The following is a 66,036-nucleotide window of genomic DNA, read 5'->3' as shown; positions in this document are numbered from 1 at the left end:
CTCGGTCCCTCTCTCTCTGTCTCCCTCTCTTTGTGTTTCTCTCTGTCCCTCTGTCTCTCTGTCACTCTCTCACTCTGTCTCTCTGTCCGTCTCTTTTTCTCTGTATCTCTCAGTCCCTCTGTCTCTCTTTCCCTCTCTCTCTGTCTATCTGACCCTCTCTCTCTCTGTGCCACTCTCTCTGTCTCTCTGTTCCTCTCTCTCTCTCGCTCCCTCACTCTCTCTCTCTCTCTCTCTCTGTCGCTCTCTCCCTCTCTGTGGATCCCTCTCTCTCTGTCCCTTTCTCTCTGTGTCTCTCTCTGTCGCTATCTCTCTCTCGTTCTGTCTCTCTGTCCCTCTCTCTCTGTCTCAGTCTCTCTGTACCTCCCTGTCTCTCTGTCCCCTCTGTCTCTATCTGTTTGTCTCTGTCCCTCTCTATCTCTCTCTGTGTCCCTCTCTCTCTGTGTCCCCCTCTCTCTCTCTCTCTGTCCCTCTCTCTCTTTCTATGTCCCTCTGTCTCTCTGTCCCTCTCTCACTGTCTCCCACTCTCACTCTCTCTTTCTCCGTCCCTCTGTCTCTCTGTCCCTCTCTCTCTGTCCCTCTATCTCTCTGTCTCTCTGACCCTCTCTCTCTGTCCCTCTCTGTCTGTCCCTCTCTTTCAGTATCTCTCTGTCCCTCTCTCTCTCAGTGTGTCCCTCTCTCTCTCTCCCCCTCGATCTCTCAGTGTGTCCCTCTCTCTCTCTGTCCCTCTCTCTCTCTCTGTGTCTCACTGTCCCTCTGTCTCTCTGTCCCTCTATCTCTCTGACCCTCTCTCTCTCTATGTCCCTCCCTCTCCTCCTGTATCTCTCTGTTCCTCTCTCTCTATAACTCTCGCTCCCTCTGTCCTTCTTCTCTGTACCTCTCACTCTCTCTGTCTCTCTGTCCCTCTCTCTGTGTGTCCCTCTCTCTCTGTCCCTCTGTCTCTGTCCCTCTCTCTCTGTGTCCCTCTCTCTCACTCTGTCCCTCTCTCTCTCTGTCCCTCTCTTTCTGTCTCTCTGTCCCTCTCTCTCTGACTCTCTCTCTGACTCTCTCTCTGTCTCTCTGTCCCTCTCCCTCTGTGTCTCCTTGTCCCTCTCTCTCTGTCTCTCTGTCCCTCTCTCGCTCTCTCTGTGTCCCTCTCTCTCTATCTCTCTCTCCATCTCTCTCACTCTCTGTCCCTCTGTCTCTCTCTCCCCCCCCCCTCTCTCTCTCCGTCTCTCTGTCCCTCTCTCTCTCTGTCTCTCTGACCCCCTCTCCCTTTCTATGATCCTCTCTCCCTCTCTGTCTCCCTCCCCCCCCTCTCTCTCTGACTCCCTGTCCCTCTCCCCCCCCTCTCTCTGTGCCCCTCTCTCTCTCCTCTCTCGGTCCCTCTGTCTCTCTGTCTCTTTCAGTATTTCTGTCCCTCTCTATCTCTCAATCTCTCTGTCCCTCTGTCTCTCAGTCTCTCTCTCCCTCTCTTGCTGTCCCTCATTCTCTCGGTCCCTCTCTCTCTGTCTCCCTCTCTCTGTGTTTCTCTCTGTCCCTCTGTCTCTCTGTCACTCTCTCACTCTGTCTCTCTGTCCGTCTCTTTTTCTCTGTATCTCTCAGTCCCTCTGTCTCTCTTTCCCTCTCTCTCTGTCTATCTGACCCTCTCTCTCTCTGTGCCACTCTCTCTGTCTCTCTGTTCCTCTCTCTCTCTCGCTCCCTCACTCTCTCTCTCTCTCTCTCTCTGTCGCTCTCTCCCTCTCTGTGGATCCCTCTCTCTCTGTCCCTTTCTCTCTGTGTCTCTCTCTGTCGCTATCTCTCTCTCGTTCTGTCTCTCTGTCCCTCTCTCTCTGTCTCAGTCTCTCTGTACCTCCCTGTCTCTCTGTCCCCTCTGTCTCTATCTGTTTGTCTCTGTCCCTCTCTATCTCTCTCTGTGTCCCTCTCTCTCTGTGTCCCTCTCTCTCTCTCTCTCTGTCCCTCTCTCTCTTTCTATGTCCCTCTGTCTCTCTGTCCCTCTCTCACTGTCTCCCACTCTCACTCTCTCTTTCTCCGTCCCTCTGTCTCTCTGTCCCTCTCTCTCTGTCCCTCTATCTCTCTGTCTCTCTGACCCTCTCTCTCTGTCCCTCTCTGTCTGTCCCTCTCTTTCAGTATCTCTCTGTCCCTCTCTCTCTCAGTGTGTCCCTCTCTCTCTCTCCCCCTCGATCTCTCAGTGTGTCCCTCTCTCTCTCTGTCCCTTTCTCTCTCTCTGTGTCTCACTGTCCCTCTGTCTCTCTGTCCCTCTATCTCTCTGACCCTCTCTCTCTCTATGTCCCTCCCTCTCCTCCTGTATCTCTCTGTTCCTCTCTCTCTATAACTCTCGCTCCCTCTGTCCTTCTTCTCTGTACCTCTCACTCTCTCTGTCTCTCTGTCCCTCTCTCTGTGTGTCCCTCTCTCTCTGTCCCTCTGTCTCTGTCCCTCTCTCTCTGTGTCCCTCTCTCTCACTCTGTCCCTCTCTCTCTCTGTCCCTCTCTTTCTGTCTCTCTGTCCCTCTCTCTCTGACTCTCTCTCTGACTCTCTCTCTGTCTCTCTGTCCCTCTCCCTCTGTGTCTCCTTGTCCCTCTCTCTCTGTCTCTCTGTCCCTCTCTCGCTCTCTCTGTGTCCCTCTCTCTCTATCTCTCTCTCCATCTCTCTCACTCTCTGTCCCTCTGTCTCTCTCCCCCCCCCCCCCCCTCTCTCTCTCCGTCTCTCTGTCCCACTCTCTCTCTGTCCCTCTCTCCCTCAGTTTCTATGTCCCTCTCTCTCCCGGTCTCTCGGTCTCTCTCTCTGTCCCTCTCTCTCTGTCCCACGGTCTGTCTGTCCCTCTCTCTCTGTCACCCTCTCTCTGTCGCTGTCTCTGTGAGTCTCTCTGTCCCTCTATCTCTCTGACTCTCTCTCTCTTTCTATGTCCCTCTCTCTCTCACTGTGTCCCTCAAACTCTATAACTCTCTCTGTCTCTCTGTCCCTCTCTCTCTCTCTTGCTCCCTCTCTCTCTCTGTGTCTCTCTGTCCCTCTCTCCCTCTCTCTGGGTCCCTCTCTCTCTGTCCCTTTCTCTCTGTGTCTCTCTCTCTGTCCCTATCTCTCTCTCGTTCTGTCTCTCTGTCCCTCTCTCTCAGTCAAGTCTCTCTGTACCTCCCTGTCTCTCTGTCCCCTCTGTCTCTACCTGTTTGTCTCTGTCCGTCTCTATCACTCTTTGTGTCCCTCTCTCTCTCTGTCCCTCTCTCTCTCTCTGTCCCTCTCTCTCTTTCTATGTCCCTCTGTCTCTCTGGCTCTCTCTCACTGTCTCCCACTCTCTCTCTCTTTCTCCGTCCCTCTATCTCTCTCTGTCCCTCTACCTCTCTGTCTCTGTGACCCTCTCTCTCTGTCCCTCTCTATCTGTCCCTCTCTTTCAGTATCTATCTGTCCCTCTTTCTCTCAGTGTGTCCCTCTCTCTCTGTCCCTCTTTCTCTCTGTCTCTCTGTCCATCTCTCTGTGTGTCTCTCTGTCCCAAACTCTCTCTCTGTCCCTCTGTCTCTCACTATGTCCCTCTCTCTCTCTGTCCCTCGCTGTGTCTCTCTGTCTCTCTCACTCTCTTTCTCTGTGACTGTCTGTCCTCTCTCTCTTTGTCTCTCTGTCCCTCTCTCTCTCTGTCCCTCTCTCTCCGTCGCTCTCTCTGTCTCTCTGTCCCGCTCTCTCTGTCTCTCTCTCACTCTGTCCCCCCTCTCTGTCTGTCCCTCTCTCTCTGTCCCGTATCTCTCTGTCCCTCTCGATGTCCCTGACCCCCCTCTCTGTGTCCCTTTCTCCGTCTCTGTCTCCCTCTCTCTCTGTGTCCCTCTCTGTCTCTGTCCCTCTCACTCTCTGTCCCTCTCTCTCTGCGAACCTCACTCTCACTGTCCCTTTCTCTCTCTCTGTATCTCCCCTGTCTCTGTCCCATTCTCTATGTCTCTCCGTGCCTCTATCTCTCTATCCCTCTTTGTCTATGTCTCTCTCTCTCTCTCTGTGTCCCTCTCCCTGTCCCTCTGTCTCCCTGTGTATCTCTCTGACCCTCTCTCTTTCTATGTCCCTCTCTCTCTGTCCCTCTCTCTGTCTCTCTGTCCCTCTCTCTCTCTGTCCCTCTGTCGCTCTGACCCTCTCTCTCTGTCTCCCCCCCCCCCCTCTCTCTCTCTCCGTCCCTCTGTCTCTCTGTCCCTCTCTCATTCTCTCTCTCACGGTCCGTCTCTCTCTCTCGCTCTGTGGCTCTCTGTCCCTCTGTCTCTCTGACCCTCTCTCTCTCTGTGTCTCTCTCTGTCCCTCTCTCATTTTCTATGTCCCTCTCTCTCACTGTGTCCCTCTCTCTCTGTCTCTCTGTCCCTCTCCCTGTTTCTCTCTATCCCTCTCTTTCTGTCTCTCTGTCTCTCTCTCTCTGTCCCTCTCTCTCTGTCTCTCTGCCGCTCGCTCTCTCTGTGTCCCTCTCTCTCTGTCCCTCGCTCTCTCTGTCCCTCTCTCTCTCTCTGTCCCTCTCTCTGTCCCTCGCTCTCTCTGTCCCTCTCTCTCCCTCTGTCCCTCTCTCCCACTCTGTCCCTCTCTGTCCATCTCTCTCTGTCTCTCTGTCCTTCTCTCTCTGTCCCTCTCTCTGTCTCTCTGTCCCTCTCTCTCTGTCCCTCTCTCTCCCACTCTCTCTGCCTCTCTGTCCCTCTCTCTCTGTCCCTCTGTCTCTCTGCACCTCTCTCTCTGTCTCTATTTCTCGATCTATCTCTCTGTCCCTCTCTCTCTGTCTCTCTGTCCCCCTCTCCCTTTCTATGATCCTCTCTCCCTCTCTGTCTCCCTCCCCCCCTCTCTCTGACTCCCTGTCCCTCTCCCCCCCCCCCCCCACCCCCTCTCTCTCTGTGCCCCTCTCTCTCTCCTCTCTCGGTCCCTCTGTCTCTCTGTCTCTTTCAGTATTTCTGCCCCTCTCTCTCTCAGTCTCTCTGTCCCTCTGTCTCTCAGTCTCTCTCTCCCTCTCTTGCTGTCCCTCATTCTCTCTGTCCCTCTCTTTCTGTCTCCCTCTCTCTGTGTTTCTCTCTGTCACTCTGTCTCTCTATCACTCTCTCACTCTGTCTCTCTGTCCGTCTCTTTTTCTCTGTGTCTCGCAGTCCCTCTGTCTCTCTTTCCCTCTCGCTCTGTCTATCTGACCCTCTCTCTCTCTGTGCCACTCTCTCTCTGTCTCTCTGTCCCTCTCTCTCTCTCGCTCCCTCACTCTCTCTCTCTCTCTCTGTCGCTCTCTCCCTCTCTGTGGATCCCTCTCTCTATGTCCCTCTCTCTCTGTCTCTCTGTCCCCCTCTCCCTTTCTATGATCCTCTCTCCCTCTCTGTCTCCCTCCCCCCCTCTCTCTCTGACTCCCTGTCCCTCTCCCCCCCCCCCCCACCCCCTCTCTCTCTGTGCCCCTCTCTCTCTCCTCTCTCGGTCCCTCTGTCTCTCTGTCTCTTTCAGTATTTCTGTCCCTCTCTCTCTCAGTCTCTCTATCGCTCTGTCTCTCAGTCTCTCTCTCCCTCTCTTGCTCTCCCTCATTCTCTCTGTCCATCTCTTTCTGTCTCCCTCTCTCTGTGTTTCTCTCTGTCCCTCTGTCTCTCTGTCACTCTCTCACTCTGTCTCTCTGTCCGTCTCTTTTTCTCTGTGTCTCGCAGTCCCTCTGTCTCTCTGCACCTCTCTCTCTGTCTATCTGACCCTCTCTCTCTCTGTGCCACTCTCTCTCTGTCTCTCTGTCCCTCTCTCTCTCGCTCCCTCACTCTCTCTCTCTCTCTCTCTGTCGCTCTCTCCCTCTCTGTGGATCCCTCTCTCTCTGTCCCTCTCTCTCTGTCCCTCTGTCTCTCTGCACCTCTCTCTCTGTCTCTATTTCTCGATCTATCTCTCTGTCCCTCTCTCTCTCTGTCTCTCTGTCCCCCTCTCCCTTTCTATGATCCTCTCTCCCTCTCTGTCTCCCTCCCCCCCTCTCTCTCTGACTCCCTGTCCCTCTCCCCACCCCCCTCTCTCTCTGTGCCCCTCTCTCTCTCCTCTCTCGGTCCCTCTGTCTCTCTGTCTCTTTCAGTATTTCTGTCCCTCTCTCTCTCTCAGTCTCTCTGTCCCTCTGTCTCTCAGTCTCTCTCTCCCTCTCTTGCTGTCCCTCATTCTCTCTGTCCCTCTCTCTCTGTCTCCCTCTCTCTGTGTTTCTCTCTGTCCCTCTGTCTCTCTGTCACTCTCTCACTCTGTCTCTCTGTCCGTCTCTTTTTCTCTGTGTCTCTCAGTCCCTCTGTCTCTCTTTCCCTCTCTCTCTGTCTATCTGACCCTCTCTCTCTCTGTGCCACTCTCTCTCTGTCTCTCTGTCCCTCTCTCTCTCTCGCTCCCTCACTCTCTCTCTCTCTCTGTCGCTCTCTCCCTCTCTGTGGATCCCTCTCTCTCTGTCCCTTTCTCTCTGTGTCTCTCTCTGTCGCTATCTCTCTCTCGTTCTGTCTCTCTGTCCCTCTCTCTCTGTCTCAGTCTCTCTGTACCTCCCTGTCTCTCTGTCCCCTCTGTCTCTATCTGTTTGTCTCTGTCCCTCTCTATCTCTCTCTGTGTCCCTCTCTCTCTGTGTCCCTCTCTCTCTCTCTCTCTCTGTCCCTCTCTCTCTTTCTATGTCCCTCTGTCTCTCTGTCCCTCTCTCACTGTCTCCCACTCTCACTCTCTCTTTCTCCGTCCCTCTGTCTCTCTGTCCCTCTCTCTCTGTCCCTCTATCTCTCTGTCTCTCTGACCCTCTCTCTCTGTCCCTCTCTGTCTGTCCCTCTCTTTCAGTATCTCTCTGTCCCTCTCTCTCTCAGTGTGTCCCTCTCTCTCTCTCCCCCTCTATCTCTGAGTGTGTCCCTCTCTCTCTCTGTCCCTCTCTCTCTCTGTGTGTCTCACTGTCCCTCTGTCTCTCTGTCCCTCTATCTCTCTGACCCTCTCTCTTTCTATGTCCCTCCCTCTCCTCCTGTATCTCTCTGTTCCTCTCTCTCTATAACTCTCGCTCCCTCTGTCCTTCTTCTCTGTACCTCTCACTCTCTCTGTCTCTCTGTCCCTCTCTCTGTGTGTCCCTCTCTCTCTGTCCCTCTGTCTCTGTCCCTCTCTCTCTGTGTCCCTCTCTGTCCCTCTCTCTCTGTCCCTCTCTTTCTGTCTCTCTGTCTCTCTCTCTCTGACTCTCTCTCTGACTCTCTCTCTGTCTCTCTGTCCCTCTCCCTCTGTGTCTCCTTGTCCCTCTCTCTCTGTCTCTCTGTCCCTCTCCCTCTGTGTTTCCTTGTCCCTCACTCTCTCTCTCTCTGTCCCTCTGTCGCTCTGACCCTCTCTCTCTGTCTCCCCCCACCCCTCTCTCTCTCTCTCCGTCCCTCTGTCTCTCTGTCCCTCTCTCATTCTCTCTCTCACGGTCCGTCTCTCTCTCTCGCTCTGTGGCTCTCTGTCTCTCTGTCCCTCCATCTCTCTGTCTCTCTGACCCTCTTTCTCTCTATGTCTCGCTCTGTCCCTCTCTCATTTTCTATGTCCCTCTCTCTCACTGTGTTCCTCTCTCTCTGTCTCTCTGTCCCTCTCCCTGTATCTCTCTGTCCCTCTCTTTCTGTCTCTCTGTCTCTCTCTCTCTGTCCCTCTCTCTCTGTCTCTCTGCCCCTCTCTCTTTCTGTGTCCCTCTCTCTCTCTCGCTCTCTCTGTCCCTCTCTCTCATTGTGTGTGTCTCTCTCTGTCCCTCGCTCTCGCTGTCCCCCTCTCTCTCTGTGTCCCTCTCTCCCACTCTGTCCCTCTCTGTCCATCTCTCTCTCTGTCTCTCTGTCCCTCTCTCTGTGTCCCTCTCTCTGTCTCTCTGTCCCTCTCTCTGTGTCCCTCTCTCTCCCACTCTGTCTGTCTCTCTGTCCCTCTCTCGCTCTCTCTGTGCCTCCTCTCTCTGTCGCTCTGTCCCTTTCTCTCTCTCTGTCCCTCTGTCTCTCTGCCCCTCACTCTCTGTCTCTATTTCTCGATCTATCTCTCTGTCCCTCTCTCTCTGTCTCTCTGTCCCCCTCTCCCTTTCTGTGACCCTCTCTGCCTCTCTGTCCCTCTCCCCCCTCTCTCTCTGTGCCCCTCTCTCTCTTCTCTCTCGGTCCCTCTGTCTCTCTGTCTCTTTAAGTCTCTCTGTCCCTCTCTCTCTCTCAGTCTCTCTGGCCCTCTCTCTCTCTCCCTCTCTTGCTCTCCCTCGGTGTCTCTGTCCCTCTCTCTCTGTCTCCCTCTCACTGTGTTTCTCTCTGTCCCTCTGTCTCTCTGTCACTCTGTCACTCTGTCTCTCTGTCCGTTTCTTTTTCTCTGTGTCTCTCAGTCCCTCTATCTCTCTTTCCCTCTCTCTCTGTCTATCTGACCCTCTCTCTCTCTCTGTCCCCCTCTCTCTCTGTGTCTCTCTGTCCCCCTCTCTCTTTCTATGTCCCTCTCTCTCTCAGTGTGTGATCCCCACTGTCTCTCTGTCCCTCTCTCTGTCTCTCTGTCCCTCTCTCTCTGTCCCTCTCTCTCTGTGTCTTTCTGTCCCTCTCTCTCTATCCGTCTCTCTGTGTCCTTCTCCCTGTCTGTCTTCCTGTCCCTCTCTCTGTCTCTCTGTTCCTCTCTCTCTCTGTCCCTCCCTCGCTCTCTCTCTCTCTCTGTCCCTCAGTCTCTCTGAACCCCTCTCTCTCTCTGTCTCCCTTTCTCTCTCTCTGTGTGTCCCTCCCTCGCTCTCTCTCTCTCTGTCTCTCAGTCTCTCTGTCCCTCTCTCTCTGTCCCTCTCTCGCTCTCTCTGTGTCCCTCTCTCTGTATCCGTCTCTCTCTCTGTCCCTCTCACTGTCCCTCTCCCTCACTCTCTGTCCCTCTGTCTCTCTGTCCCTCTCGCTCTCTGTCTGCCTCTCATTCTCTGTGTCCCTCTCTCCCCCTCTGTCTCTCTGTCTTTCTCTCTCTCTGTCTCTCTCTGTCCATCTTTCTCTCTGTCTCTCTGTACCTCTCCCTCCCGCTCTCTGTGTGTCCCTCTCTCTCTTTCCCTCTCTCAGACCTTCTGTCTCTCTGCCCCTCTCTCTCTTTCAGTTTCTCTGTCCCCCTTTCTCTCTCAGTCTCTCTAACCCTCTCGATCGCTGTCTCTCTGTCCCTCTCTCTCTTTCCTTCTCTCTCTCTGTCTCTATCTGTTTGTCCCTCTCTCTGACATCTCTCTCTCTGCCCCACCTCTCTCTGTCCCACTCTCTCTGTGTCCCTCTCTCTCTGTCCCTCTCTCACTGTGTGTCTCTCTCTCTCTGTCTGTCAATCTCTCGATCTCTCGCTGTCCCTCACTCTCTCTCTCTCTCTCTGTGTTCCCCTCTCTCTCGCTCTCTCTCTCTCTCTGACCCTCTCTCTCTCTCTTGCCCTCTCTCTCTCAGTCCCTCTGTCTCACTGTCCCACTCTGTCTGTCTCTCCCTCGCTCTCTCTCTCTATGCCCCTCTCTCTTTCAGTCTCTCTCTCTGTGTCCTTCTCTCTGTCTCTCTCCCCCTCTCTCTGTCTCTCTGTCCCTCTCTCTCTGTCCCTCTTTCGCTCTCTCTCTCTGTGTCCCTCTCATTCTGTATCCCTCTCTCTCTTTCCCTCTCTCTCTCTGTCCCTCTCTCCCTGTGTCCCTCTCTCTCTGTCTCTCTCTGTCCCCCTCTTCTCTCTCAGTCCCTCTCTCTCTGTATCCCTCTATCTCTCTATCCCTCTCTGTCTGTCCCTCCATCGCTCTCTCTCTCTATGACTATCTCTCTTTCTGTCTCTCTCTCTCTCTCTGTCCCCCTCTTCTCTCTGTGTCCTAACCATGTCTCTGTCCCTCTCTCTCTCTGACCCTCTCTCTCTTTCTTTGTCCCTCTCTCTCTCACTGTGTCCCTCTCTCTCTATAACACTCTCTGTCTCTCTGTCCCTCTCTCTCTCTCAGTCTCTCTGTCCCTCTCTCTCTCTCGCTCCCGCTCTCTCTGTGTGTCTCTCTGTCCCTGTCTCCCTCTCTGTGTGTCCCTCTCTCTCTGTCCCTTTCTCTCTGTGTCACTCTCTCTGTCCCCATCTCTCTCTCGTTCTGTCTCTCTGTCCCTCTCTCTCATTCTCAGTCTCTCTGTACCTCCCTGTCTCTCTATCCCCTCTGTCTCTATCTCTGTTTGTCTCTGTCCCTCTCTATCTCTCTCCGTGTCCCTCTCTCTGTGTCCCTCTCTCTCTCTCTCTCTGTCCCTCTCTCTCTTTCTATGTCCCTCTGTCTCTCTCTTTCTCTGCCCCGCTGTCTCTCTGTCCCTCTCTCACTGTGTCCCTCTCTCTCTCTCTCTCTGTCCCTCTGTTACTCTCTCTCTATAACTCTCTCTGTCTCTCTGTCCCTCTCTCGCTGTACCTCTCTCTCTGTCTCTCTGTCCCTCTCTCTCTCTTTGTCCCTCTCTCTCTGTCCCTCGCTCTCTCTGTCCCTCTCTCTCTCTTTCTCTCTCTCTCACTGTGTCCCTCTCTCTCTGTCCCTCTCTCTCTGTGTCCCTCTCACTCTCTGTCTCTCTGTCTCTCTCTGTCCCTCCGTCTCGCTCTGTCTCTCTGTCCCTCTCTCTCTGTGTGTGTGTGCCTCTCTCTGTCCCTCTCTCTCTCTCTCTGTCCCTCTCTCTCTGTCCCTCTCTCTTTGTCCCCCTCTTCTCTCTCAGTCCCTCTCTCTCTCTCAGTCCCTCCTTCTCTCCCACTCTCTCTCTGCCCCCTCCCTCTCGCTCGGTCTCTTTGTCCCTCTCTCTCGCTGTATCTCTCTCTCTGTCCCCTCTCTCTGTCTTTGTTCCTCTCTTTCTCTGTCTCTCTCTCTATGTGTCCTTCTCTCTGTCTCTCTTCCCCTCTCTCTGTCTCTCTGTCCCACTCTCTCTCTGTCCCTCTCTCCCTCAGTTTCTCTGTCCCTCTCTCTCTCAGTCTCTCTGTCCCTCTCTCTGTCTCTCTCTCTGTCCCTCGGTCTGTCTGTCCCTCCCTCTCTGTCTCCCTCTCTCTCTGTGTGTCTCTCTCTGTCCCTCTCTCGATCCCTCTCTGTCCCTTTCTCTGTCCCTCTCTCTGTCTCTGTCCCTCTCTCTCTCTCTGTCCCTCTCTCTCTCTCTGTTTCCCTCTCTCTCTGTCCCTCTCTCACTGTGTGTTGGTGTGTCTCTCACTGTCTGTCCATCTCTCGAACTCTCTGTCCCTCACTCACTCTCTCTGGTCCCCTCTCTTTCGCTCTGTCTCTCTGTCTCTGTCTCTCTCTGTACCTCTCTCTCTCTGTGTGTGTGTGTGTATCCCTCTCACTCTCTCAGTCCCTCTGTCTCTCTGTCCCTCTCTGTCTGTCTCTCTCTCGCTCGCTCTCTCTATGTCCCTCTCTCTTTCTGTCTCTCTCTGTGTCCTTCTCTCTGTCACTCTCCCCCTCTCTCTGTCTCTCTGTCCCTCTCTCTCTGTCCCTCTATCGCGCTCTCTGTGTCCCTCTCACTCTCTGTCACTCTGTCTCTCTCTGTCACTCCGTCTCGCTCTGTCTCTCTGTCCCCCTCTCTCTCTCTGTGCCTCTCTCTCTGTCTCTCTCTCTCTGTGTCCCTCTCTCTCTCTGTCCCTCTCTCTTTGTCCCCCTCTTCTCTCTCAGTCCCTCTCTCTCTCTGTCCCTCCCTCTCTCCCCCTCTCTCTCTGCCCCCTCTTACTCGCTCTGTCTCTTTGTCCCTCTCTCTCGCTGTATCTCTCTCTCTGTCCCATCTCTCTCTCTTTGTCCCTCTCTTTCTCTGTCTCTCTCTCTATGTGTCCTTCTCTCTGTCTCCCCCCCCCCCCCACTCTCTGTCTCTCTGTCCCACTCTCTCTGTCCCTCCCTCCCTCAGTTTCTCTGTCCCTCTCTCTCTCAGTCTCTCTGTCCCTCTCTCTGTCCCTCTCTCTCTGTCCCTCGGTCTGTCTGTCCCTCTCTCTCTGTCTCCCCCTCTCTCTCTCTCTCTGTGTCTCTCTGTCCCTTTGTCCCTCTATCTCTCTGTCCCCCTCTCTCTCTTTCTATGTCCCTCTATCTCTCACTGTGTCCCTCTCTCTCTCTCTGTCCCTCTGTTCCTCTCTCTCTATAAATCTCTCTGTCTTTCTGTCCCTCTCTCTCTGTACCTCTCTCTCTGTCTCTCTGTCCCTCTCTCTCTCTCTGTCCCTCTCTCTCTTTCCCTCGCTCTCTCTGTCCCTCTCTCTCTCTCTGTCCCTCTCTCTCACTCGGTCCCTCTCTCTCTGTCCCTCTCTCTCTGTGTCTCTCTGTCCCTCTCTCTCTTTCTGTCCCTCTGTCTCTCTGTCCCTCTCTCTCTCTGTGTCCATCTCTTTATGTGTCCCTCTCTCTTTGTCGCCCTCTTCTCTCTCAGTCCCCCTCTCTCTCTCTGTCTGTCCCTCTCTCCCTCTCTCTCTCTGGCCCTCCCTTTCGCTCTGTCTTTGTCCCTCTCTCTCTGTATCTCTCACTCTGTCCCCTTTCTCTCTCTCTTTGTCCCTCTCTTTCTCTGTCTCTGTCTATGTGTCCTTCTCTCTGTCTCTCTCCCCCTCTCTCAGTCTCTCTGTCCCTCTCTCTGTCCCTCTCTCTCTGTCCCTCGGTCTGTCTGTCCCTCTCTCTCTGTCTCCCTCTCTGTCTGTGTCTCTCTCTGTCCCTCTCTCGATCCCTCTCTGTCCCTTTCTCTGTCCCTCTCTGTCTCTGTCCCTCTCTCTCTGTTTCTCTGTCCCTCTCTCTCTGTTTCCCCCTCTCTCTCTGTCCCTCTCTCACTGTGTGTTGGTGTGTGTGTCTCTCTCTGTTCATCTGTCCAACTCTCTGTCCCTCACTCACTCTCTCTGTTCCCCTCTCTTTCGCTCTGTCTCTCTGTCTCTGTCTCTCTATGTACCTCTCTCTCTCTCTCTCTCTCTCTCTCTCTGTGTATCCCTCTCTCTCTCAGGCCCTCTGTCTCTCTGTCCCTCTCTGTCTGTCTCTCTCTCGCTCACTCTCTCTATGTCTATCTCTCTTTCTGTCTCTCTCTCTGTGTCCTTCTCTCTGTCCCTCTCTCTCTGTCCCTCTCTCTGTGTCCCTCTGTCTCTCTTTGTCCCTCTCTCTGTCCTTATCCACCTTCTCTCTATCCCTTTCGCCCTCTCTGTGTCCCCCTCTGACTCTGTCCCTCTCTCTCAGTCTCCCTGTCCCTCTCTCAGTCCCCCTCTCTCTCAGTGTCTCTCTCTGCCCCTCTCTCGATCTCTCTCTGTCCCTTTCTCTGTCCCTCTCTCTGTCTCTGTCCCCCCCTCTCTCTGTCTCTCTGTCATTCTCTCCCTCTCTCTCTTTTTCCCTCTCTCTCTGTCCCTCTCTCACTGTGTGTTGGTGTGTGTCTCTCTCTCTGTCCATCTCTCGAAGTCTCTCTGTCCCTCACTCTCTCTGTCTGTTCCCCTCTCTCTGACTCTCTGTCTCTGTCTCTCTCTGTACCTGTCTCTCTCTCTCTGTCCCTCTCTCTCTCTGGCCCTCTCTGTCTGTCTCTCCCTCGCTCTCTCTCTATATCCCTCTCTCTTTCTGTCTCTCTCTCTCGGTGTCCTTCTCTCTGTCACTCTCCCCCACTCTGTCTCTGTCCCTCTCTCTCTCTGTCCCTCTATCGCTCTCTCTGTGTCCCTCTCAGTCTCTGTCTCTCTCTGTCGCTGCGTCTCGTTCTGTCTCTCTGTCCCTCTCTCTCTCTCTGTTCCTCTCTCTCTGTCCCTCTCTTTCTCTGTCCCTCTCACTGTGTCCCTCTCTCTTTGTCCCCCTCTTCTCTCTCAGTCCCTCTCTCTCTCTGTCCCTCCCTCTCTCCCTCTGCCCCCTCCGTCTCGCTCTGTCTTTGTCCCTCTCTCTCTCTGTATCTCTCACTCTGTCCCCTCTCTCTCTCTTTGTCCCTCTCTTTCTCTGTCTCTCTCTATGTGTCCTTCTCTCTGTCTCTCTGCCCCTCTCTCTGTCTCTCTGTCCCACTCTCTCAGTACCTCTCTCCCTCAGTTTCTCTGTCCCTCTCTCTCTCAGTCTCTCTGTCCCTCTCTCTGTCTCTCTCTGTCCCTCAGTCTGTCTGTCCCTCCCTCTCTGTCTCCCTCTCTCTCTCTGTGTCTCTCACTCTGTCCCACTCTCGATCCCTATCTGTCCCTTTCTCTGTCCCTCTCTCTGTCTCTGTCCCTCTCTCTCTGTGTCCCTCTCTCTCTCTGTCCCTCTCTCACTGTGTGTTGGTGTGTCTCTCTCTGTCTGTCCATCTCTCGAACTCTCTGTCCCTCACTCACTCTCTCTGTTCCCCTCTCTTTCGCTCTGTCTCTCTGTCTCTGTCTCTCTCTGTACCTCTCTCTCTCTCTCTCTCTGTGTATTTCTCTCTCTCTCAGTCCCTCTGTCTCTCTGTCTCTGTCTCTCTCTGTACCTCTCTCTCTCTCTCTCTCTCTGTATCCCTCTCTCTATCTCTCTGTCCCTCTGTCTCACTCTGTCCCTCTCTCTCTGACTCTCTCTGTCCCCTTTCTCTCTTTGTGTCCCTCTCTCCTTCTCAGTGTCTCTGTCCCTCTCCCTCTCTCCCTCTCTCTCTGTCTCTCTCTCCCCCTCTCTCTGCGCCCCCTCTCTCTGTCCCTCTTTCTCTGGCCCTCTTTCTCTCTGTCCCTCTCTCTCTGTCGCTCTCTCTCTCTCTCCCTCTCTCTCTCTGTCCCTCTGTCTCTCTGTCCCTCTCTCTCTGTCCCTCTCTCTGTCTCTCTGCCCCTCTCCCTCTGTGCCTCTCTCTCCCTCTCTCTCTCTCGCTCTGTGGCTCTCTGCCCCTCTGTCTCTCTGCCCATCTCTCCTTCTCAGAGTCTCTGTCCATCTCCATCTCTCCTTCTCTCTCTGTCGCGCTCTCTGTCGCTCTCTCTCTCTGTCTCCCTCTCTCTCTCTGTCCCTCTGTCTCTCTGTCCCTCTCTCTCTGTCCCTCTCTCTCTGACCCCCTCTCTCTGTGTCCCGCTCTCTCTGGCCCTCTATCTCTCTGTCTCTCTGTCTCTCTCACTCTCTCTGTCCATCCGTCTCGGTCTGTCTTTCTGTCCCCCCCCCTCTCTCTCTGTCCCTCTCTCTCTTTCCCTCTTTCTCTCTGTCCCTCTCTCTCTGTCCCTCTCTCTGTCTCTCTCTATGTCCCCCTCTTCTCTCTCAGTCCCTCTCTCTCTGTGTCTCTATCTCTCTGTCTCTCTCTGTCTGTCCCTCCCTCGCTCTCTCTCTCTGTCCCTCTCTCTCTCTGTCTCTTGGACCCCCCCCCCCCTCTCTCTCTCTCTGTTTCCCTCGCTCTCTCTGTCCCTCTCTCACTGTGTGTTGGTGTCTCTCTCTCTCTCTCTCTGTCCATCTCTCGAACTCTCTGTCCCTCACTCTCTCTCTGTTTCCCTCTCTCTCGCTCTGTCTCTCTGTCTCTGTCTCTCTCTGTACCTCTCTCTCTCTCTCTCTCTCTCTCTCTCTCTCTGTGTCCCTCTCTCTCTCTCAGTCCCGCTGTCTCTCTGTCACTCTTTGGCTGTCTGTCTCTCGCTCTCTCACTCTATGTCCCTCTCTCTTTCTGTCTCTATCTGTCCCCCTCTCTCTGTCCCGCTATCGCTCTCTCTGTGTCCCTCTCACTCTCTGTCTCTCTGTCTCTCTATGTCCATCAGTCTCACTCTGTCTCTCTATCCCTCTCTCTCTGTGTCCCTCTCTCTCTGTCCCCCTCTTCTGTCTCAGTCCCTCCCTCTGTGTGTCCCTCTATCTCTCTGTCCCTCTCTGTCTGTCCCACCCTCGCTCTCTCTCTCTGTCCCTCTCTCTTTCTGTCTCTCTCTTTGTGTCCTTCTCTCTGTCTCTCTCTCTATATCCCCCTCTTCTCTCTGTGTCCCTAACCCTCTCTCTGTGCCTCTCTCTCTGTCTCTCTCTCTCTGTCCCTGTGCCCCTCTCTCTCTGTCCCTTTCTCCCTCTCTGTGTCCTCCTCTGACTCTGTCCCCCGTCTGTCGCTCTGTCCCTCTCTCTCTCTATCCCACTTTGTCTCTGTCCCTCTCTCTCCCTCTGTCCCTCTCTCTGTCCCCCTCTCTCTCTATGTCTCTCTCTGTCACTCTCTCGATCTCTCTCTGTCCCTTTCTCTGTCCCTCTCTCTGTCTCTGTCCCTCTCTCTGTCTCTGTCCCTCTCTCTCTCTGTCTCTCGGACCCTCTCTCTGTCTCTCTCTGTTTCCCTCGCTCTCTCTGTCCCTCTCTCACTGTGTGTTGGTGTGTCTCTCTCTCTCTGTCCATCTCTCGAACTCTCTGTTCCTCACTCTCTCTCTGTTTCCCCCTCTCTCGCTCTGTCTCTCTGTCTCTGTCTCTCTCTGTACCTCTTTCTCTCTCTGTCTGTATGTGTCCGTCTCTCTCTCTCAGTCCCTCTGTCTCTCTGTCCCTCTTTGGCTTCTCTCCCTCGCTCTCTCACTCTATGTCCCTCTCTCTTTCTGTCTCTATCTGTCCCCCTCTCTCTGTCCCTCTATCGCTCTCTCTGTGTCCCTCTCACTCTCTGTCTCTCTGTCTCTCTATGTCCCTCAGTCTCACTCTGTCTCTCTGACCCTCTTTCTCTCTGTCCCTCTCTCTCTGTCCCTCTCTCTCTCTCTGTGTCCCTCTCTCTCTGTCCCCCTCTTCTGTCTCAGTCCCTCTCTCTCTGTGTCCCTCTATCTCTCTGTCCCTTTCTGTCTGTCCCACCCTCGCTCTCTCTCTCTATGTCCCTCACTCTTTCTGTCTCTCTCTTTGTGTCCTTCTCTCTGTGCCTCTCTCTCTGTCTCTCTCTGTCTCTGTCCCTGTCCCCCTCTCTCTCTGTCCCTTTCTCCCTCTCTGTGTCCTCCTCTGACTCTGTCCCCCGTCTTTCACTCTGTCCCTCTCTCTCTCTATCCCTCTTTGTCTCTGTCCCTCTCTCTCTCTGTCCCTCTCTCTGTCCCCCTCTCTCTCTATATGTCTGTCTCTGTTACTGTCTCGATCTCTCTCTGTCCCTTTCTCTGTCCCTCTCTCTGTTTCTGTCCCTCTCTCTGTCTCTGTCCCTCTCTCTCCCTGTCTCTCTGTCTATCTCTCTCTCTCTGTTTACTTCTCTCTCTCTAACCCTCCCTCACTGTGTGTTGGTGTGTGTCTCTCTCTCTGTCCATCTCTTGAACACTCTCTGTCCCTCACTCTCTCTCACTGTTCCCCTCTCTCTCGCTCTGTCTCTCTGTCTCTGTCTCTTTCTGTACCTTTCTCCCTCTCTCTCTCTGTGTCCCTCTCTCTCTCTGGCCCTCTCTCTCTCTCTGTCCCTCTGTCTCTCTGTCCCTCTCTGTCTGTCTCTCCCTCGCTCTCTCTCTCAATGTCCCTCTCTCTTTCTGTCTCTCTCTGTGTCCTTCTCTCTGTCTCTCTCCCCTTCTCTCTGTCTCTCTGTCCCTCTCTCTCTCTGTCCCTCTATCGCTCTCTCTGTGTCCCTCTCAGTCTCTGTCTCTCTGTCTCTCTCTGTCTATCCGTCTCGCTCTGTCTCTCTGTCCATCTCTCTCTCTGTCCCTCTCTCTGTCCCTCTCTCTCTGTTTCCCTCTCTCTCTGTGTCCCTCTCTCTTTGTCCCCCTCTTCTCTCTCAGTCCCTCTCTCTCTGTCCCTCCCTCTCTCCCTCTCTCTCTGCCCCCTCCCTCTCGCTCTGTCTCTTTGTCCCTCTCTCTCTGTATCTCTCTCTCTGACCCTCTCTCTCTCTTTGTCCCTCTCTTTCTCTGTCTCTCTCTATGTGTCCTTCTCTCTGTCTCTCTCCCCCTCTCTCTGTCTCTCTGTCCCACTCTCTCTCTGTCCCTCTCTCCCTCAGTTTCTCTGTCCCTCTCTCTCTCAGTCTCTCTGTCCCTCTCTCTGTCCCTCTCTTTCTGTCCCTCGGTCTGTCTGTCCCTCTCTCTCTGTCTCCCTCTCTCTCTCTCTCTCTGTGTCTCTCTGTCCCTCTGTCTCTCTGTCCCTCTATCTCTCTGACCCTCTCTCTCTTTCTATGTCCCTCTCTCTCACACTGTGTCCCTCTCTCTCTCTGTCCCTCTGTTCCTATCTCTCTATAACTCTCCCTGTCTCTCTGTCCCTCTCTCTATCTGTGTCCCTCTCTCTGTCCCTCGCTCTCTCTGTCTCTCTATCTCTGTGTCACTCTCTCTCACTCTGTCCCTCTCTCTCTCTGTCCCTCTCTCTCTGTCTCTCTGTCCTTCTCTCTGCCCCACTCTGTCTCTCTGTCCTTCTCTCTCTGTGTCTCCTTGTCCCCTCTTTCTCTGTCTCTCTTTCGCTCTCTCACTCTCTCTGTGCCCCTCTCTCTCTGTCACTCTGTCCCTCTCTCTCTCTGTTCCTCTGTCTCTCTCCCCTCTCTCTCTCCGTCTCTCTGTGCCACTCTCTCTCTGTCCCTCTCTCCCTCAGTTTCTCTGTCCCTCTCTCTCTCAGTCTCTGTCTCTCTCTCTCTGTCCCTCTCTCTCTGTCCCTCGGTCTCTCTGTCCCTCTCTCCCTCTCTGTGTAACCCTCTCTCCCTGTCCCTTTCTCTCTGTGTCTCTCTCTCTGTCCCTATCTCTCTCTCGCTCTGTGTCTCTCTCTGTCCCTCTCTCTCTCTCTCTCTGTCCCTCTATCTCTCTGTCTCTCTGACCCCCTTTCTCTCTGTCCCTCTCTGTCTGCCTCTCTCTTTCAGTATCTCTCTGTCCCTCTGTCTCTCAATGTGTCCCTCTATCTCTCTGTCCTTCTCACTCTCTGTCTCTCTGTGTGTCTCTCTGCCCCACTCTCTCTCTCATTGTCCCTCTGTCTCTCACTATGTCCCTCGCTCTCTGTTCCTCTCTGTGCCTGTCTGTCCCTCTCTCTTTCTCTGTGACTGTCTGACCCTCTCTCTTTGTCTCTCTGTCCCTCTCTCTCTTTGGCTGTCCCTCTCCCTCTCTCACTGTCTCTCTCTCTGTCCCGCTCTCTCTGTATCTCTGTCCCCTCTCTCTCTGTCCTTCTCTCTGTCCCTGTCTAACCTCTTTCTGTGTCCCTTTCTCCCTCTCTGTATCCCTCTCTCTCTGTGTCCTTCACTGTCTCTGTCCCCCTCTCTCTATGTCCCTCTCTCTCTCTGTCCCTAATTCTCAATGTCCCTTTCTCCCTCTCTGTATCCCCCTCTGTCTCTGCCCCTGTCTCTCTCTGTCCCTCTCTCCCTCTACCCATCTTTGTCTATGTCCCTCTCTCACTCTCTCTCTCTATCTCTCTCTGTCCCTCTCTCTCCGTGTCTCTCTCTCTCTCTCTCTCTGTCCCTATCTCTCTCTCTCTCTCTCTCAGTCTCTCTGCCCCTCTCTCTCTGTTCCTCGGTCGCGCCGTCCCTTTCTCTCTGTCTCCCCCCTCTCTCTCTTTCTCCGTCCCTCTATCTCTCTGTCCCTCTCTCATTCTCTCTCTCGGTCCCTCTCTCTCTCTCGCCCTGTGTCTCTCTTTCCCTCTGTTTCTCTGTCCCTCTATCTCTCTGTCTCTCTGACCCTCTCTCTCTCTCTCTGTCCCTCTCTCTCTTTCTATGTCCCTCACTCTCTCTGTCTCTCTGTCCCTCTCTCTCTGTGTCTCTCTGTCCCTCTTTCTGTCTCTCTGTCCCTTCTCTCTATGTGCGTCCCTATCTCTCTCTGTCGCTCTCTCTCTGTCCCTCTCTCTTCTGTCCCTCTCTCTCTCTGTCCTCCCTCTCTCTGTTCGTCTGTCTCTGTCCCCCTCTGGATCTCTTTGAAACTCTCTCTGTCCCTGTCCCCCTCTATTTCTCTGTCGCTTTCTCCCTCTCTGTGTACCCCTCTGTCTCTGTCCCTCTCTGTCTCTGTGTATCTGTCCCTCTCTCTCTCTCAATCCCTCTTTGCCTCTGTCCCTCTCTGTCTCTCTGTGTCCCTCCCTCTCTCTGTCCCTCTCCCGTCCCTTTCTCTGTCCATCTCTCTGTCTCTGTCCCTCTCTCTCTGTCTTTCTGTCTATGTCTCTCTCTCTCTCTCTCTCTCTCTCTCTCTCTCTGTCCCTCTCTTACTGTCTCTCTCTCTGTCTCTCTCTCTGTCTCTTTGCCCTCTCTCTCGCTCTGTTTCTCTATGTCCCTCTTTCTCTCTCTGTACCTCTCTCTCTCTCTGTCCTCTGTCTCTCGGTCCCTCTGTCTCTCTGTCCCTCTCTCTCTGTCCCTCCCTCGCTCTTTCCCTCCCTGTCCCCCTTTATCTCACTCTCTCTCTCTCTCTGTCCTTCTCTCTGTCTCTGTCCCCCTCTCTCTGTCTCTCTGTCTCTCTCTCTCTCTCTCTCTCTCTCTGTCCCTCTCTCGCTCTCTCTGTGTCCATCTCTTTCTCTGTCTCTCTGTCCCTCTCTCTGTCCCTCTCTCTCTCTGTGTCTCTCTGTCCCTCTCTGTCCCTCTCTCTCTCTCTCTGTCCCTCTCTCTCTGTCCCTCTCTGTCCCTATCTCTCTCTCTCTCAGTCTCACTGTCCATCTCTCTCACAGTCTCTCTGTTACCTCTCTCTCTCAGTCTCTCTATCCCTCTCCGTCTCTCTGACCCTCTCTCTCTCTCTCTCTGTCCCTCTCTCTCAGTATCTCCCTGTACCTCTCCCTCTCTGTGTCCCTCTCTATCTCAGTGTCCCTCTTCCTGTCTGTCCCTCACTCTCTCTGTCTCTCTATCCCTCTCTCTCTGTGTCTCTCTGTCCCTCTTTCTGTCTCTCTGTCCCTCTCTCTATGTGTGTCCCTATCTCTCTCTGTCGCTCTCTCTCTGTCCCTCTCTCTTCTGTCCCTCTCTCTCTCTGTCCTCCCTCTCTCTGTCCGTCTCTCTCTGTCCCCCTCTGGATCTCTTTGAAACTCTCTCTGTCCCTGTCCCCCTCTATTTCTCTGTCGCTTTCTCCCTCTCTGTGTACCCCTCTGTCTCTGTCCCTCTCTGTCTCTGTGTCTCTGTCCCTCTCTCTCTCTCAATCCCTCTTTGCCTCTGTCCCTCTCTGTCTCTCTGTGTCCCTCCCTCTCTCTGTCCCTCTCCCGTCCCTTTCTCTGTCCCTCTCTCTGTCTCTGTCCCTCTCTCTCTGTCTTTCTGTCTATGTCTCTCTCTCTCTCTCTGTCCCTCTCTTACTGTCTCTCTCTCTCTGTCTCTCTCTCTGTCTCTTTGCCCTCTCTCTCGCTCTGTTTCTCTATGTCCCTCTTTCTCTCTCTGTACCTCTCTCTCTCTCTGTCCTCTGTCTCTCGGTCCCTCTGTCTCTCTGTCCCTCTCTCTCTGTCCCTCCCTCGCTCTCTCCCTCCCTGTCCCCCTCTATCTCACTCTCTCTCTCTGTCCTTCTCTCTGTCTCTGTCCCCCTCTCTCTGTCTCTTTGTCGCTCTCTCTCTCTCTCTGTCCCTCTGTCGCTCTCTCTGTGTCCATCTGTTTCTCTGTCTCTCTGTCCCTCTCTCTGTCCCTCTCTCTCTCTGTGACTCTCTGTCCCTCTCGCTCTCTGTGTCTCTCTGTCCCTCTCTCTCTCTGTCTTTCTGTCCTTCTCTCTTTCTCTGTGACTGTCTGTCCCTTTCTCTCTATCTTTGTCTTTCTGTCCCTCTCTCTCTTTCCATGTCCCTATCCCTCTCTCACTCTCTCTCTGTCTCTGTCTCTCTGTCTCTCGCTCTCTCTCTGTCTGTCCCTCCTTCTCGGTTCACCTCTCTCTGTGTCCCCCTCTCTCTCGCTCTGTCTCTCTGTCCCCCTCTCTCTCTCTGACTCTCTCTCTGTTTCCCTCTCTCTCTCACTCTGTCCCTCTCTCTCTGTCCTTCTCTCTGTCTCTCTGTCCCTCTCTCTGTGTGTCTCTCGGTCCTCCACTCTCTCTCTCTCTGTGTCCCTCTTTCTCACTGTGTCCGTCTCTCTCTGTGTTCCTCTCTCTCGCTCTGACCCTCTCTCTCTTTCCCTGTCCCGCTCTCTCTGTCTCTCTCTCTCTCTGTCCCCTCTCTCTCTGTCCCTCTCTCTCTGTTCTCCTCTCTCTCTGTCCTTCTCTCTGTCCCTGTCCACCTCTCTCTATGTCCCTTTCTCCCTCTCAGTATCCCTCTCTCTGTGTGTCCCTCTCTGTCTCTGTCCCCCTCTCTCTATGTCCCTCTATCTGTGTCCCTCACTCTCAATATCCCTTTCTCCCTCTCTGTAACCCCCTCTGACTCTGCCCCCCTCTCTCTCTGTCCCTCTCTCTCGACTCCCTTTGTCTATGACCCTCTCTCTCACTCTGTCTCTCTCTCTCTCTGTCCCTCTCTCTCTGTCCCTCTCTGTCCCTATCTCTCTCTCTCTCAGTCTCACTGTCCATCTCTCTCACAGTCTCTCTGTTACCTCTCTCTCTCTCAGTCTCTCTATCCCTCTCTGTCTCTCTGTCCCTCGGTCGCTCTGTCCCTCTTTCTCTGTCTCCCCCCCCCCCCCTCTCTCTCTCTTTCTCCGTCCCTCTGTCTCTCTGTCGCTCTCTAACTCTCTCTCTCGGTCCCTCTCTCTCTCTCGCCCTGTGTCTCTCTGTCCCTCTCTCTCTTTCTTTGTCCCTCTCTCTCCCTATCTGTCTCTCTGTCCCTGTCTCTCTTTGTCTCTCTGACCCCCTCTCTCTCTGTGTCCCTCTCGCCCTCTCTGTCCCTCTCTCTCTGTGTTACACTCTCTTCCAAGTCCCTCTCTCTCTGTCACTCTGACCCTGTCTCACTGTCTCTCTGTCCCTCTCTCTGTGTCCTTCTCTCCCTCTCTCCCTCTTTGTCCCTCACTGTCTCTGTCTCTTTGTTCCCCTCTCTCTCAGTGTCCCTCTCTCCCTCTCAGTCTCTCTGTCCCTCTCTCTCTCTCTCTGTCGCTCACCCTCTCTATCTCGCTCTCTCTATGTCCCTCGCTCTCTCTCAGTCTCTCTGTCCCTTCGTTTCTCTTTTCCTACCTCTCTCTCTAAGTCTCTCTGTCCCTCTCGCTGTCTCTCAGTCTCTCTGTCCCTCTCTCTCTCTCTTCCTCCCTCTCTCTCTCTCCCTCTCTCACTCTCTGTCCCTCGGTCTCTCTGTCCCTCTCCCTCTGTCTCCCTCTCTCTCTCTGTCACTCCGTCTCTCTGTCCCTCTCTCTCTGTGTGTCACTCTCTTCCTATATCCCTCTCTCTCTGTCACTCTGCCCCCCCTCTCTGTGTCTCTCTGTTCCCTCTCTCTCTCTGTACCTCTCTATCTGTGTCTTTCTGTCCCTCTCTCTCTGTGTCCCATTCTCTCTGTCCCTCTCTCTGTCTCTCTGTCCCCCTCTCTCTCTGTCACTCTGTCTGTGTCTCTCTGTCCCTCTCTCTGTGTCCCTCTCTCTCTGTCCCTCTCTCTCTCTGTCCCTCTCTGTCTCTCTCTGTCCCACTCTCTCTCTGTCCACCTCTCTCTCGTTGTGTGTCTCTCTGTCCCTCTGTCTCTATCTCTCTCTCTCTCTCTCTGTCTCTCTGATACTCCCTCACTCTCTGTTTCTCTGTCCATCTCTCTCTCGCTGTGTCTTTCTGTCCCTCTCTCACTTTCTATCTCCCTCTCTCTTTCTATGTCCCTCTCTCATTCATTGTGTCCCTCTCTCTGTCTGCCTCTCTGTCCCTCTCTCTCTGTCCCTCTCTCTCTCTGTCGCCCTCTCTTGCTCTGTCTCTTTGTTAATCTCTCTCTCTGTCCCTCTCTGTCTCTCTATATTTGCACCTCTCTCTCTGTCCCTCTCTCTCTGTGTCCCTCTCTCTCTGTCTGTCTCTCTCTGTACCCCTCTCTCTCTGTCCCTCTCTCTCCGTGTCCCTTTCTCTCTGACCCTCTCTCTCTGTCTCTCTCTCTGTCTCTTTCTCTCTCTGTCCCTCTCTCTCTGTCTCTCAGTCCCTATCTCTCTCTATCCCTCTTTGTCTTTGTCCCACTCTCTCTCTGTGTTCCTCTCTCTCTCTGTCCCTCTCCCTCGCTGTCCCTCTGTCCCTCTGTCTGTCCCTCTCTCGTCCCTTTCTCTGTCCCTCTCTGTCTCTGTCTCTCTCTCTCTCTGTCTCTCTCTGTCCCTCTCTCTCTCTGTCCCTCTCTTACTGTCTCTCTCTCTCTCTCTCTCTCTCTCTGTCCCCCTCTCTCTCGCTCTGTCTCTCTGTCCTCTTCTCTCTCTCTCTGAACCTCTCTCTCTCTATGTTCATCTCTCTCTCGGTCCCTCTCTCTCTCTGTCCCAATCTGTCTGTCGCTCCCTTGCTCTTGCTCTCTCAGTCCCCCTCTATCTCTCTATCTCTCTCACTCTGTACGCTGCGTTCTCTGTCCCTCTCTCGCTGTGTCCCTCTCTCTCTCTGTCCCTCTCTCTCTGTCTCTCTCTCTGCCCCTTTCTCTCTCTGTCCCTCTCTCTCTATGTCTCTCAATCCCTCTCTCTCTCTTTCCCTCTTTGTCTCTGTCCCACTCTCTCTCTCTGTGTTCCTCTCTCTCTCTGTCCCTCTCCCTCGCTGTGTCTCTGTCCCTCTCTCTCTGTCTCCCTCTCGTCCCTTTCTCAGTCGCTCTCTCTGTCTCTGTCCCCCTCTCTCTCTCTGTGCCCCTCTCTCCCTCTCTGACACTCTGTCCCTCCTTCTCTCTGTCTTTCTGTCCCTCTCCCTCTTTCTCTCTCTGTGTCCCTCTCGCTCTCTCCCTCTCTCTGTCACTCCGTCTCTCTGTCCCAATCTCTCCCTCTCAGTCTCTCTGTCCCTCTCTCTCTCTCTGTCGCTCACCCTCTCTATCTCGCTCTCTCTATGTCCCTCGCTCTCTCTCAGTCTCTCTGTCCCTTCGTTTCTCATTCCCTACCTCTCTCTCTCTAAGTCTCTCTGTCCCTCTCGCTGTCTCTCAGTCTCTCTGTCCCTCTCTCTCTCTCTTCCTACCTCTCTCTCTCTCCCTCTCTCACTCTCTGTCCCTCGGTCTCTCTGTCCCTCTCCCTCTGTCTCCCTCTCTCTCTGTCACTCTGTCTCTCTGTCCCTTTCTCACTCTGTTTCTCTGTCCCTCTCTCTCTCTGTGTCACTCTCTTCCTATATCGCTCTCTCTCTGTCACTCTGACCCTGTCTCTCTGTCTCTCTGCCCCCCTCTCTCTGTGTCTCTCTGTTCCCTCTCTCTCTGTACCTCTCTATCTGTGTCTTTCTGTCCCTCTCTCTCTCTGTGTCCCACTCTCTCTGTCCCTCTCTCTGTCTCTCTGTCCCCCTCTCTCTCTGTCACTCTGTCTGTGTATCTCTGTCCCTCTCTCTGTGTCCCTCTCTCTCTGTCCCTCTCTCTCTCTGTCCCTCTTTGTCTCTCTCTGTCCCACTCTCTCTCTGTCCCCCTCTCTCTCGTTGTGTGTCTCTCTGTCCCTCTGTCTCTCTCCCTCTCTCTCTCTCTCTGTCTGTCTCTCTGACACTCTCTCACTCTCTGTTTCTCTGTCCATCTCTCTCTCGCTGTTTCTTTCTGTCCCTCTCTCACTTTCTATCTCCCTCTCTCTTTCTATGTCCCTCTCTCATTCATTGTGTCCCTCTCTCTGTCTGCCTCTCTGTCCCTCTCTCTCTGTCCTTCTCTCTCTCTGTCGCCCTCTCTTGCTCTGTCTCTCTGTTAATCTCTCTCTCTGTCCCTCTCTGTCTCTCTATATTTGCCCCTCTCTCTCTGTCCCTCTCTCTCTGTGTCCCTCTCTCTCTGTCTGTCTCTCTCTGTACCCCTCTCTCTCTGTCACTCTCTCTCTCTGTCCCTTTCTCTCTGACCCTCTCTCTCTGTCTCTCTCTCTGTCTCTTTCTCTCTCTGTCCCTCTCTCTCTCTGTCTCTCAGTTCCTATCTCTCTCTATCCCTCTTTGTCTCTGTCCCACTCTCTCTCTGTGTTCCTCTCTCTCTGTCCCTCTCCCTCGCTGTCCCTCTGTCCCTCTGTCTGTCCCTCTCTCGTCCCTTTCTCTGTCCCTCTCTGTCTCTGTCTCTCTCTCTCTCTTTGTCTCTCTCTGTCCCTCTCTCTCTGTCCCTCTCTTACTGTCTCTCTCTCTCTCTCTCTGTCCCCCTCTCTCTCGCTCTGTCTCTCTGTCCTCTTCTCTCTCTCTCTGAACCTCTCTCTCTCTATGTCCATCTCTCTCTCGGTCCCTCTCTCTCTCTGTCCCAATCTGTCTGTCGCTCCCTTGCTCTTGCTCTCTCAATCCCCCTCTATCTCTCTATCTCTCTCTCTCTCTGTACCCCGCGTTCTCTGTCTCTCTCTCTGTGTCCCTCTCTCTCTCTGTCCCTCTCTCTCTGTCTCTCTCTCTGCCCCTTTCTCTCTCTGTCCCTCTCTCTCTGTGTCTCTCAATCCCTCTCTCTCTCTTTCCCTCTTTGTCTCTGTCCCACTCTCTCTCTCTGTGTTCCTCTCTCTCTGTCCCTCTCCCTCGCTGTGTCTCTGTCCCTCTCTCTCTGTCTCCCTCTCGTCCCTTTCTCAGTCCCTCTCTCTGTCTCTGTCCCCCTCTCTCTCTCTCTGTCCCTCTCTCCCTCTCTGACACTCTGTCCCTCCTTCTCTCTGTCTTTCTGTCCCTCTCCCTCTTTCTCTCTCTGTGTCCCTCTCTCCCTCTCTGACACTCTGTCCCTCCCTCTCTCTGTCTTTCTGTCCCTCACCCTCTTTCTCTCTCTGTGTCCCTCTCGCTCTCTCCCTCTCTCTGTCACTCCGTCTCTCTGTCCCTATCTCTCTCTCTCAGTCTCTCTGCCAATCTCTTTCTCTCTCAGTCTCTCTGTCCCTCTCTCTCTGTCTCTCTGACCCTCTCTCTCTCTCTTTCCCTCTTTGTCTCTGTCCCACTCTTTCTGTGTGTGTTCGTCTCTCTCTCTGTCCCTCTCCCTCGCTATGTCTCTGTCCCTCTCTCTCTGTCCCGCTCTCGTCCCTTTCTCTGTCCCTCTCGCTGTCTGTCCCTCTCTCTCTCTGTCCCTCTCTTACTGTCTCTCTCTGTGTACCTCTCTCTCTCTCGGTCCCTCTTACTCTCGGTCCCTCTGTCTCTCTCTCCCTCTCTGTCTGTCCCTCCCTCGCTCTCGCTCTCTCTGTCCCTCTCTATCACTCTGTCTGTCTCTCTCTCTCTGTGTCCTTCTCTCTGTCTCTGTCCCCTCTCTCTGTCTCTCTGTCCCTCTCTCGCTCTTTGTCCCTCTCTCGCTCTCTCGGTCCCTCTCTCTCTCTCTCTGTGTATCTCTCTCCGTCTCGCTCTCTGTGTCGCTCTGTCCCCCCCTCTCTCTGTGTCCCTTTCTCCCACTCTGACACTCTGTCGCTCTCTCTCGCTCTCTCTGTCCGTCTCCCTCTTTCTCTCTCTGTGTCCCTCTCGCTCTCTCCCTCTCACTCTGTCACTCTGTCTCTCTGTCCCTGTCTCTCTCTCTCTCAGTCTCTCTGCCAATCTCTTTCACTCTCAGTCTCTCGGACCCTCTCTCTCTCTGTCTCTCTGTCCCCTCTCTCTCTGTGTCTCTCTGTCCGTCTCTCTCTTTCTATGTTCCTCTCCCTTATACTGTATCCCTCTCTCTCTGTCTCTCTATCTCTCTCTCTCAGTCCCTCCCTCTGTCTCTCTGTCCCTCTCTCTCTCTCTCATTCTGTCCCTCTCCATCTGTCCCTCTCGCTCACTGTCCCTCTCTCTCTCTCTGTCCCCCTCTCTCTGTCTCTCTCTCTGTCCCTCTCTCTCTGTTCCCGTCTCTCTCTCCCTGCCCCTCTCTCTCTCTGTCCCTCTCTTACTCTGTCTCTCCCTCTCCGTTCCTCACTCTCTCTGTCCCTCTCTCTGTGTGTCTCTCTGTCCCTCTCTTTCTCTGTGTCCCTCTGTCTCTCACTATGTCCCTCTCTCTCTCTCGGTCCCTCTCTGTGTCTCTCTGTCCCTCTCTCTCTCTGTGTCCCTATCTCTCTCTGTCCCTCTCTCTCTGTCCCTCTCTCTCTTTTCCTCTCTCTCTGTCCGCCCCTCTCTCTGTCCCTCTCTCTCTGTCCCCCTCACTCTTTGACACTCTCTCTGTCCCTGTCCCCTCTCTCTCTCTCACTTTCTCCCTCTGTGTGTCCCCCTCTGTCTCTGTCCCTCTTTGTCTCTGTCTCTCTGTCCCTCTCTCTCTTTCTATCTTTGTCTCTGTCGCTCTCTGTCCCTCTCTCTCTCTGTACCTCTTTTACTGTCTCCTCTCTCTCTGTCACTCTCTCTCTCTGTCCCCCTCTCTCGCTCTGTCTCTCTCTCTGTACCTCTCTCTCTTTGTCCCTCTCTCTCTCTCTGTCCCTCTCTCTCGGTCCCCCTTTCTCTCTGTCCCTTTCTGTCTTTCCCTCCCTCGCTCTCTCTCTGTCTGTCCCCCTCTATCTCTCTGTCTCTCTCTGTGTCCTTCTCTCTGTCTCTGTCCCCCTCTCTCAGTCTCTCTATCCCTCTGTCTCTCTTTGACCCTCTCTCGCTCTCTCTGTGTCCCTCTCTCGATCTGTCTCTTTGTCCCTCTCTCTGTCCCTCTCTCTCTCTGTCTCTCTGTCCCTCTCGCTTTCTGTGTCTCTCAGTCCCCCCCTCTCTCTGTGTCCCTCTCTCCCTCTCTGTCCCTCTCTCCCTCTCTGTCTCTCTATCCCTCTCCCTCTTTCTCTGCGTCCCTCTCTCTCACTCCCTCTCAGTCTGTCCCACTATCTCTCTGTCTCTCTTTGACCCTCTCTCGCTCTCTCTGTGTCCCTCTCTCTATCTGTCTCTTTGTCCCTCTCTCTGTCCCTCTCTCTCTCTCTCTCTCTCAGTCTCTATGCCAATCTCTTTCTCACTCAGTCTCTGTCCCTCTCTCTCTCAGTCTCTCTGTCCCTCTCTCTTTCTGTCACTCTCTCTCTCTGTCCCTCTCTCACTGTTTCTTTTTGTCTCTCTCGGTCTCTCTGTCCCTCTCTCTCTCTCTGTCTCTCTGACCCTCTCTCTCTGTGTCTCTCTGTCCCCTCTCTTTGTCTGTCTCTTTGTCCCTCTCTCTGTCTCTCTGTCCCTCTCTCTGTCCCTCTGTCCCCCCACTCTCTCACTGTGTCCCAATCACTCTGTCCCTCTCACTCTCTGTCCTTCTCTATCTCTCTGTCTCCCTCTCTCTCGCACTGTCTTTCTGTCCCCCTCTCACTCTCTGTCTCTTTCTCTCTCTGTCTCTCTCTCTCTGTCCCTCTCTCTCTTTGTCCCTCTCTCACTCTGTCTCTCTCATTCTGTCCCTCTCTCTCTGTCCCTCTATCTCTGTTCTCCTCTCTCTCTCTTTCCCTCTCTCTGCCCGTGTCCCACTAGTCCCTTTCTCCCTCTCTGCTTCGCTCTCTCTCTGTGTCCCTCTCAGTCTCTGTCCCTCTCTCTCTGAGTCACTCTCACTCTGTGACCCTCTCTCGCTCTCTCGCTCTCTGTCCCTTTCTCCCTCTCTGTGTGCCCCTCTGTCTCTGTCCCTCTCTCCCAGTCCCACACTCTCTCTTTGTCCCTCTCTCTTTCCTTCTCTCTCTGTTCCTTTCTCTCTGTGTGTCTCTCTCTGTCCCTATCTCTCTCTCTCTCAGTCTCTCTGTCCCTCTCTCCCAGTCTCAGTCTCTCTGTACCTCTCTGTCTCTCAGTCTTTCTCTGTCCCCCTCTCTCTCTGTCTCTGTTTGTCTCTGTCCCTCTCTCTGTCCCTTTCTCTCTGTGCCCCGCTCGCTCTGCCTCTCTCTCTGTCCCCTCTTCTCTCTCTGTTCCCCCCCTCTCTCTCACTGTGTCCTTATCTCTGTCTCTGTCCACCTCTCTCTGTCTCTTTGTCCCTCTCTCTGTCCCTCTCTCTCCTTGTGTGTCTCTCTGTCCCTCTCGCTCTCTGTGTCTCTCTGTCCCCCTCTCTCTGTGTCCCTCTCTCCCTCTCTGTCCCTCTCTCCCTCTCTGTCTCTCTATCCCTCTCCCTCTTTCTCTGCGTCCCTCTCTCTCTCTCTCCCTCTCAGTCTGTCCCACTGTCTGTCTGTCCCTATCTCTCTCTCTCTCAGTCTCTCTGCCAATCACTTTCTCTCTCAGTCTCTGTCCCTCTCTCTTTCTCTCTCTCTCTCTCTGTCCCTCTCTCACTGTCTCTTTTTGTCTCTGTCTGTCCCTCTGTCTCTCTGTCCCTCCGTCTCTCTCTGTCTCTCTGACCCTCTCTCTCTGTGTCTCTCTGTCCCCTCTCTCTGTCTGTCTCTTTGTCCCTCTTTCTGTCTCTTTGTCCCTCTCTCTGTCCCTCTCTCTGTCTCTCTGTTCCCCCTCTCTCTCTCACTGTGTCCGCTCTCTCTGTCTCTCTCACTCTCTGTCCTTCTCTATCTCTCTGTCTCCCTCTCTCTCGCTCTGTCTTTCTGTCCCCCTCTCACTCTCTGTCTCTTTATCTCTCCGTCCCTCTCTCTCTCTGTGTCCCCCTCTCTCTCTGTGTCCCTCTCTCTCTCTCTGTCCCTCTCTCACTCTGTCTCTCTCACTCTGTCCCTCTCTCTCTGTCCCTATCTCTCTCTCTCAGTCTCTCTGTCCCTCTCTCCCAATCTCAGTCTCTCTGTACCTCTCTGTCTCTCAGTCACTCTCTGCCCCCCCCCCCCTCTCTGTCTCTGTTTGTCTCTGTCCTTCTCTCTCTGTCCCTCTCTCTCTCTCTTCCGTCCCTTTCTCTCTGTGTCCCGCTCGCTCTGCCTCTCTCTCCGTCCCCTCTTCTCTCTCTGTCACCCCTCTCTCGCGCTCTCTCTCTCTCACTGTGTCCTTCCCTCTGTCTCTGTCCACCTCTCTCTGTCTCTCTGTCCCTCGCTCTCTCTGTCCCTCTCTCTCTCTCCCTCTCTCTCTCTGCCCCCCTCTCTCTCTCTGTCTCTCTCTCTGTCTCTCTCTCTGTCACCCTCTCTCTATCTTTATCCCTCCCTCTTTCCCTGTCCCCCTCTCTCTGTACCTTTCTCCCTCTCTGTGTACCCCTCTGTCTCTGACCCTCTCTCTCTGTCTCTCTGTCCCTCTCTCTCTCTATCCCTCTTTGTCTCTGTCCCTCTCTCTCCCTCTGTCTCTCTCTGTCTCTGTCCCTCTCTCTCTGTCTCTCTCTCTCTCTCTCTGTCCATCTCTCGATCTCTCTCTGTCCGTCTCTCTCTCTCTCTCTCTCTCTGCCCCACACTCTCTCGCTCTGTTTCTCTATCCCTTTCTCTCGGTGTACCTCTCTCTTTCTCTCTCTCTCTCTGTCCCTCTCTCTCTCGGTCACTCTCTGTCTGTCCCTTCCTCGCTCTCGCTCTCTGTCCCCCCACCTTTCTCTCTCTCTCTCTCACTATGTCCTTCTTTCTGTCTCTGCCCCCCCTCTCTCTCTGTCCCTCTGTCTTATAGTCCCTCTCTCAATCTGTCTCTCTGTCCCCCTCTCTCTCTGTGTCTCTCTGTCCCTATGTGCCTCTCTCTGTCTCTCTGTCCCTCTCTCTCTCTCTGTCTCTCTGTCCCTCTCTCTCTTTCTATGCACCTCTCACTCTCTGTCTCTCTGTCTCTCTCTCTCTGTCTCTCTGTCCCTCTCTCTCTGTCCCTCTCTCTGTGTCTCTGTGTCCCTCTCTCACTCTGTCTATCTCACTCTGTCCCTCTCACTCTGTCCCTCTATCTCTGTCCTCCTCTCTCTCTCTCTGTCCCTCTCTCTGTCCGTGTCCCCAATCCCTTTCTCCCTCTCTGCTTCGCTCTCTCTGTGTCCCTCTCTGTCTCTGTCCCTCTCTCTCTGAGTCACTCTCACTCTGTGTCCCCATCTCTCTGTCCCTTTCTCCCTCTCTGTGTCCCCCTCTATCTCTTTCCCTCCCTCCCAGTCCCACTCTCTCTCTCTGCCTCTCTGTCCCTCTCTCTCTATCCCTCTTTGCCTCTGTACCCTCTCTCTCTCTGTTCCTCTCTCTCTGTGTCTCTCTCTCTGTCCCTATCTCTCTCAGTCTCTCTGTCCCTCTCTCTCTGTCTCTCTCTCTGTCCCTCTCTCTCTGTCACCCTCTCTCTCTCTTTATCCCTCTCTCTTTCCCTGTCGCCCTCTCTCTGTCCCTTTCTCCCTCTCTGTGTACCCCTCTGTCTCTGTCCCTCTCTCTCTATCCCTCTTTGTCTCTGTCCCTCTCTCTCCCTCTGTCCCTCTCTGCCTCTGTCCCTCTCTCTCTGTCTCTCTCTCTCTGTCCATCTCTCGATCTCTCTCTGTCCCTCTCTCTCTCTACCCCCCACCCTCTCGCTCTGTGTCTCTATCCCTCTCACTCTGTGTACCTCTCTCTTTCTCTCTCTCCCTCTGTCCCTCTCTCTCTCGGTCCCTCCCTGCCTGTCCCTCCCTCGCTCTCTCTCTCTCTGTCCTCACCCCCCTCTCTCTCTCTCTCTCTCTCTCTCTCACTGTGGCCTTCTCTCTGTCTCTGACCCCCTCTCTCCGTCTCTCTGTGCCTCTCTCTCTGTGTCTCTCGCTCGCTCTCCATGTGCCCCTCCCTCTGTCTCTCTGTCACTCTGTCTCTCTGTCGCTCTGTCTCTCTGTCCCTCTCTCTCTCTGTGTCCCTGTCTCTCTCTGTCCCCCTCTCTCTCACGGTACCCCTGTCTCTCTGTCCATCTCTGTCTGTCCCTCCCTCGCTCTCTCTCTCCCTGTCCCCAACCCCCTCACTCTCTGTGTCTCCCTTTCTCTATATGTCCTTCTCTCTGCCCTTTCCCCGTCTCTCGGTCTCTCTGTCCCTCTGTCTCTCTTTCTCTACCACTCTCTTAGTCTCTCTCTGTCCCTCTCGCTATCTCTCAGTCTCTCTGTCCCTCTCTCTCTCTCAGTCTCTATGTCCCCCTCTCTCTCTCCCTCCCTCTCTCTCCCTCCCTCTCTCTCTCTCAGTCCCTCGTTCCCTCTCTCCCTCTCTCTCTGTCTCCCTCTCTCTCTCTCTCTGTCCCTCTGTCTCTCTGTCCCTCTCTCACTCTGTCTCTCTGTCCCCCTCTCTCTCTGTGTCTCTCTGTCCCTATGTCCCTCTCTCTCTGTGTCTCCCTGTCCCTCTCTCTCTTTCTATGTCCCTCCCTCTCTGTCTCTCTGTCCTTCTCTCTCTGTGTCTCACTCTCTGTGTCCCAATCTCTCTCTGTCCCTCTCTCTCTCTGTCCCACTCTCTCATGCTCTGTCTCTCTGTTCCCCTCTCTCACTCTCTGTCCCTCTCTCTCTGTCTCTCCCTGTCCCTCTCTCTCTCTGTCCCTCTCTCTGTCCCTCTCTGTGTCTTTCTGTCCCGCTCTCTCTCTCTGTCTCTCTGTCCCTCTCTGTCTCTCTGTGTCCCACTCTCTCTCTGTCCCTCTCTCTCTCTCTGTCCCTTGGTCTCTCTGTCTCTCTGACCCTCTCTCACTCTCAGTTGCACTGTCCATCTCCCTCTCTCGCTGTGTCTTTCTGTCCCTCTCTCTCTTTCTATCTCCCTTTCTCATTCACGGTGTCCCTCTCTCTCTGTCTCTCTGTCCCCCTCTCTCTGTGCATCTCTGTCCACTCTCTCTCTCTCTGTCCCTCTCTTTCTGTCCCCTCTCTTTTGCTATTTCTCTCTGTCAATCTCTCTCTCTGTCCCTCTCTCTCTGTCTCTCTCTCTGTCCCTCTATCGCTCTGTGTCCCTCTCTCTGTCTCTCTCTCTCTGGCCCTTTCTCCCTCTGTCCCTCTCTCTATGTCCCCCTTCTGTCTCTCTGTCCCTCTCTCTGTCTCTCTATATGTCTCTCTCTCTCGCTCTGTGTCCCTCTCTCTGTGTCCCTCTCTCTCTGTCCCACTTTCTCTCTCTCTCTCTCTCTATGTCCCTCTCTCTCTGTCCCTCTTTCTCTCTCTCTCTCTCTCTCTGTGCCTCCCTCTCTATCCCTCTCTCTCTCTGTCCCTCTCTGTCTGTTCCACCGTCTCTCTCTCTCTCTCTCTGTCCCTTTCTCGCTCTCTCTCTCTCTCTGTCTGTCTCTCTGTCCCTCTCTCACCCTGTCTCTCTGTCTCTCTCTCTCTGTCCATCTCACTCTCTCTGTGTCTCTCTGTCCCTCTGTCCCCCTCTCTCTCTATCTGTTCTCTCTCTGTGTCCCTCTCTCGCTGTCCCTCTCTCTCTCTGTCCCTCTTTCTCAGTCTCTCTCTCTGTCCCCCTCTTCTCTCTCTGTCTATCTCTCTCTGTGTCCCTGTCTCTCTCTGTCCCTCTCTCTCATGGTACCCCTGTCTCTTTCCATCTCTGTTTGTCCCTCCCTCGCTCGCTCTCTCTCTGTCCCCCACCCACCCTCTCAGTGTCTCTCTTTCTCTCTGTGTCCTTCTCTCTGCCCTGTCCCCGTCTCTCGGTCTCTGTGTCTCTGTCCCTCTCTCTATCTCTCTGTGTCCCTCTCTCTCTCTGTCTCTCTGTGTCAGTCTGACTCTCTCTCCCTTTCTCTCTCTCTGTCCCTCTCTCTCTGTCTCTCTGTCCCTCTCTGTCTCTCTCTCTCTGTCCCTTTCTCCCTCTGTCCCTCTCTCTATGTCCCCCTTCTGTCTCTCTGTCCCTCTCTCTGTCTCTCTGTATGTCTCTCTCTCTCGCTCTGTGTCCCTCTCTCTGTGTCCCTCTCTCTCTGTCCCACTTTCTCTCTCTCTCTCTCTATGTCCCTCTCTCTCTGTCCCTCTTTCTCTCTCTCTCTCTCTGTGCCTCACTCTCTATCCCTCTCTCTCTCTGTCCCTCTCTGTCTGTTCCACCGTCTCTCTCTCTCTCTCCCTCTCTCTGTCCCTTTCTCGCTCTCTCTCTCTCTCTCTGTCTGTCTCTCTGTCCCTCTCTCACCCTGTCTCTCTGTCTCTCTCTCTCTGTCCATCTCACTCTCTCTGTGTCTCTCTGTCCCTCTGTCCCCCTCTCTCTCTATCTGTTCTCTCTCTGTGTCCCTCTCTCGCTGTCCCTCTCTCTCTCTGTCCCTCTTTCTCAGTCTCTCTCTCTCTGTCCCCCTCTTCTCTCTCTGTCTATCTCTCTCTGTGTCCCTGTCTCTCTCTGTCCCTCTCTCTCATGGTACCCCTGTCTCTTTCCATCTCTGTTTGTCCCTCCCTCGCTCGCTCTCTCTCTGTCCCCCACCCACCCTCTCAGTGTCTCTCTTTCTCTCTGTGTCCTTCTCTCTGCCCTGTCCCCGTCTCTCGGTCTCTGTGTCTCTGTCCTTCTCTCTATCTCTCTGTGTCCCTCTCTCTCTCTGTCTCTCTGTGTCAGTCTGACTCTCTCTCCCTTTCTCTCTCTCTGTCCCTCTCTCTCTGTCTCTCTGTCCCTCTCTTTCTCTGTCTCTCTGTCCCCCTCTCTCTCTGAGTCCCTCTCTACCTCTCTGTCTCTCTGTCCCTCTCTCTCTCTGTCTCTCTGTCCCCCTCTCTCCCTCTCTCCCTCTCTATCCCTCTCTCTCTCTATCTCTCTGTCCCCCTCTCTCTCTGTGTCCCTCACTCCCTCTCTGTCTCTCTGTCCCCCTCTCTCTCTGTCCCTCTCTCCCTCTCAGTCCCTCTGTCCCTCTCGCTCTCTCTCCCTCTCCATCTCTCACTCTCACTGTCCCTCGGTGTCTCTGTCCCTCTCTCTCTGCCTACCTCTCTCTCTGTCCCTCTGTCTCTCTGTCCCTCTCTCACTCTGTCTCTCTGTCCCTCTCTCTGTGTGTCTCTCTGTCCCTCTGTCTCTTTCTATGTCCTCTCTCTCTGTCTCTCTGTCCCTCTCTCTCTCTGTGTCCCATCTCTCTGTCCATTTCTCTCTCTGTCTCCCCTCTCTGTCTCTCTGTCTCTCTCTCTCTCTCTCTGTCTGTCCCTCACTCTCTCTGTCTCTCTGTCCCTCTCTCTGTGTGTCTCTCTGTCCCTCTCTCTGTGTGTGTCCCTCTGTCTCTCACTACGTTCCTCTCTCTCTCTTTCCCTCTCTGTGTCTCTCTGTCCCTCTCTCTCTCTGTGCCTCTCTCTGTGTCCCTCTCTCTCTGTCCCTCTCTCTGTCCCTCCCTCTCTCTCTGTCTCTCTGACCCTCTCTCTCTCTGTCTCTCTGTCCCCTCTCTCTCTGTGTCTCTCTGTCCGTTTCTCTCTTTCTATGTTCCCCTCCCTTATACTGTGTCCCTCTCTCTCTGTCTCTCTACCCCTCTCGCTCAGTCCGTCCCTCCGTCTCTCTGTCCCTCTCTCTCTCACTGTGTCCGTCTCCATCGGTCCCTCTCTCTCTCTCTGTCCGTCTCTATCTCTCTGTCCCCCTCTCCCTCGCTCTGTCCCTCTGTTCCTCTCTCTCTCTGTGCCTCTCTCTCTCTGTCCCTCTCTCTGTCCCCGTCTCTCTCTCTCAGCCCCTCTCTCTCTGTGTCCCTCTCTCTCTGTCCTTCTCTCACTCTGTCTCTCCCTCTCTGTCCCTCACTCTCTCTGTCCCTCTCTCTCTCTGTCCCTCTTTCTCTGTCTCTCTCCCTCTCTCAGTCCCCCTCTTCTTATTCTGTCCCTCTCTCTCTGTGTCCCTGTCTCTCTCTGTCCCTCTCTCTCTCACTGTGCCCCTGTCTCTATCCATCTCTGTCTGTCCCTCCCTCGCTCTCTCTCTCTCTCTGTACCCCCTCCCCCCACCCTCTCAGTGTCTCTCTGTCTCTCTGTGTCCTTCTCTCTGCCCTGTCCCCGTCTCTCGGTCTCTCTGTCCCTCTGTGTCTCTGTCCCTCTCTCTATCTCTCTGTGTCCCTCTCTCTCTCTGTCTCTCTGTGTCAGTCTGACTCTCTCTCTCCCTTTCTCTCTCTCTGTCCCTCTCTCTCTGTCTCTCTGTCCCTCTCTTTCTCTGTCTCTCTGTCCCCCTCTCTCTCTGCGTCCCTCTCTCCCTCTCTGTCTCTCTGTCGCTCTCTCTCTCCGTCTCCCTGTCCCCTCTCTCCCCCTCTCCCTCTCTATCCCTCTCTCTCTCTATCTCTCTGTCCCCCTCTCTCTCTCTGTGTCCCTCTTTCCCTCTCTGTCGCTCTGTCCCTCTCTCCCTCTCAGTCTCTCTGTCTCTCCCGCTCTCTCTCCCTCTCCATCTCTCACTCTCTCACTCTCACTGTCCCTCGGTGTCTCTGTCCCTCTCTCTCTGTCTACCTCTCTCTCTCTGTCCCTCTGTCTCTCTGTCCCTCTCTCACTCTGTCTCTCTGTCCCTCTCTCTGTGTGTCTCTCTGTCTCTTTCTATGTCCTCTCTCACTCTGTCTCTCTGTCCCTCTCTCTCTGTGTCCCTATCTCTCTGTCCATCTCTCTCTCTGTCTCCCATCTCCCGCTCTTTCTCTCTGCCTATCGCTCTCTCTGTCTCTCTGTCCCTCTCTCTGTGTCTCTGTCCCTCTCTCTCTCTCTGTCCCTCTGTATCTCACTATGTTCCTCTCTCTCCTTCCCTCTCTGTGTCTCTCTGTCCCTCTGTCTCTCTCTGCCCCCCTCTCTCTCTGTGCCACTCTCTGCGTCCCTCTCTCTCTGTCCCTCTCTCTGTCCCTCCCACTCTCTCTGTTTCTCTGACCCTCTCTCTCTCTGTCTCTCTGTCCCCTCTCTCTCTGTGTCTCTCTGTCCGTCTCTCTCTTTCTATGTTCCTCTCCCTTATACCGTGTCCCTCTCTCTCTGTCTCTCTATCCCTCTCTCTCTGTCCCTCTGTCTGTCTCTCTGTCCCTTTCGCTCTCTCTCACTGTGTCCCTCTCCATCTGTCACTCTCTCTCTCTCTGTCCCTCTCTATCTCTCTGTCCCCCCCTCTCTCGCTCTGTCTCTTTGTCCCTCTCTCTCTCTCTGTCCCTCTCTCTGTCCCTCTCTCTCTGTCCCCGTCTCTCTCTCTGCCCCTCTCTCTCTGTGTCCCTCTCTCTCTCTGTCCCTCTCTCTCTGTGTCTCTCTGTCCCTCTCTCTCTCTGTGTCCCTCTGTCTCTCACTATGGCCCTCTCTCTCTCGGTCCCTCTCTGTGTCTCTGTGTCCCTCTCTCTCTCTGTGTTCCTATCTCTCTCTGTCCCCCTCTCTCTCTGTCCCTCTCTCTCTTTTCCTCTCTCTCTGTCCGCCCCTCTCTCTGTCCCTCTCTCTCTGTCCCCTCTCTCTCTTTGACACTCTCTCTGTCCCTTTCTCCCTCTGTGTGTCCCCCTCTGTCTCTGTCCCTCTTTGTCTCTGCCTCTCTGTCCCTCTCTCTCTTTCTATCTTTGTCTCTGTCTCTCTCTCTCTCTCTCTCTCTGTCTCTCTGCCCCTTTCTCTCTGTACCTCTTTTACTGTCTCTCTCTCTGTCACTCTCTCTCTCTGTCCCCCCTCTCTCGCTCTGTCTCTCTCTCTCTCGGTCCCTCTGTCCCATTCTGTCTTTCCCTCGCTCGCTCTCTCTATGTCTGTCCCCCTCTATCTCTCTGTCTCTCTCTCTCTGTGTCCTTCTATCTGTGTCTGTCCCCCTCTCTCTGCCCCTCTGTCTCTCTTTGACCCTCTCGCTCTCTCTGTGTCCCTCTCTCTATCTGTCTCTTTGTCTCTCTCTCTGTCCCTCTCTCTGTGTCTCTCTGTCCCCCCTCTCTCTGTGTCCCTCTCTCCCTCTCTGTCCCTCTCTCCCTCTCTGTCTCTCTATCCCTCTCCCTCTTTCTCTGCGTCCCTCTCTCTCTCCCTCTCAGCCTGTCCCACTGTCTCTCTGTCCTTATCTCACTCTCTCTCAGTCTCTCTGCCAATCTCTTTCTCATTCAGTCTCTGTCCCTCTCTCTCTCAGTCTCTCTGTCCCTCTCTCTTTCTGTCACTCTCTCTCTCTGTCCCTCTCTCACTGTCTCTTTTTCTCTCTCTCTGTCCCTCTGTCTCTCTGTCCCTCCCTCTCTCTCTGTCTCTCTGACCCTCTTTCTCTGTATCTCTCTGTCCCCTCTCTCTGTCTGTCTCCTTGTCCCTCTCTCTGTCTCTCTGTCGCTCTCTCTGTCTCTCTGCCCCCCCTCTCTCTCACTATGTCCCTCTCACTTTGCCCCTCTCACTCTCTGTCCTTCTTTATCTCTCTGTCTCCCTCTCTCTCGCTCTGTCTTTCTATCCCCCTCTCACTGTCTGTCTCTTTCTCTCTCTGTCCCTCTCTCTCTCTCTCTCTGTGTCCCTCTCTCTGTGTCCCTCTCTCACTCTGTCTCTCACACTCTGTCCCTCTCACTCTGTCCCTCTATCTCTGTCCTCCTCTCTCTCTCTCTGTCCCTCTCCCTGTCTGTGTCCCACCAGTCCCTTTCTCCCTCTCTGCTTCGCTCTCTCTGTGTCCCTCTCTGTCTCTGGCCCTCTCTCTCTGAGTCACTCTCACTCTGTGTCCCTCTCTCTCTCTGTCACTTTCTCCCTCTCTGTATCCCCCTCTGTCTCTGTCCCTTTCTCCCAGTTCCACTCTCTCACTCTGTCCCTCTCTCTATCCCTCTCTCTCTGTTCCTTTCTCTCTGTGTCTCTCTATCTCTGTCCCTATCTCTCACTCTCAGTCTCTCTGTCCCTCTCTCCTAGTCTCAGTCTCTCTGTACCTCTCTGTCTCTCATTCTCTCGCTGTCCCCCCCTCTCTCTCTGTCTCTGTTTGTCTCTCTTCCAATCTCTCTCTGAGTCCCTCTCTCTCTGTCCCTCTCTCTCTCTCTGTGTCCCGCGCTCTCTGCCTCTCTCTCTCTGTCCCCTCTTCTCTCTCTGTCCCGCTCTCTCTCACTGTCCCACTCTCTGTCTCTCTCTCTCTCTCTCTCTCTCTGTCCCTCTCTCTCTCTGTCTCTCTCTGTCCCTCTCTCTCTGTCACCCTCTATCTCTCTTTATCCCTCTCTCTTTCCCTGTCCACCTCTCTCTGCCCCTTTCTCCCTCTCTGTGTACCCCTCTGTCTCTGACCCTTTCTCTCTCTGTCTCTCTGTCCCTCTCTCTCTCTATCCCTCTTTGTCTCTGTCCCTATCTCTCCCTCTGTCCATCTCTGTTTCTGTCCCTCTCTCTCTCTGTCCCCCTCTCTCTCTCTCTCTACCCCCCCACTCTCTCGCTCTGATTCTCTATCCCTCTCTCTCGGTCCCTCTCTCTCTGTCCCTCTCTGTCTGTCCCTCCCTCGCTCTCTCTCTCTGTCCCCCCCCCCCCCTCTCTCTCCCTCTCTCTGTCTTTCTGTCCCTCGGTCTCTCTGTCCCTCTCTCTGTGTCTCCCTCTCTCTCTCTATCCCTCTGTCTCTCTGTCCCTCTCTCACTCTGTCTCTCTGTCCCCCCCCCCTCTCTATGTGTCTCTCTCTGTCCCGATGTCTCTCTCTCTCTCTGTCTCTCTGATCCTCTCTCTCTGTCTCTCTGTCCCCCTCTCTCTCTGTGTCTCTCTGTCCCTCTCTCTCTTTCTATGTCCCTCTCTCTCTCTCTCTGTCCCTCTCTCTGTCTCTCTGCCCCCTCTCTCTCTCTGTCCCCCTCTCTGTAATTCTGTCCCCGTTTCTCTCTCTGTCCCTCTCTCTGTGTCTCTGTGTCCCTCTCTCACTCTGTCTCTCTCACTCTGTTCCTCTCACTCTGTCCCTCTATTTCTGTCCTCCTCTCTCTCTCTGCCCCTCTCTCTGTCCGTGCCCCCCAATCCCTTTCTCCCTCTCAGCTTCGCTCTCTCTGTGTCCCTCTCTGTCTCTGTCCCTCTCTCTCTGAGTCACTCTCACTCTGTGTCCCTCTCTCTCTGTCCCTTTCACCCTCTCTGTGTCCCCCTCTGTCTCTGTCCCTCCCTCCCAGTCCCACTCTCTCTCTCTGCCTCTCTGTCCTCCTCTCTCTATCCTTCTTTGCCTCTGTACCCTCTCTCTCTGTTCCTCTCTCTCTATGTCTCTCTCTCTGTCCCTACCTCCCTCTCTCAGTCTCTCTGTCCCTCTCTCTCTGTCTCTCTCTCTCTGTCCCTCTCTCTCTGTCACCCTCTCTCTCTCTCTCTCTTTATCCCTCACTCTTTCCCTGTCCCCCTCTCTCTGTCCCTTTCTCCCTCTCTGTGTACCCCTCTGTCTCTGTCCCTCTCTCTATCCCTCTTTGTCTCTGTCCCTCTCTCTCCCTCTGCCCCTCTCTGTCTCTGTCCCTCTCTCTCTGTCACTGCCCCCCACCCTCTCGCTCTGTTTCTCTATCCCTCGCTCTCTGTCTACCTCTCTCTTTCTCTCTCTCCCTCTGTCCCTCTCTCTCGGTCCCTCCCTGTCTGTCCCTCCCTCGCTCGCTCTCTCTCTCTCTCTCTCTCTCACTGTGTCCTTCTCTCTGTCTCTGTCCCCCTCTCTCCGTCTCTCTGTGCCTCTCTCTCTCAGTCCTTCGCTCGCTCTCCATGTGCCCCCTCTCTGTCTCTCTGTCCCTCTCTCTCTCTCTGTCCCTCTGTCTCTCTGTCCCTCTCGCTCTCTCTGTGTCGCTGTCCCCCTCTCTCTCACGGTACCCCTGTCCCTCTGTCCATCTCTGTCTGTCCCTCACTCGCTCTCTCTTCCTCTTTCTCTCTCTCTGTCCCTCGGTCCCTCACTCCCTCTCTCTCTCTCTGTCTCTCTCTCTCTGTTCCTCTGTCGCTCTGTCCCTTTCTCACTCTGTCTTTCTGTCCCCCTCTCACTCTCTGTCTCTTTCTCTCTCTGTCCCTCTCTCACTCTGTCTCTCTCACTCTGTCCCTCTCACTCTGTCCCTCTGTCTCTGTCCTCCTCTCTCTCTCTGTCCCTCTCTCTGTCCGTGTCCCACCAGTCCCTTTCTCCCTCTCTGCTTCGCTCTCTCTCTGTGTCCCTCTCTGTCTCTGTCCCTCTCTCTCTGAGTCACTCTCACTCTGTGTCCCTCTCTCTCTCTCTGTCCATTTCTCCCTCTCTGTGTCCCCCTCTGTCTCTGCCCCTCTCTCCCAGTCCCACTCTCTCGCTCTGTTTCTCTCTCCCTCTCTCTCGCTGTACCTCTCTCTTTCTCTCTCTCTCTTGGTCCCTCTCTCTCGGTCCCTCTCTGTCTGTCCCCCCCTCTCTCTCTCCCTCTCTCTGTCTCTCTCTCCCTCGGTCTCTCTGTCCCTCTCTCTCTGTCTCCCTCTCTCTCTCTGTCCCTCTCTCACTCTGTCTCTCTGTCCCCCTCTCTCTCTGTGTCTCTCTGTCCCTATGTCCCTCTCTCTCTGTCTCTCTGATCCTCTCCAACTGTCTCTCTGTCCATCTCTCTCTCTCTGTGTCGCTGTCCCTCTCTCTCTTTCTATGTCCCTCTCTCTCTCTCTGTCTCTCTGTCCCTCTCTCTCTGTCTCTGTGTCCGTCTCTCTCTCTGTCCCTCTCTCTGTCTCTCTGTCCCCCTCTCTCTCTGACCCCTCTGTGTATTTCTGTCCTCCTCCTCTCTCTCTCTATCCCTCTCTTTGTGTCTCTGTGTCCCTCTCTCACTCTGTCTCTCTCACTCTGTCCCTCTCACTCTGTCTCTCTACCTCTGTCCTCCTCTCTCTCTCTGTCCCTCTCTCTGTCCGTGTCCCACCAGTCCCTTTCTCCCTCTCTGCTTCGCTCTCTCTCTGTGTCCCTCTCTGTCTCTGTTCCTCTCTCTCTGAGTCACTTTCACTCTGTGTCCCTCTCTCTCTCTGTCCCTTTCTCCCTCTCTGTGTCCCCCTCTGTCTCAGTCCCTCTCTCCCAGTCCCACTCTCTCTCTGTCCCTCTCTCTCTATTCCTCTCTCTCTGTTCCTTTCTCTCTGTGTGTCTCTCTCTCTGTCCCTATCTCTCACTTTCAGTCGCTCTGTCCCTCTCTCCCAGTCTCAGTCTCTCTGTACCTCTCTGTCTCTCAGTCTCTCTCTGTTCCCCTCTCTCTCTCTGTCTCTGTTTGTCTCTGTCCCAATCTCTCTCTGAGTCCCTCTCTCTCTGTCCCTCTCTCTCACTTTGTGTCCCGCTCTCTCTGCCTCTCTCTCTCTGTCCCCTCTTCTCTCTCTGTCCCGCTCTCTCTCACTGTCCCGCTCTCTGTCTCTCTCTCTCTCTCTGTCTCTCTCTGTCTCTCTCTCTGTCCCTCTCTCTCTGTCACCCTCTATCTCTCTTTATCCCTCTCTCTTTCCTTGTCCCCCTCTCTCTGCCCCTTTCTCCCTCACTGTGTACCCCTCTGTCTATGACCCTCTCTCTCTCTGTCTCTCTGTCCCTCTATCTCTCTATCCCTCTTTGTCTCTGTCCCTATCTCTCCCTCTGTCAATCTCTGTCTCTGTCCCTCTCTCGCTGTCTCTCTCTCTCTGTCCATCTCTTGATCTCTCTCTGTCCCTCTCTCTCTCTCTCTGGCACCCACTCTCTCGCTCTGTTTCTCTATCCCTCTCTCTCGGTCCCTCTCTCTCGGTCACCCTCTATCTCTCTTTATCCCTCTCTCTTTCCTTGTCCCCCTCTCTCTGCCCCTTTCTCCCTCTCTGTGTACCCCTCTGTCTATGACCCTCTCTCTCTCTGTCTCTCTGTCCCTCTATCTCTCTATCCCTCTTTGTCTCTGTCCCTATCTCTCCCTCTGTCAATCTCTGTCTCTGTCCCTCTCTCGCTGTCTCTCTCTCTCTGTCCATCTCTTGATCTCTCTCTGTCCGTCTCTCTCTCTCTCTCTGGCCCCCACTCTCTCGCTCTGTTTCTCTATCCCTCTCTCTCGGTCCCTCTCTCTCGGTCCCTCTCTGTCTGTCCCTCCCTCGCTCTCTCTCTCTGTCCACCCCTCTCTGTCTCCCTCTCTCTGTCTCTCTGTCTCTCGGTCTCTCTGTCCGTCTCTCTGTGTCTCCCTTCTCTCTCTGTCCCTCTGTCTCTCTGTCGCTCTCTCACTCTGTCTCTCTGCTCCCCCTCTCTCTGTGTCTCTCTGTCCCTATATCCCTCTCTCTCTGTCTCTATGATCCTCTCTCTCTGTCTCTCTGTCCCTCTCTCTCTTTCTATGTCCCTCTGTCTCTCTGTCTCTCTGTCCCTCTCTCTCTGTCTCTGTGTCCTTCTCTCTCTGTCCCTCTCTCTGTCTCTCTGTCTCCCCTCTCTCTCTGTCCCCCTCTCTGTATTTCTGTCCCCCCCCCTCTCTCTCTGTCCCTCTCTCTGTGTCTCTGTGTCCCTCTTACACTCTGTCTCTCTCATTCTGTCCCTCCCACTCTATCCCTCTATCGCTGTCCTCCTCTCTCTCTCTCTCTGTCCCTCTCTCTGTCCGTGTCCCCCAATCCCTTTCTCCCTCTCTGCTTCGCTCTCTCTGTGTCCCTCTCTGTCTCTGTCCCTCTCTGTCTGAGTCACTCTCACTCTGTGTCACTCTCTCTCTGTCCCTTTCTCCCTCTCTGTGTCCCCCTCTGTCTCTGTAAATCCTCCCAGTCCCACTCTCTCTCTCTCTGCCTCTCTGACAACTTTCTCTCTATCCCTCTTTGCCTCTGTACCCTCTCTCTCTGTTCCTCTCTCTCTCTATGTCTCTCTCTCTGTCCCTATCTCTGTCTCTCAGTCTCTCTGTCCCTCTCTCTCTGTCTCTCTCTCTGTCCCTCTCTCTCTCTGTCACCCTCTCTCTCTCTCTTTATACCTCTCTCTTTCCCTGTCTCCCTCTCTCTGTCCCTTTCTCCATCTCTGTGTACCCCTCTGTCTCTGTCCCTCTCTCTGTATCCCTCCTTGTCTCTGTCCCTCTCTCTCCCTCAGTCCCTCTCTGTCTCTGTCCCCCTCTCTCTGTCTCTCTCTATCTGTCCATCTCTCGATCTCTCTCTATCCCTCTCTCTCTCTCTGCCCCCCACCCTCTCGCTCTGTTTCTCTATCCCTCTCTCTCTGTGTACCTCTCTCTTTCTCTCTCTCCCTCTGTCCCCCTCTCTCGGTCCCTCCCTGTCTGTCCTCCCTCGCTCTCTCTCTCTCTGTCCACCCCCCCCCCTCTCTCTCTCTCTCTCACTGTGCCCTTCTCTCTGTCTCTGTCCCCCTCTCTCTGTCTCTCTGTACCTCTCTCTCTCAGTCCCTCGCACGCTCTCCATATGCCCCTCTCTCTGTCTCTCAGTCCCTCTCTCTCTCTGTCCCTCTGTCTCTCTGTCCCTCTCTCTCTCTGTGTCCCTGTCTATCTCTGTCCCCCTCTCTCTCACGGTACCCCTGTACTCTCTGTCCATCTCTGTCTGTCCCTCACTCGCTCCCTCTCCCCCTGTCCGCCCCCCCCCCCTCACTCTCAGTGTCTCCCTTTCTCTATATGTCCTTCTCTCTGCCCTTTCCCACTCGGTCTCTCTATCCCTCTGTCTCTCTTCCTCTACCTCTCTCTCAGTCTCTCTGTCCGTCTCGCTATTTCTCAGTCTCTCTGTCCCTCTCTCTCTCTCCCTCCCTCTCTCTCTCTCCCTCTTCCTCTCTCTCTGTCCCTCGGTCCCTCACTCCCTCTCTCTGTCGCCCTCTCTCTCTTTCTGTCCCTCTGTCTCTCATTCCCTGTCCCCTTCTCTCTGTCCCTTCCTCCCTCTCTGTGTACCCCTCTGTCTCTGTCCCTCTCTCTCTATCCCTCCTTGTCTCTGTCCCTCTCTCTCCCTCTGTCCCTCTCTGTCTCTGTCCCTCTCTCTCTGTCTCTCTCTCTGTCCATCTCTCGATCTCTCTCTGTCCCTCTCTCTCTTTGCCCCCCATCCTCTCGCTCTGTTTCTCTATCCCTCTCTCTCTGTGTACCTCTTTCTTTCTCTCTCTCCCTCTGTCCCTCTCTCTCGGTCCCTCCCTGTCTGTCCTCCCTCGCTCTCTCTCTCTTCCCCCCTCTCTCTCTCTCTCTCTCACACTATGTCCTTCTCTCTGTCTCTGTCCCCCTCTCTCTGTCTCTCTGTGCCTCTCTCTCTCAGTCCCTCGCTCGCTCCCCATGTGCCCCTCTCTCTGTCTCTCTGTCCCTCTGTCTCTCTGTCCCTCTCTCTCTCTGTGTGTCCCTGTCTCTCTCTGTCCCCCTCTCTCTCACGGTACCCCTGTACTCTCTGTCCATCTCTGTCTGTCCCTCACTCGCTCCCTCTCCCCCTGTCCGCCCCTCCCCCCTCACTCTCTGTGTCTCCCTTTCTCTATATGTCCTTCTCTCTGCCCTTTCCCACTCGGTCTCTCTGTCCCTCTGTCTCTCTTCCTCTACCTCTCTCTCAGTCTCTCTGTCCCTCTCGCTATTTCTCAGTCTCTCTGTCCCTCTCTCTCCCTCCCTCCCTCTCTCTCTCTCCCTCTTCCTCTCTCTCTGTCCCACGGTTCTTCACTTCTTCTCTCTGTCGCTCTCTCTCTCTCTGTCCCTCTGTCTCTCTGTCCCTCTCTAACTCTGTCTTTCTGTCCCCCTCTCACTCTCTGTCTCTTTCTCTCTCTGTCCCTCTCTCTCTCTCACTCTGTCCCTCTATCTCTGACTTCCTCTCTCTCTCTCAGTCCCTCTCTCTGTCCGTGTCCCACCAGTCCCTTTCTCCCTATCTGCTTTGCTCTCTCTCTTTGTCCCTCTCTGTCTCTGTCCCTCTCTCTCTGAGTCAATCTCACTCTGTGTCCCTCTCTCTCTGTCCCTTTCTCCCTCTCTGTGTCCCCCTCTGTCTCTGTCCCTCTCTCCCAGTCCCACTCTCTCTCTCTCTGTCACTCTCTCTCTATCCCTCTCTCTCTGTTCCTTTCTCTCTGTATCTCTCTCTCTGTCCCTATCTCTCACTCTCAGTCTCTCTGTCCCTCTCTCCCAGTCTCAGTCTCACTGTACCTCTCTATCTCTCAGTCTCTCTCTGTTCCCCCTCTCTCTCTGTCTCTGTTTGTCTCTGTCCCTCTCTCTCAGAGTCCCTCTCTCTCTGTTCCTCTCTCTCTCTCTCTGTGTGTCACGCTCTCTCTGCCTCTCTCTCTCTGTCCCCTCTTCTCTCTCTGTCTCGCGCTCTCTCACTGTCCCGCTCTATGTCTCTCTCTCTCTGTCCCTCTCTCTCTCTCGCTCTGTCTCTCTGTGACTCTCTGTCGCTTTCTCACTCTGTCTCTGTCTGTGTCCCTCTCTGTCTCTGTCCCTCTCTCTGTGAGTCACTCTCACTCTGTGTCCCTATCTCTCTGTCCCTTTCTCCCTCTCTGTGTCCACCTCTGTCTCTGTCCCTCCCTCCCAGTCCCACTCTCTCTCTCTCTGCCTCTCTGTCCCTCTCTCTTTATCCCTCATTGCCTCTGTACCCTCTCTCTCTGTTCCTCTCTCTCTATGTCTCTCTCTCTGTCCCTATCTCTCTCTCTCAGTCTCTCTGTCCCTCTCTCTCTGTCTCCCTCTCTCTCTCTGTCCCTCTGTCTCTCTGTCCCTCTCTCATTCTGTCTCTCTGTCCCCCTCTCTCTCTGTGTCTCTCTGTCCCTATGTCCCTCTCTCTCTGTCTCTCTGATCCTCTCCCTCTGTCTCTCTGTCCCTCTCTCTCTCTGTGTCTCTCTGTCCCTCTCTCTCTTTCTATGTCCCTCTCTCTCTCTGTCTCTCTGTCCGTCTCTCTGTCTCTGTGTCCGTCTCTCTCTCTGTCCCTCTCTCTGTCTCTCTGTTCCCCCCTCTCTCTGACCCCTCTCTGTATGTCTGACCCCCCCTCTCTCTGTCTGTCCCCCTCTCTGTGTCTCTGTGTCCCTCTCTCACTCTGTCTCTCTCACTCTGTCCCTCTCACTCTGTCCCTCTATCTCTGGCCTCCTCTCTCTCTCTCTGTCCGTGTCCCCAATCCCTTTCTCCCTCTCTGCTTCGCTCTCTCTGTGTCCCTCTCTGTCTCTGTCCCTCTCTCTCTGAGTCACTCTCACTCTGTGTCCCCCTCTGTCTCTGTCCCTCCCTCCCAGTCCCACTCTCTCTCTCTGCCTCTCTGTCCCTCTCTCTCTATCCCTCTTTACCTCTGTACCCTCTCTCTCTGTTCCTCTCTCTCTATGTCTCTCCCTGTCCCTATCTCTCTCTCTCAGTCTCTCTGTCCCTCTCTCTCTGTCTCTCTCTCTGTCCCTCTCTCTCTGTCACCCTCTCTCTCTCTTTATCCCTCTCTCTTTCCCTGTTCCCCTCTCTATCCCTCTCTCTCTGAGTACCTCTCTCTTTCTCTCTCTCCCTCTGTCCCTCCCTCTCGGTTCCTCCCTGTCTGTCCCTCCCTCGCTCTCTCTCTCTCTGTCCCCCCCCTCTCTCTCTCTCTCTCTCACTTTGTCCTTCTCTCTGTCTCTGCCCCCTCTCTCTGTGCCTCTCTCTCTCTGCCCCTCGCTCGTTCTCCATGTGCCCCTCTCTCTGTCTCTCTGTACCTCTCTCTCCCTGTCCCTCTGTCTCTCTGTCCCTCTCTCTCTCTGTGTCTCTGTCTCTCTCTGTCCCCCTCTCTCTCACGGTACCCCTGTGTCTCTGTCTATCTCTGTCTGTCCCTCCCTCGCTCTCTCTCCCCCTGTCCGCCCCCCCGCCCTCCCCTCACTCTCAGTGTCTCCCTTTCTCTATATGTCGTTCTCTCTGCGCTTTCCCCATCTCTCAGTCTCTCTGTCCCTCTGTCTCTCTTTCTCTACCTCTCTCTCAGTCTCTCTGTCCCTCTCGCTATCTCTCAGTCTCTCTGTCCCTCTCTCTCTCTCTCTGTGTCTCTGTCGGGGGGACGACTTACCAGGGGTAAGTAACGGGGCTCAGGCCTCTGGCACGGAGCCTGTCCCCGTTACTCAGAAGGGAAGGGTGGAGAAGAGCAGAGCAATAGTAATTGGGGACTCGATAGTTCGGGGCAAAGATAGGCGGTTTTGTGGGAACGAGAGAGACTCACGTTTGGTATGTTGCCTGCCAGGTGCAAGGGTACGTGATGTCTCTGATCGTGTTTTCCGGGTCCTTAAGGGGGAGGGGGAGCAGCCCGAAGTCGTGGTCCACATTGGCACCAATGACATAGGTAGGAGGAGCGCTGAAGATGTTAGGCAGGCTTTCAGGGAGCTAGGTTGGAAGCTCAAAGTTAGAACGAACAGAGTTGTTGTCTCTGGTTTGTTACCCGTGCCACGTGATAGAGAGTCGAGGAATAGGGAGAGAGAACAGTTAAGTGCGTGGCTACAGGGATTGTGCAGGAGGGAGGGATTCCGGTATTTGGATAACTGGGGTTCTTTCTGGGGAAGGTGGGACCTCGATAAACAGGATGGACTGCACCTGAACCTGAGGGGCACCAGTATCCTTGGTGGGAGGTTTGCTAGTGGTCTTGGGTGGGGGGGTGGGAGTTAAACTAACTCTGCAGGGGCATGGGAACCCAGACTGTAGCATTAGGGTGCAGGACCTGGAATGTAGGGAGGTTAGGAACATGGCATCAATTTCAAAGGAGGGTGCCTGTAAACAGGAAAGTGGCTTGAAGTGTGTATACTTCAATGCAAGAAGTATACGAAATAAGGTCGTTGAACTTGCAGCGTGGGTTGGTAACTGGGACTTTGATGTTGTGGCTATTACGGAGACATGGGTAGAACAGGGACAGGATTGGCTGTTGCAGGTTCCAGGGTTTAAATGTTTTAGTAGGGTCAGAGGTGGGGGTAAAAGAGGGGGAGGTGTGGCATTGCTTGTCAAACATAGTATTACAGCTGTGGAAAGGACGATGGATGAAGACTCGCCATCTGAGGTAGTTTGGGTTGAGGTTAGGAATAGGAAAGGTGAGCTCACCCTATTAGGAGTTTTTTGTAGGCCTCCTAATAGTCCTAGAAACGTAGAAGAAAGGATTGCGAGGATGATTCAAGAGAAGAGTGAATGTAATAGGTTGGTTGTTATGGGGGACTTTAACTTTCCTGATATTAATTGGGAAAGCTATTGCTCAAGTTCGTTAGATGGGACAGTGTTTGTCCAATGTGTGCAGGAGGGTTTCCTGACACAATATGTAGACAGGCCAACAAGAGGTGAGGCCATACTGGATTTGGTTCTGGGTAATGAACTAGGCCAGGTGTTAGAATTAGAGGTAGGTGAGCACTTTGGGGACAGTGACCACAATTCGGTGACTTTTACTCTGGTGATGGAGAGGGATAAGTGTGCACTACAGGGCAAGAGTTATAGCTGTGGGCAGGGAAATTATGATGCGGTGAGGCATAACTTAGGATGTGTGGCTTGGAAAAGTAAGCTTCAAGGCAAGGGCGTAATTGATATGTGGAGCTTGTTCAAGGAGCAACTATTGAGTGTCCTTGATAAGTATGTACCCGTCAGGCAGGGAGGAAAAGGTCGTGTGAGGGAGCCGTGGTTTAATAAGGAATTGGAATCCCTTGTTAAATGGAAGAGGGCGGCCTATGTAAAGATGAGGCGTGAAGGTTCAATTGGGGCGATTGAGAGTTTGAAGGTAGCCAGGAAGGACCTGAAGAGAGAGCTAAGAGCAGCAAGGAGGGGACATGAAAGGTCCTTAGTTGGTAGGATTAGGGAAAACCCTAAGGCTTTCGATAGGTATGTCAGGAATAAAAGAATGACTAGGGTAGGAATAGGTCCAGTCAAGGATAGCAGTGGGAAGTTGCGTGTGGAGGCTGAAGAGATTGGGGAGACACTGAATGAATCCTTTTCGTCAGTATTCAATCAGGAACAGGACATTGTTGTCAATGTGAGTACTGAGTCACAATTAAGTAGAATGGATGGCTTTGAGGTATGTAGAGAAGAGGTGTTGGAAATTCTGGAAAGGGTGAAAATAGATAAGTCCCCTGGGCCTGATGGCATTTATCCTAGGATTCTCTGGGAAGCAAGGGAGGAGATTGCAGAGCCATTGGCCTTGATTTTTATGTCCTCGTTGTCTACAGCAGTAGTGCCAGAAGATTGGAGGCTAGCAAATGTGGTTCCCTTGTTCAAGAAGGGGAGTAGGGATAACCCTAGTAACTATAGGCCGGTGAGTCTCACTTCTGTTGTGGGCAAAATCTTAGAGATAATTTTAAGGGATAGGATTTACGAACATCTGGATAGGAATAATGTGATCAAGGATAGTCAGCATGGTATTGTGAAGGGCAGGTCGTGCCTCACAAACCTTATTGAATTCTCTGAGAAGGTGACTAAGGAGGTGGACAAGGGGAAAGCGGTAGATGTGGTGTATATGGATTTTAGTAAGGTGTTTGATAAGGTTCCCCATGGTAGACTGCTGCAGAAAATACGGAGGTATGGCATTGAGGGTGAGTTGGAGGTTTGGATTAGGAGTTGGCTGGCTGGAAGAAGACAGAGTGTAGCAGTTTATGGCAAAGTTTCATCTTGGAGTGCCGTCACTAGCGGTGTTCCGCAAGGATCTGTTTTGGGACCATTGCTGTTTGTCATTTTTATAAATGACCTGGAGGAGGGGTTAGAAGGTTTGGTTAGCACGTTTGCGGATGATACGAAAGTTAGAGGAGTTATACACAGTGAGGAAGGATATGGCAGGTTACAGCGGGATATAGACAAGCTGCAGAACTGGGCAGAAAGGTGGCAAATGGAGTTCAATGTAGCTAAGTGTGAGGTGATTCACTTTGGTAAGAGTAATAAAAAGATGGGGTACTGGGCTAATGGTCGGATACTTGGTAGTGTGGATGAGCAGAGAGATCTTGTTGTCCATGTACACAGATCTTTGAAAGTTGCCACCCAGGTAAATAGTGCGGTGAAGAAGGCATATGGCGTACTGGCTTTTATTGGTAGAGGAATTGAGTTCCGGAGTACTGAGTTCATGTTGCAGTTGTATAAGACTCTGGTGCGGCCGCATCTGGAGTATTGTGTGCAGTTTTGGTCGCCATACTATAGGAAGGATGTGGAGGCACTGGAACGGGTGCAGAGGAGGTTTAACAAGATGTTGCCTGGTATGGTAGAAAGATCGTATGAGGAAAGGCTGAGGCACTTGGGGTTGTTTTCATTGGAGAAAAGAAGGTTTCGGGGTGACTTGATAGAGGTGTACAAGATGATTAGGGGTTTAGATAGGGTCGACAGTGAGAATCTTTTTCCACGTGTGGAGTCAGCTATTACAAGGGGGCATAGCTTTAAATTAAGGGGGGGTTAGGTATAGGACAGATGTTAGAGGTAGGTACTTTACTCAGCGAGTCGTGAGTTCATGGAATGCCCTGACAGTAACAGTGGTGGACTCTCCCTCATTATGGGCATTTAAGCGGGCATTGGACAGGCATATGGAGGATAGTGGGCTAATGTAGGTTAGGTGGGCTTGGATCGGCGCAACATCGAGGGCCGAAGGGCCTGTACTGCGCTGCATTCTTCTATGTTCTATGTTCTATGTTCTCTTGGTCCCTCTCTCACTCTGTCCACCCTCTATCTCGCTCTGACTCTCTGTCCCTCCCTCTCTCTGTCCCCCTCTCTCCTTCTGTCCCTCGCTCTGTCCCTCTCTCTCTCTGCCTCTCTCTCTGTACCTCTCTCTCTGTCCCTCTCTCTCTGAACGCCCCCCTCTCTCTATCCCTATCTCTGTCCCTGTCCCCTCCTCACTCTGTCCCTTTCTCCCTCTCTCTGTCCCTCTCTCTGTGTTCCTTTCTCTCTCTGTCCCTTTCTCCCTCTCTGTGTCCCCCTCTGTCTCTGTCCCTCTCTCTCTCTGTCCCTCTCTCTCTCTGTCCCTCTCTCTCTGTCCCTCTCTCTCTCTCTCTCTCTCTCTGTCAGTCTGTCTCCCTGTCCCTCCCTCTCTATCTCTGTCCGTCTCTCTCTCTCTCTGTCCCTCTCTCCCTCTCTCTCTCTCTGTCCCTCACTCTCTCTCTCTCTTTCACTCTCTCTCTGTCTCTCTGTCCCCCCCTCTCTGTCTCTCTCTCCCTCTCTCTCTCTCAGTCTCTCTGTCCCTCTGTTTCTCTTTCCCTACCTCTCTCTATCTCTCTCAGTCTCTCTGTCCCTCTCGCTGTCTCTCAGTCTCTCTGTCCCGCTCTCTTTCTTCGTCGATCTGTCCCTCTCTCTCTCTCCCCCCTCTCTCTCTCCCTCTGTCTCTCTGTCCCTCTCTCTCTCTGCCTCTCTATCTGTCCCTCTCTCTCTGTCCCTCTCTCTCTGAAAGCCCCCCTCTCTCTATCCCTGTCTCTGTCCCTGTCCCCTCCTCTCTCTGTCCCTTTCTCCCTCTCTCTGTTCCTCTCTCTGTGTTCCTTTCTCTCTCTGTCCCTTTCTCCCTCTCTGTGTCCCCCTCTGTCTCTGTCCCTCTCTCTCTGTCTCTCTCTCCCTCTCTCTCTCTCTATCCCTCGGTCTCACTGTCCCTCTCTCTCTGTCTCTCTCTCTCTCTCTGTGTCAGTCTGTCTCTCTGTCCCTCCCTCTCTATCTCTGTCCCTCTCTCTCTCTCTGTGTCCCTCTCTCCCCCTCTCTCTCTCTCTCTCTGTCCCTCTCTCTCTCTCTCTCTCTTTCACTCTCTCTCTGTCTCTCTGTCCCGCTCTCTTTCACTGTGTCTCTCTCTCCCTCTCTCTCTCTCAGTCTCTCTGTCCCTCTGTTTCTCTTTCCCTACCTCTCTCTCTCTCTCAGTCTCTCTGTCCCTCTTGCTGTCTCTCAGTCTCTCTGTCCCGCTCTCTTTCTTCGTCGATCTGTCCCTCTCTCTCTTCCCCCCCTCTCTCTCCCTCTGTCTCTCTGTCCCTCTCTCTCTCTGCCTCTCTATCTGTCCCTCTCTCTCTGTCCCTCTCTCTGAAAGCCCCCCTCTCTCTATCCCTGTCTCTGTCCCTGTCCCCTCCTCTCTCTGTCCCTTTCTCCCTCTCTCTGTTCCTCTCTCTGTGTTCCTTTCTGTCTCTGTCCCTTTCTCCCTCTCTGTGTCCCCCTCTGTCTCTGCCCCTCTCTCTCTGTCTCTCTCTCCCTCTCTCTCTCTCTCTATCCCTCGGTCTCACTGTCCCTCTCTCTCTGTCTCTCTCTCTCTCTCTGTCAGTCTGTCTCTCTGTCCCTCCCTCTCTATCTCTGTCCCTCTCTCTCTCTGTGTGTCCCTCTCTCCCTCTCTCTCTCTCTCTCTCTGTCCCTCTCTCCCTCTCTCTCTCTTTCACTCTCTCTCTGTCTCTCTGTCCCGCTCTCTTTCACTGTGTCCCTCTCTCCCTCGCTGTCTCTCTGCCCCACTCCCTCTCTGTCTCTCTGTTCCCCTCCTCTCTCTGTCTCTCAGTCCCTCTCTCTCAGTCTCTCTGTCCCTCTGTTTCTCTTTCCCTACCTCTCTCTCTCTCTCAGTCTCTCTGCCCCTCTCGCTGTCTCTCAGTCTCTCTGTCCCTCTCTCTTTCTCCGTAGATCTGTCCCCCTCTCTCTCTCTCTCCCCTCTCTCTCTCCCTCTGTCTCTCTGTCCCTCTCTCACTCTGTCTCTCTGTCCCCCTCTCTCTCTCTTAGTCTCTCTGTCCCTCTCTCTCTCCCCCTCTCTCTCTCTCTCTCTCTCTCTCTCTGTCCCTCGGTCTCTGGCCCTCTCTCTCTTCTCCCTCTCTCTCTCTCTCTGTGTCCCTCTGTCTCTCTGTCCCTCTCTCACTCTGTCTCCCTGTCCCTCTCTCTCTCTGTCCCTCTGTCTCTCTGTCCCTCTCTCACTCTGTCTCTCTGTCCCTCTCTCTCTCTCAGTCCCTCTGTCTCTCTGTCCCTCTCTCACTCTGTCTCTCTGTCCCTCACTCTCTCTCAGTCTCTCTGTCCTTCTCTCTCTCCCTCTTTCTCTCTCTCTGTCCCTCGGTCTCTGTCCCTCTCTCTCTCTCAGTCCCCCTGTCTCTCTGTCCCTCTCTCTCTCTGCCTCTCTCTCTGTCCCTCTCTCTCTGTCCCTCTCTCTCTGAACGCCCCCTCTCTCTATCCCTGTCTCTGTCCCTGTCCCCTCCTCTCTCTGTCCCTTTCTCCCTCTCTCTGTCCCTCTCTCTGTGTTCCTTTCTCTCTCTGTCCCTTTCTCCCTCTCTGTGTCCCCCTCTGTCTCTGTCCCTCTCTCTCTCTGTCCCTCTCTCTCTGTCTCTCTGTCCCTCTCTCTCTCTCTATCCCTCGGTCTCACCGTCCCTCTCTATCTGTCTGTCTGTCTCTCTCTCTCTCTCTCTGTCCCTCTCTCTGTCTCTCTGTGTCCCTCTCTCTCTGTCTCTCTGGCCCACTCTCGCTCTCTCTCTCTCTCTCTCTCTCTGTGTCAGTCTGTCTCTCTGTCCCTCCCTCTCTATCTCTGCCCCTCTCTCTCTCTCTGTCCCTCTCTCCCTCTCTCTCTGTCCCTCACTCTCTCTCTCTCTTTCACTCTCTGTCTCTGTCTCTCTGTCCCGCTCTCTCTCACTGTGTCCCTCTCTCCCTCTCTGTCCCTCTGCCCCACTCCCTCTCTGTCTCTCTGTCCCCCCTCTCTCTCTCTCTCTGTCCCTCTCTCTCTCAGTCTCTCTGGCCCTCTGTTTCTCTTTCCCTACCTCTCTCTCTCTCTCTCAGTCTCTCTGTCCCTCTCGCTGTCTCTCAGTCTCTCTGTCCCTCTCTCTTTCTCCGTAGATCTGTCCCTCTCTTTCTCCCCCCCTCTCTCTCCCTCTGTGTCTCTGTCCCTCTCTCACTCTGTCTCTCTGTCCCTCTCTCTCTCTCTTTCTCTCTGTCCCTCTCTCTCTCTCCATCCCTCTCTCTCTGTCCCTCGGTCTCTCTGCCCCTCTCTCTCTGTCTCCCTCTCTCTCTCTCTCACTGTCCCTCTGTCTCTCTGTCCCTCTCTCACTCTGTCTCTCTGTCCCCCTCCTCTCTCCGAGTCTCTCTATCTCTATGTCCCCCTCTCTCTGTCTCTGTGATCCTCTCTCTCTGTCTCTCTGTCCCTCTCTCTCTGTGTCTCTCTGTCCCTCTCTCTCTTTCTATGTCCCTCTCTCTCTGTCCCTCTTTCTCTCTCTCTCTGTCCCTCTCTCTGTGTCTTTCTGTCCCCCTCTCTCTGTGTCCCACTCTCTCTGTCCCACTCTCTCTCTGTTCCTCTCTCTCTGTCCCCTCCCTCTCGCTCTGTCTCTCTGTCCCTCTCTCTGTCTTCCTCTCTCTCTGTCTCTCGCTGTCCCCCTCTCTCTCTGTCCCTCTTTCTCTTACTCTGACACACTCTCTCTCTGTGTCCCTCTGTCTCTGTCCCCCTCTCTCTCTCTCTCTCTGTCCCTGTCTCTGTCTCTCTGTCCCTCTCTCTCTCACGGTACCCCTGTCTTTCTGTCCATCTCTGTCTGTCCCTCCCTCGCTCTCTCTCTCTCTGTCACCCACCCTCTCTCTGTTTCTCTCTTTCTCTCTGTGTCCTTCTCTCAGCACTGTCCCCATCTCTCGGTCTCTCTGTCCCTCTGTCTCTCTGTCTCTCTGTCCCTCTCTCTGTCTCTCTCTCTCTCTCTGTCAGTCTGTCTCTCTGTCCCTCCCTCTCTCTCTGTCCCTCCCTCTGTCTCTCTGTGTCCCTCTCTCCCTCTCTGTCTCTCTCTCCCTTTCTCTCTCTCAGTCTCTCTGTCCCTCTGTTTCTCTTTCCTTACCTCTCTCTCTCTCTCAGTCTCTCTGTCCCTCTCGCTGTCTCTCAGTCTCTCTGCCCCGCTCTCTTTCTCCGTAGATCTGTCCCTCTCTCTCTCCCCCCCCCCCCTCTCTCTCTCAGTCTCTCTGTCCCTCTCTCTCTCTCTCTCTCTCTCTCTGTTCCTCGGTCTCTGTCCCTCTCTCTCTGTCTCCCTCTCTCTCTATGTGTCTCTCTGTCTCTCTCTCACTCTGTCTCCCTGTCCCTCTCTCTCTGTCCCTCTCTCTCTCTGTCCCCCTCTCTCTCTCAGTCCCTCTGTCTGTCTGTCCCTCTCTCACTCTGTCTCTCTGTCCCTCTCTCTATGTCTCTCTGTCCCTATGTCCCTCCCTCTCTGTCTCTCTGACCCTCTCTCTGTGTCTCTCTGTCCCTCTCTCTTTCTATGTCCCTCTCTCTCTCTGTCTCTCTCGCTGCCTCTCTGTCCGTCTCTCTCTGTCACTCTCTCTCTGTGTCCCAGTCTCTCTGTCCTGCTCTCTCTCACTGTGTCCCTCTCTCTCTCTCTCTCTCTCTCTCTCAGTCTCTCTGTCCCTCTGTTTCTCTTTCCCTACCTCTCTCACTCTCTCAGGCTCTCTCTCCCTCTCGCTGTCTCTCAGTCTCTCTGTCCCTCTCTCTTTCTCCGTAGATCTGTCCCTCTCTCTCTTTCCCCCCTCTCTCTCTCCCTCTGTCTCTCTGTCCCTCTCTCACTCTGTCTCTCTGTCCCTCTCTCACTCTCAGTCTCTCTGTCCCTCTCTCTCTCCCTCTCTCTCTCTCTCTGTCCCTCGGTCTCTGTCCCTCTCTCTCTGTCTCCCTCTCTCTCTCTCTCTGTCCCTCTGTCTCTCTGTCCCTCTCTCACTCTGTCTCCCTGTCCTCTCTCTCTGTCCCTCTGTCTCTCTGTCCCTCTCTCACTCTGTCTCTCTGTCCCTCTCTCTCTCTCAGTCCCTCTGTCTCTCTGTCCCTCTCTCACTCTGTCTCTCTGTCCCTCTCTCTCTCTATGTCTCTCTGTTCCTATGTCCCTCCCTCTTTGTCTCTCTGACCCTCTCTCTGTGTCTCTCTGTCCCTCTCACTTTCTATGTCCCTCTCTCATACACGGTGTCCCTCTCTCTCTGTCTCTCTGTCCCTTCTCTGTGTCCCTCTCTCCGTCTCTCTGTCCCCCTCTCTCTCTATCCCTCACTCTCTGTCCCCTCTCACTCGCTCTGTCTCTCTATCAATGTCTCTCTCACTATTCCTCTCTCTCTGTTTCTCTCTGTCCCTCTATCTCTGCACCTCTCTCTCTGTCCCTCTCTCTCTCTGTGTCCCTCTCTATCTGTCTCTCTCTCTCTCTGTACCTCTCTCTCTGTCCCTCTCTCTGTGTCCCCCTCTCTCTCTGTCCCTCTGTCTCTCTGTCCGTATCTCTCTCTCTCTCTCTCAGTGTCTCTGTCCCCCTCACTCACTGTGTCCCTCTCACTCTCTGTCTCTCTCTCGCTCTCTCTCTCTGTGTCCCTCGGTCTCTCTGTCTCTCTGTCCGTATCTCTCTCTCTCTCTCTGTGTCTCTCTGTCCCTCTCTCTCTCTTTCTATGTCCCTCTCTCATTCACTGTGTCCCTCTCTCTCTCTGTCTCTCTGTCCCTCTCTCTCTGTGTCCCTCTCTTTGTCTCTCTGTCCCTCTCTCTCTGTGTCTCTCTCTGTCCCTCTCTCTCTCTGTGTCCCTCTCTCTCTGTCCCCTCTCTCTTCCTCTTAAATTTCTGTCAATCTCTCTCTCTCTGTCCTTCTCTCTCTCTGTCTCTCTCTGACCCTCTATGTCTGCCCCCCCTCTCTCTCTCTGTTCCCCTCTCTCTCTGTGTCCCTCTCTCTCTGTCTCTCTCTCCCTGTTCCTGTCCCCCGTCTCTCTCTTTCCCTCTTTCTCTCTCTCTGTGCCCCTCTCTCTCTGTGTCCCTATCTCTGTGTGTCCCTCTCTCTCTGTCCCTCTCACTGTGTGTCCCTTTCTCTCTCTGTCCCTCTCTCTGCCTCACTCTCTGTGTCCCTCTCTCTCACTGTTTCCCTCTCTGTCCCTCTCTCTCTGTCCCTCTCTCTATGGCCCCGTCTCTCTGTCTCTGTCCCTGCACCTCCTCTCTCTGTCCCTTTCTCCGTCTCTGTGCCCCCCTCTCTATCTGTCCCTCTCTCTCTGTCCCTTTCTCCCTCTCTGTGTCCCCCTCTGTCTCTGTCCCTCTCTCTCTGGGTCCCTCTCTCTCTCTGTCTCTCTCACTCTCTCACTTTCTCTCTGTCCCTCTGTGTGTGTGTGTGTGTCCCTGTCCCTCTGTCTCTCGCTCTGTCTCTTTCTATGTCCCTCTCTCTTTCTATGTACCTCTCTCATTCACTGTGTCCCTCTCTCTCTCTGTCTCTCTGTCCCTCTCACTCTCTGTCCCTCTCTCCGTCTCTCTGTCCCTCTCTCTCTGTGTCTCTCTGTCCCTCTCTCTCTGTCCCTCACTCTCTGTCCCCTCTCACTCGCTCTGTCTCACTATCAATGTCTCTCTCACTATTCCTCTCTCTCTGTTTCTCTCTGTCCCTCTATCTCTGCACCTCTGTCTCTGTCCATCTCTCTCTCTCTGTCCTTCTCTCTCTGTGTCCCTCTCTGTGTGTCCCTCTCTGTGACCCTCTCTCTGTGTCCCTCTCTCTGTGTCCCTCTCTCTCTGTCCCTTTCTCCCTCTCTGTATCCCTCGCTCTCTGTCTCTCTGCCTCTCTCTCTCTGTAACTCTCTCTGTCTCTCTTTTCCTCTCTCTGTCCCTCTCTATATGAGTCTCTCTGTCTCTCTCTCTCTTTCTCGCTCTGTGTCCCTCTCTCTCTCTGTCCCTCTTTCTCTGTCCCTCTCTCTATGACCCCCGTCTCTCTCTCTGTCCCTGCACCCCCTCTCTCTGTCCCTTTCTCCCTCTCATTGTCCCCCTCTCTCTCTGTGTCCCCCTCTCTCTCTGTCTCTCTGTCCCTCTCTCACTCTCTCTTTTTCCCTCACTCTCTCTCTCTCTCTGTGTCTCTCTGTCCCTCTGTCTCTCGCTCTGTCTCTTTCTATGTCCCTCTCTCTTTCTATGTCCCTCTCACATTCACCGTGTCCCTCTCGCTCTCTGCCTCTCTGCCTCTCTCTCTGTAACTCTCTCTGTCTCTCTGTCCCTCTCTCTGTCCCTCTCTCTGTCACTCTCTCTGTCTCTCTGTTCCTCTCTCTCTCTCGCTGTCCCCCCCTCTCTCTCTCTCTCGCTCTCTGTCCCTCTGTCTCTGTCCCTCTTTCTCTGTTCCTCTCTCTCTGTCCCTCTCTCTCTGTCTCGCTCTCTCTGTCCCCCTCTTCTCTCACTGTCCCTCTCTCTCTCTGTACCTCTCACTCTCTCTGTCCCTCTCTCTCTGTGTCCCTCTCTCTGTCTCTCTCTCTCTGCCTCTCTCTCTGTCGCTCCCTCTATGCCACCCTCTCTCTCTCTGTCCCTCTCTCTGTCCTTGTCCCTCTCTCTGCCCCTTTCTCCCTCTCTGTGTCCCTCTCTCTCTGTCCAACTCCCTCTGTCCCTTTCTCCCTCTCTGTGTCCCCCTCTGTTTCTGCCCCTCTCTCTCTGGGTCCCTCTCTATCTCTGTCTCTCTGTCACTCTCTCTCTCTGTGTCCCTCGGTCTTAATGTCCCTCTCTCTCTGTCTCCCACTCACTTTCTCTGTCCCTCTGTCTCTCTGTCCCTCTCTCTCTCTCTGACTCTCTGTCCCTCTGTCTATCTGTCTCTCTCTCTCTGTCTCTGTCTCTCTCTCTCTGTCCCTCTCTCTGCCCCTCTCTCTCTGTCCCTCTCTCTCTCTCTGTGTCCCTCTCTCTCTGTCCCCTCTCTCTTCCTCTTAAATTTCTGTCAATCTCTCTCTCTCTGTCCTTCTCTCTCTCTGTCTCTCTCTGACCCTCTATGTCTGCCCCCCCTCTCTCTCTCTGTGTCCCTCTCTCTCTGTCTCTCTCTCCCTGTTCCTGTCCCCCGTCTCTCTCTTTCCCTCTTTCTCTCTCTCTGTGCCCCTCTCTCTCTGTGTCCCTATCTCTGTGTGTCCCTCTCTCTCTGTCCCTCTCACTGTGTGTCCCTTTTTCTCTCTGTCCCTCTCTCTGCCTCACTCTCTGTGTCCCTCTCTCTCACTGTTTCCCTCTCTGTCCCTCTCTCTCTGTCCCTCTCTCTATGACCCCGTCTCTCTGTCTCTCTCCCTGCACCTCCTCTCTCTGTCCCTTTCTCCGTCTCTGTGCCCCCCTCTCTATCTGTCCCTCTCTCTCTGTCCCTTTCTCCCTCTCTGTGTCCCCCTCTGTCTCTGTCCCTCTCTCTCTGGGTCCCTCTCTCTCTCTGTCTCTCTCACTCTCTCACTTTCTCTCTGTCCCTCTGTGTGTGTGTGTGTCCCTGTCCCTCTGTCTCTCGCTCTGTCTCTTTCTATGTCCCTCTCTCTTTCTATGTACCTCTCTCATTCACTGTGTCCCTCTCTCTCTCTGTCTCTCTGTCCCTCTCACTCTCTGTCCCTCTCTCCGTCTCTCTGTCCCTCTCTCTCTGTGTCTCTCTGTCCCTCTCTCTCTGTCCCTCACTCTCTGTCCCCTCTCACTCGCTCTGACTCTCTGTCCCTCTGTCTATCTGTCTCTCTCTCTGTCTCTGTCTCTCTCTCTCTGTCCCTCTCTCTCTCTGTGTCTCCCTCTCTCTCTGTCTCTCTCTCTGTCCCTCTCTCTCTGTCCCTCTTTCTCTGTCCCTCTCTCTATGACCCCCGTCTCTCTCTCTGTCCCTGCACCCCCTCTCTCTGTCCCTTTCTCCCTCTCTTTGACCCCCCCCCCTCTCTGTCCCTCTCTCTCTCTCTGTCTCTTTCTCCCTCTCTGTGTCCCCCTCTGTCTCTGTCTCTCTCTCTCTGGGTCCCCCTCTCTCTCTCTCTGTCTCTCTGTCCCTCTCTCACTCTCTATCCCTCTCTCTCTCTCTGTGTGTCTCTGTCCCTCTGTATCTCGCTCTGTCTCTTTCTATGTCCCTCTCTCTTTCACTGTGTCCCTATCTCTGTATCTCTGTCTCTCTCTCTGTCTGTCCCTCTCTCTCTGTGTCTCTCTGTCCCTCTCCCTCTCTCTCTCTCTCTGTCTCTCTGGCCCTCTGTCTATCTGTCCCTCACTCTCTGTCCCCGATCACTCGCTCTGTCTATCTATCAATGTCTCTCTCACTATTGCTCTCTCTCTGTTTCTCTCTGTCCCTCTATCTCTGCCCCTCTCTCTGTACGTCTCTCTCTGTCTCCCTCTCTCTCTGTCTCTCTCTCTCTGACCCTCTCTCTGTCCCTGTATCCCCTCTCTCTGTCCCTTTCTCCCTCTCTGTATCCCTCTCTCTCTGTCTCTCTGTCCCTCTCTCTCTGTAACTCTCTCTGTCTCTCTGTCCCTCTCTCTGTCCCTCTCTCTGTGTCCCTCTCTCTGTCCCTGTCCCCCCGCTCTCTGTCCCTTTCTCCCTCTCTGTATCCCTCTCTCTCTCTGTCTCTCTTCCTCTCTCTCTCTATAACTCTCTCTGACTCTCTGTATCTCTCTCTGTCCCTCACTCCATGTGTCTCTCTGTCTCTCTCTCTCTCTTTCTCGCTCTGTGTCCCTCTCTCTCTCTCTCTGTCCCTCTCTCTCTGTCCCTCTCTCTATGACCCCCGTCTCTCTCTGTCCCTGCACCCCCTCTCTCTGTCCCTTTCTCCCTCTCTTTGTCCCCCTCTGTCTCTCTCCCTCTCTCTCTGGGTCCCTCTCTCTCTGTCTCTCTGTCCCTCTCTCACTCTCTCTTTTTCCCTCCCTCTCTCTCTCTGTGTGTCTCTCTGTCCCTCTGTCTCTCGCTCTGTCTCTTTCTATGCCCCTCTCTCTTTCTATGGCCGTCTGTCATTCACCGTGTCCCTTTCTCTCTGACTCTCTGTCCCCCTCTCTCTCTCTCTGTCTCCCTCTCTCTCTGCGTCTCTCTGTCCCTCTCTCTCCCTCTGCCTCTCTGCCTCTCTCTCTGTAACTCTCTCTGTCTCTCTGTCCCTCTCTCTGTCCCTCTCTCTGTCTCTCTGTTCCTCTCTCTCTCTCGCTGTCCATCTCTCTGTCTCTCTCTCTCTCGCTCTGTGTCCCTCTTTCTCTGTTCGTCTCTCTCTCTGTCCCTCTCTCTGTCTTGCTCTCTCTGTCCCCCTCTTCTCTCACTGTCCCTCTCTCTCTGTACCCATCTATCTCTCTGTCCCTCTCTCTCTGTGTCACTCTCTCTCTCCCTTTCTCCCTCTCTGCCTCTCTCTCTGTCCCTCCCTCTATGCCACCCTCTCTCTCTGTCCCTTTCTCCCTCTCTGTGTCCCTCTCTCTCTCTGTCCATCTCTCTCTCTGTCCCTTTCTCCCTCTCTGTGTCCCCCTCTGTTTCTGCCCCTCTCTCTCTGGGTCCCTCTCTATTTCTGTCTCTCTGTCACTCTCTCTCTCTGTGTGTCCCTCGGTCTCAAAGTCCCTCTCTCTCTGTCTCCCACTCACTTTCTCTGTCCCTCTGTCTCTCTGTCCCTCTCTCACTCTGTCTCTCTGTCCCTCTCTCTCTCTGACTCTCTGTCCCTCTGTCTATCTGTCTCTCTCTCTGTCTGTCCCTCTATCTCTCTGTCTCACTCTCTCTCTGTCTCTGTCTCTCTCTCTGTCCCTCTCTCTCTGTACCTCTTTCTCTGTCCCTCTCTCTATGACCCCCGTCTCTCTCTCTGTCCCTGCACCCCTCTCTCTGTCCCTTTCTCCCTCTCTTTGTCCCCTTCTGTCTCTGTCTCTCTCTCTCTCTGGGTCCCTCTCTCACCCTGTCTCTCTGTCCCTCTCTCCATGTGTCTCTGTGTGTCTCTCTCTCTTTCTCGCTCTGTGTCCCTGTCTCTCTGTCCCTCTTTCTCTGTCCCTCTCTCTATGACCCCCGTCTCTCTCTCTGTCCCTGCAGCCCCTCTCTCTGTCCCTTTCTCCCTCTCTTTGTCCCCCTCTCTCTCTGTGTCCCTCTCTCTCTCTGTCCCTTTCTCCGTCTCTGTGATTCCCTCTGTGTCTGTCCCTCTCTCTCTGGGTCCCTCTCTCTGTGTCTCTCTGTCCCTCTCTCACTCTCCCTTTTTCCCTCTCTCTCTCTCTCTCTGTGTCTCTCTGTCCCTCTGTCTCTCGCTCTGTCTCTTTCTATGTCGCTCTCTGTTTCTATGTCCCTCTCTCATTCACTGTGTCCCTCTCTCTCTGTCTCGCTGTCCCTCTCTCTCTGTCCCTCTCTGCGTCTCTCTGTCCCTCTCTCTCTGCGTCTCTCTGTCCCTCTCTCTCTCTGTCCCCTCTCACTCGCTCTGTCTCTCTATCAAAGTCTCTCTCACTATTCCTCTCTCTCTGTTTCTCTCTGTCCCTCTATCTCTGCCCCTCTCTCTCTGTCCCTCTCTCTCTCTGTCTCCCTCTCTCTCTGCCTCTCTCTCTGTAACTCTCTCTGTCTCTCTGTCCCTCTCTCTGACCCTATCTCTGTCTCTCTGTTCCTCTCTCTCTCTCTCGCTGTCCCTCTCTCCATGCGTCTCTCTGTCTCTCTCTCTCTCGCTCTGTGTCCCACTCTCTCTGTCCCTCTTTCTCTGTTCCTCTCTCTCTCACTGTGTCCCTCTCTCTCTGTCTCGCTCTCTCTGTCCCCCTCATCTCTCACTGTCCCTCTCTCTCTGTACCCATCTCTCTCTCTGGCCCTCTCTCTCTGTCTCTCTCTCTCTCTGCCTCTCTCTCTGACCCTCCCTCTATGCACCCCTCTCTCTGTCCCTCTCTCTGTCCTTGTCCCTCTCTCTGTCCCTTTCTCCCTCTCTGTGTCCCTCTCTCTCTGTGTCCATCTCTCTCTCTGCCCCTTTGTCCCTCTCGGTGTTCCCCTCTGTCTCTGCCCCCCTCTCTCTGGGTCCCTCTCTATCTCTGTCTCTCTGTCACTCTCTCTCTCTCTGTCCCTCGGTCTCAATGTCTCTCTCTCTGTCTCCAACTCTCTTTCTCTGTCCCTCTGTCTCTCTGTCCCTCTCTCACTCTGTCTCTCTGTCCCTCTCTCTCTCTCTCTGACTCTCTGTCCCTCTGTCTATCTCTCTCTCTGTCTCTCTGTCTCTCTCTCTCTCTGTCCCTCTATCTCTGCCCCTCTCTCTCTATCCCTCTCTCTCTGTCTCCCTCTCTCTCTCTCTCTCTCTCTCTATCCCTCTCTCTCTGTCTCCCTCTCTCTCTCTCTCTCTGTCCCTCTTTCTCTGTCCCTCTCTCTATGACCCCTGTCTCTCTCTCTGTCCCTGCACCCCCTCTCTCTATCCCTTTCTCCCTCACTTTGTCCCCCCCTCTCTCTGTCTCTCTGTCCCACTCTGTCTGTCCCTCTCTCTGTCTCTCTCTCTCGCTGTCCCTCTCTCCATGTGTCTCTGTGTCCCTCTCTGTCTCTGTGTGTCCCCCTCTCTCTGAAACCCTCTCTCTCTTGCTCTGTCCCTCTATCCCTCTCTCTCTCCCTCTGTCCCTCTATCTCTCTGTCTCTCTCTATCCCTCTCTCTCCCTTTGTGTCCCTCTCTCTTACTCTGTCTGTCTCTCTCTCCCTGCCTCTCTGTCCCTCTCTCTCTGTCCCTCTCTCTGTCACTCTGACACTCTCTCTCTGTCCCTCTCTCTGAACTCTCTGTCTCTCTCTCTCTGTGTCTCTCTGTTCCTCTCTTTCACAGTGTCACCCCCCTCTCTCTGTCCCTCTCTCTCTGTCTGTCTCGCTCTCTGTCCCCCTCTCTCTCTCTGTCTCTCTCTCTCCGTCTCTCTCTCTCTATCCCCTTCTCTCTCTGTCTCTCTCTGTCCCTGTTCCCCCCGCCCGTCCCTTTCTCCCTTTCTGTGTCCATCTCTGTCTGTGTCCCTCTCTGTCTCTGTCCCTCTCTCTCTGTCCCTCTCTCTCTCTGTCCCTTTCTCTCTGTCTCTCTGTCCCTCTCTCTCTATCCCTCTTTGTCTCTGCCCCCTCTCTCTCTATGTTCCTCTCTCTCTGTCCCTCTCCCTCTCTGTGTCTCTCTCTGTCACCCCCTCTCTCTCTATTCCCCTCGCTCTCACTCTGTCTCTCTGTCCCTCTCTCTCTGACCCTCTCTCTCTCTGTTCCTCCCCCTCTCTCTGTCTGCCCCCTCTCTCTCGCTCTGTCTCTCTCTCTCCCTCTCTCTCTCTGTACGTCTCTCTCTCCGTCCCTCTCTCTCTCTGTTCCTCTCTCTCTCTCTCTGTCTCCCTCTCTCTCTCTGTCCCTCTCTCTGTGTCCCTCTCACTCTGTCCCCCTCTCTCTCTGTCCCTGTCCGCTCCTCTCTCTGTCCCTCTCTCTCTGTGTCTTTCTGTCCCTCTCTCTCACTGTGTCCCACTCTCTCTGTCCCTCTCTCTCTCTGTCCCTCTCTCTCTCTCTGTCCCCCCCTCTCTCGCTCTGTCTCTCTGTCCCTCTCTCTCTGTCCCTCTCTCTCTGTCTCTCCCTGTCCCTCTCTCTCTCTGTCCCTCTGTCTCTCACTCTGACCCTCTCGTTCTCTGTGCCCCCCTCTCTCTGTTACTCTCTATCTGTCCCTCTCTCTGTCTCTCGGTCCCTCTCTCTCTGTCCCTCTCTCTGTCCCTCTGTCCCTCTATCTCTCTCTCTCTCTCTTTCTCTCTCTCTCTGTCTCTCCCTGTCCCCCTCTCTCTCTCTGTCCCTCTGTCTCTCACTCTGACCCTCTCGTTCCCTGTGCCCCCCTCTCTCTGTCCCTCTCTATCTGTCCCTCTCTCTGTCTCTCGGTCCCTCTGTCTCTGTCCCTCTCTCTGTCCCTCTGTCCCTCTCTCTCTCTCTCTGTCCCTCTCTCAGTGTCTCTCTCTGTCCCTCTCTCTCTGTCCCTCTCTCTCTGTCTCTCTCTGTCTCTCTGTCCCTCTCTGTCTCTTTGTGTCCCACTCTCTCTCTGTCCCTCTCTCTCTCTCTGTCCCTCGGTCTATCTGTCTGTCTGTCCCCCTCTCTCTCGCTGTGTGTGTCTCTGTCCCTCTGTCTCTATCGCTCTCTCTCTCTATCTCTCTGACCCTCTGTCTCTTTCTATCTCCCTCTCTCTTTCTATGTCCCTCTCTCATTCACTGTGCCCCTCTCTCTCTGTCTCTCTGTCTCTCTCTCTGTGCCTCTCTGTCCCTCTCTCTCTCTCTTTGTCCCTCTCTCTCTGTCCCCTCTCTCTCGCTCTGTCCCTCTCTCTCTCTGTCTCTCTCTGTCCTTCTCTCTGTCTCTCTCTTGTCCCTCTCTCTCTCTGTGTCACTCTCTCTCTCTCTCTCTGTGCCCCCCTCTCTCTGTCCCTCTCTCTCTCTGTGTCCCTCTCTCTCTGTCTCTGATTCTCTGTCTCTCTCTGTCCCTTTCTCTCTCTGTCCCTCTCTCTCAGTCCCCCTTCTCTCTCTCTCTGTCCCTGTCCCCCCTCTCTGTCCCTTTCTCCCTCTCTGTATCCCTCTCTCTCTCTGCGTCTCTGCCTCTCTCGCTCTGTAACTCTCTCTGTCTCTCTGTACCTCTCTCTGTCCCTCTCTCCATGTGTCTCTGTGTCTCTCTCTCTCTTTCTCGCTCTGTGTCCCTGTCACTCTGTCCCTCTTTCTCTGTCCCTCTCTCTATGACGCCCGTCTCTCTCTCTGTCCCTGCACCCCCTCTCTCTGTCCCTTTCTCCCTCTCTTTGTCCCCCTCTCTCTCTGTGTCGCTCTCTCTCTCTGTCCCTTTCTCCGTCTCTGTGATTCCCTCTGTGTCTGTCCCTCTCTCTCTGGGTCCCTCTCTCTGTGTCTCTCTGTCCGTCTCTCACTCTCTCTTTTTCCCTCTCTCTCTCTCTCTCTCTGTGTCTCTCTGTCCCTCTGTCTCTTTCTATGTCGCTCTCTGT

The sequence above is a fragment of the Chiloscyllium plagiosum genome, unplaced genomic scaffold (genome assembly GCF_037043375.1).
Source record: "Chiloscyllium plagiosum isolate Xiang-an unplaced genomic scaffold, Cpla_swu_hap1 HiC_scaffold_46, whole genome shotgun sequence".
Taxonomy (NCBI): domain Eukaryota; kingdom Metazoa; phylum Chordata; class Chondrichthyes; order Orectolobiformes; family Hemiscylliidae; genus Chiloscyllium; species Chiloscyllium plagiosum.
This window is presented reverse-complemented; position numbering follows the sequence as displayed.